A 60,948-nucleotide genomic window follows, 5' to 3' on the forward strand; every position below is an offset into this window, starting at 1 on the left:
TAAGTGAGTTGGATGTGAATCTCTTGGTTTTTTTTTTCTAATCTTCTTTTTCCTTCATAAATATCTCAATTTCTTTGCTGAAATTGCTGTGAAACTTGTTTCTCTGAACAGAGCAGATATCTGGTCATTTGGGATAACAGCCCTTGAACTTGCTCATGGCCATGCTCCTTTTTCCAAGTATCCACCAATGAAAGTAAATTTCCTTTTCAGATACTTATGCTGTCCATATCAGAAGCATTTCCTGGTGCTTATTTTTCCGTTGCACACTTTTGATATTTCCCCTTATTTACTGCAGGTTTTGCTGATGACCTTACAAAATGCACCTCCAGGGCTTGACTATGAAAGAGACAAGAGATTTTCAAAGGTTTGTTGTTCAGCTGAAACAATTTGACTCTTTTCCCTCGTGAATTGTAATGAAAGTGTTTCGCTTCTGCAGTCATTTAAAGAGATGGTAGCTGCTTGCTTAGTGAAGGATCCAAAGAAACGACCCACATCAGAAAAGCTTTTGAAGCACCATTTTTTTAAAAATGCACGCTCTCATGATTATCTTGTTCGGGCCATTCTTGATGGTCTTTCTCCTTTAGGGGAACGGTTTAAGATACTGAAGGTCTCTTGCTCATGTCCAACTTCATGTTTTCTGTTTCGTAGACTTTCTTATGGAAAAAGGTATAATTTTTGGTACAGCTCCTCAGATTTCTGTTTTCACTTTTTCAGGCAAAAGAGGCTGATCTTCTAGTGCAGAATAAGGCCCTCTATGGGGATAAAGAGCAAATATCACAGGTGGTATCTGTTAATGGTTTAACTTCTGGCTTAAACCCAATTATTTAGAAAATTTTGGTCCTAACTTGGGCTGTGGATAAAATTACATGTGAACTTAACATGGTGTAGTTTGGATATATGATACTATGAATAATGAATGGGTGTTAGGAAGCAGGTTCACCCTATGCTGTCTTCCAAATATGAATTGACATCAATGCAGTATCATCTTTTGCCTATCTTCCTTGTGATTCGGGAACACAAACACACATTTTGGGCATGTCCGAAGAACCTTAGCTGAAAAAGTGCAAAACCTTGTGTATGTCTTTGGTAAGCAGGCTCTAGAATACTCTACAAGGCCAAGTCTTCGACAGTCATTGCATGAATGGTCACTCCCTTATACTCTTACTTGGTAGCTTGAGACTTATCATACTACCAAACAATAGATCATACAAAAGCATGCCACCTCAGATTGTAACATTTTCCAATGAGTTACGAATTAATTTCTGATTTTTATTAAACTCCTGAGGTTGAATGTGAAAAACTGAATTTTGAATTTATTAAAACAAACCATTTTTATCTGTTTTATTTTCCTTGTAATTCACCATAAAATTCAGCCTTGATAAGTTGAATTTGTTTTTGAATATGGTAATATGTGATTGGATCCAAGCCAGAGTTGGAATGTCCAAATTTGATCAAAAGATTGGAAAGTTGAAGTAATTTAATTTGGGTTGATGTTTTTCTGGTAAATAGCAACTTCTAAGCTGTGGCAACTTTTCCATCAATGATATTCCTATGGTACAAATGTCTTTACTCTTAAAAGTTATGCATTACAAAAAAATGGTAGCATGCTTGCTTGTGCTGTGTGTGTCTCTGTTTGTGTATTGTATGAAATCTTACAGATGATTAGAGTGCTTAAAGTTTCTGGATATTTCTCCTTTGATATCACTGTGAAGTAACTCTTCTGTTTTGCAGCAAGAGTACATAAGAGGAATCAGTGCCTGGAATTTCAACCTAGAAGATTTAAAAAATCAAGCTGCCCTTGTAAGTAATGCGTTCCTGGTTTGAGTGTATATGGTTAAGCATGATTGCTTAGAAAAGTAACTTGTCGAAAAGAGATGGCAAAGTACACAAAACTTTGTATCATTAATTTGACTGATCACCGCTGGCACCATTGCTACCTGCAGATTCAGGACTATGATTGCATGTCAAATGCAGAAGATCCAGATTTGAGTGGGAAACAAATGGACAGGTACAACATTGTTGGGTTTCCTGCTGAGAAGCTGCCCCCCAAAATTGCTAATCATTCAATTTCTGCTCCTAGTCAGGAGGTATTATTTTCCCCATAATGACTTCTTTTAGTTTTTTGCCTTGATTCTCAGATATTTACTGCTTACTGTTGAGTCAAGGTTATCCTTTCATATGTTGACATCACCTTTCATTTGTTTCAGGATGGCTTCAACGATCTACATGATTTGGAGACTTCACTCCCTTCATTTCCTATTAAACCTCTTCAAGCACTTAAGTATGTCTCACCCGCTCCCTCTCCCTCTTATGGCTCACATTTCCAGTTCCAATTATTTGACCTTAAATAAATTTACTGCCTCTTTGGTAGTGGGTAACAGTTTTTTACATAATATATTGAACAGCAATTAATCTATGAAAAGTTTATTTGAATTATAGAATCCATTTATGTACACTGTGATCAACTGTTGTGCTTTTGGATTCTCTACAACGGTTTTGTGATCTTAACTTATGATCAAATATGAATATTCCTTATCATATTAATTATGCTGTCATGTAATCTGATGCAGAGGTTGTTTTGATGTTGGTGAGGAGGCTGTGGGTGCAACTAGTCCAAACTGGAAGGTTACTTCCCAAACAGAATGTGAACAACAGGTTCTTACGGAGTTGTCATCGAGTGCCATGGACCAAGAAAGCGAAAGAAATGAGGGTGAGAATTCTGGGCGAAGTAGTTCTTTACCACGTCATGTCATTTCTGAGCATAAAAGTTTTTTGGGTGGTCCGTTATTACCAGATAATGCCCTTTCTCCAAAAAAGGTTATTGGCGATGAAAACAGGTCAGTTTTTATCCCAAGTAAAGTTGATTCTAAATTTTTCTCCTTTTTATTTTACCGATTTTCAAAGTAGACATGTGACATTTTTTGTCTGTACTCCCTGAGGGTAGAAGAAGATGTTACCTAAAAAATTAACTATTCTATCAAGGACTACAATGTTGAGTTCATGTAAAAAAAATATAGATTTAACATTTGTTATCTCTTGGTAAATATAGCTTAAAGACTCTTTAAGATATAATGCACTGAGGTCTAAAAAGAAAATAGATTTAACATTTGTTATCTCTTGGTATATATAGCTTAAAGACTCTTTAAGATATAATGCACTGAGGTCTTTGAATGATAGTCTTGAAATGTTTGTATGCGATACAAATAAAAATTGTTTTGGTAAATGCCTCTGAGTCAACCACATGAAGCATTATGCTCACTGTCCATCTCTTTTGTGGGGATAGGACTTCTTTCATGTTATCGATCTTTAAACTGGAAAAAAAGAACTCGAAATTTCTTCAATCCTTTTGCTGTTAAATTTTTCAGGCAACTCTTAAATTTTTTTCTGGTATAGGTTCTAAAGCTATTATTAATTTGTGCCAGCCTTGTTATGAGGTTGCTTGGAGCTTCTTTTGGCTCCTGAAGTCTGATGCCTTCAATAGAGCATATTTATGTAAACAGAAAGTAAACTATTATTTAATCTCTGTTTTTAGGGAAATAATTAGCTATCCCTTTGGTTTAAAAACTCATATTGAATCCCTGTATTTTTATATTTGCTTGCCACTCAGTCCTTCCATTGGTTTTCCATGGTAATTTAATTGTTTTTTTTCTCTCCATAAACTGCCCATTTCTAGTCAATGTTTTTTAATCTCACTTGCTACAAACAAAACAAAAAATGCAGATGAAAAGGGAAATTTGGAAATTTAAAAAAGAAATCACAATCAAATTTGGTCGATGGACTAATGATTTTCAACTAGAAGGACTAACTTACAAAATCATAGAAAATGTAGCATTAAGTTATAATTTATTCTGTAAACAAATGCAATGAAGGCTGGGCAGAAAATGAATATTGTCTATAATCAAAGTGTTGCTACAAGATGAAAGCTCCAGCTGTTCAATGGGTTTGTGATGCCACTAAATGAAAAGTTTGCGGCTTTATGGGTGTGCTTTAAGGAAGTCATGGCGGATTAACATGATTAGTGATCTGGAGGAAATGGAAAATGGGCTGAGAAAAATTGAAATTACTGTTTAAAGTAATCTTAAAGCCCAATGTTTATTATCAACATGATTCTGAGTTATAATGTTAGTTAGTAGGCTGTTTCAATTTGCAATATACTGCCATCTTGAAAGTGAGCTGTCATTTGTTGCTTCTGACAATACCATGTATCAATGTGTAAAATCTTGGTTGCAGTAGTCAAAAGTAACTTAAATGTGCTCATATTATGTAGGGATCTCCTGCAGCCAAAATACCAATCTGAGAGAAACTATAGTGGTCCAATGTTGCATCGACAGAAGAGGGATACCAACAACCTTTCATCTGGTATGTCAATTCATTCTTGGATTTTTTTTCTCTTTACACATATAGGTCTTGCATTTATTATATATTTGCGTATATTATTGGAGATGATATTACTTGTTTATAGTGCATGAATATACTTTTCCTACTGATTTGTGCAGTGGAGGATACTTCAGAAGGAGCAGTTGTCCAACGCAAGGGACGATTTAAGGTCACTTCAGCTGATCTCAGCCCTAAGGTATATATGATTACTATGCTATGACCACTGGTTAACCTAACTCAACCTCTAGTTGGCATGAGAACTATTTCTGTCAGTCTGCTATCAGAATTTATCTTGGACAAAGCTTACAGCCTTCTATAATTTTGTTGTTAAACATGCCATTGCTATTACACTGTCTTTTGGTTGTAGGAATCCCTCCTAATAATAAAATGCTCTGTGCCATGTTGCATTCCTTCTTTACTTGATCTCAAATATACATTTTATGGTATGAATTTAGGAAATTTCTTAGCATTTGAAACAATTTATAATCCATAATTATATATAAAAAGACAAACTATGTCAGAACATTTGACTAATAAAAAATACCCATACTATAAAGGAATGTTGTTAAAAAAACATCAATCCTGTTTTTTCCTGTACATGCCAATTTATAAGCTATATAAACTATAAATATGATTAGATAGATCTCTTAATCACGCCCCGACCTATATAGTAACTTTTTGGAATGGTATTATTTTGTCAAACTTTACAAGTGCTTAAAACAAGCATATAAATGCAAAAAAAAAAAAAAAAAAAAAAAAAAAAAACAATAATCTAAAATATTAAATTACCTCAAATTTGGATCTTTGGTTGTCCTATATTAACTTTGACTCTTTAAAACTAAAGGCTTCAAAAAATATTTGTTACTGCTTTAACAAATAAACCCTACTGACAATGAAAAGAATTCTTTTAGCAAAAAGAAAAATAATTTTATTTGCTTTAAAAATCAAGCACATTAAATTAATTGTAATTTGTCAAACTCTATGCAAGAGTATACAAAATTATATATAGGAAACAACAATTTTGAAACTATTTTTTGAAATTAATGAACATATCAAAAAATTGAATGATACACTTGCATGACATGTGCCAAAAAAAAAACTGGATAAATTTTCTATGAAAAGACCAGGTTAGATGATGAAAATGACAAATGCTCTGTAACTCCGTTCTTTAATGAAGTATTGCAGTGTTAAACACTGTGCCATTGAGTACTCACCATGGAGCATATGCATGCATGATTGGCAACAAACCACTAAAAATAGTGGTTCTCGATGAAAGCTTAATGCTGAAATTACTCAAGAATAACTAGTAAAACTAACAGTCTGGATGTTAGGACTAAAATAATCATAGAAAATCCAAGTTAGGATCCTTCATGCTTGGAAAGAAGATACACCTAGTGAATAAAATTATTATTCTTATTTTGTTTTCTTGCCTGCATCAATGATGTCAGTCAAGAAACAAGGTTTGAATGTTGAAAGCATATATTATGCCCACCCGTGTATGATTACCAGTTTCTAATTCAATACTTCTTAATTGCTTTTTTGGAATAGATATTATTACACTAGTCTAGTCACTTGATTTTATGACCAGGTTAATATGTTTTGAAACCTTTGCACACATAATACTAAGGATTCAAAAGATAATTCTGAAGAACCCTCCAATCCCTTTGGATGTTACATAGAGACTTCTATAAGACACCCAGAAGCATTGGACCATAAAGCACCAGAAAAACAAATCTATCTCATAACAGTTGATTACCTCTCTTCTGTGTTTTTCGTAGTTCCTCCTTTGTCTTTATCTTGTATGAGATTGGCATGTTCTCCCTATGTTGTAGCTGTTCCTTCTCTCCATTAATATAATTGTTTTTTCATCAGGTAAAAAACTCTGCACCTTTTATGTGTCCACTCATGATGAAAAGAACTGGGTTAAATTGAATTATCACTGTAAAGGGTTTCTAGACAGATTGGGTCTTTGAATTGTTTGAGGTTAAATTTATGTACCATGAAAATTTTGCCTAGTTCCTATGGAGGTTGAAATATCAATAAATCATAGTTCTTTCCTCCAGGGGACTTAGAGTGTGTGGTAGATGAGTCTGTTTGAATGTTATTTTTTATTTTGTTTTAGTAACTTAGAAATTTATCTTGTAAGCGATCATTTTATAACCATTGCCATTATTCTTCTCAATCAGGGTCCTACAAACTGCTGTTTCAACCCGGTTGGTGGAGGTTCAGCTTGTGCAACAATATCAAACCCCGCAGCTTCCTCAGTTCTCCCATCATTGCAATGCATTCTGCAGCAGAACACCTTGCAAAGGGTATGATTCTTCTATATCCCCCCCCCCCTGTTTTTTTATATATTTATTGTTTGAGAAAATACTTGTTCTGCTGATTGTTGACAGGAGGAAATTCTTAAACTGATCAAGTACGTGGAACAAACCTCTGGTAATGAATCATCTTTTAAAATCATTTCTATTGTTGCTGATCAGGCCTGCACGCTATAATTACTTGGATTTGATTATATGCAGGCAAGCTGGTGGAATCTGGTGAGGCAGCCACTAATGACCTTTTGCAGGTAGTTATCCTTTTTCTTTTTATTTCTTGTACTGAGCCCTTGCATTTTTCTTTTTGGTGGGAGAGTGTTTGGAACATAGAAATAATACCAAAATGTACTGCATTTATAAGGTGTGTACTTGAAGTTCTGCTTTGCATATGATTTTAAGCAATAATAAGCATCATTTTTATTTTTTTACAAATGGCAGCAATTGGATTATCTGTTTTTTGGTTTAATTGCTCGCTGTTTTCTTTCTTGGTGACAATGAGGAACAGGCAAAGATCTTGAATAAATTGTGATCAGTATTAATTTTCCTTAAATTAATGGTTGTTTTTTTCTTGATTATTGGGCGTGCTTGAAGTCAAATTGTTTAAAAAAAGAATCACTACTTAGCCAAGTTTTCAAATCATGTTGCTTTCTACCTTTTTCTGATCTGACCGAAATTATTTCCCAATTTACCTCACAGAAAACTTTGTTTCTCATTAGTCACATGTGAGTGAATGATGGTATCCACTTTTGTAAAAGTTGCTTACCATTTGATCAAATGATCTTTTGCACAACATGCAGATATCTCCTACTTGGACAAGAGAGAAGGAGCTGCAGGCTCAGTTTATTGGTCTACAACAAAGGTATGAAGAGAGACCCAAAACTAAGAGTTTTGAAATTATTCCTTGCGATCTTGGAATGAAACTGAAATTGGTTTCTCTTGTCAGTGTTGGAAGCCTCTTTGAGGAATTGCAGAGACAAAAGATGAAAAATGTTCAGGTGTGCAGTAATGTTACATGGATTTATGAATTTGCTTTCTTCGCATAGCTGTGCTTACATTTTGTTGCATTTATTCTATCGAATCTTATATTTGTGAGTGTGTTTAGCCCATCTTTTTATCATGCACGTCATCTGTTGCTGTTATTGAAAGGTTTGTCAGTTTAGATGACCTACCACCATTCGATTTTCGTCATGATTATTTAGGTTCTTGCTACCACAATTTTTAAAATGGATTGTTTGCTGGATTGTTTCAAGACAGTTTTAAGTATTGTATGATGAATGCTTAGTATCGGTGCCTAGCAAGGAATTCCTATAGTTTTTTTTATCTGACATATCAATCTGGCGTGTCCCCTAGTCTCCCATTCAATTATGCGCTTTTCTTCTTCTTTTCTGAAATCATTGATGTGCCCCCTAGTCTCCCATTATTATCAACTCTTCCATGTTCTAATCTTAAATTATGATTTACATTAAGAAGCTATTGATCAAATTTATACTGGCTTGCCACGTATTCTAGCAGAGTTCAGCATTCATTTGTCTACATTTTCTGGATATTGAAATCTACTTGTACCTATGCTAGTCATTAGGGATTCCTGTATTGCCAAGTTTGGTGTCTTATCTTCTTTCGTGCTTGCAGTTGGAAAGACAACTCAATGCTTTTATCAACAAGGAAAGAGAACGAAGCTGAATGGTGATGATAACATTTTTGGCGGCTTCATTATTTCTTTGGTGGCTAAGTTGGTGACGATCTGGCAAAACTTGAGGTACAAGTTATATTTTGATTTGCATTTCTAGTGTACAATATGTGTGAACAAGCCTTGAGGAGCAAGGACGCCCAAATTTTGAGATGCCATTCCTTAGTCTCACATGATGTGCGACATGTTGTTATTTATTAACTCCATGCTGTAATTATAATTCAGACTTTGATTCTCATGATCCTGTGAGACTCTAATTGGTTATCTTCCGGAAAAATTTATTTTTTACAATTTAATAATATCTTGGTCAAATTTGTTGTTACTAGTGATTTGACCCTGTTTCGGTGTTGGTTGTATACTTTTTATCCCAAAAGTATCCCAAAAAAATAGATACGTGACCTTTTCAAAGTGTATATTTACATAAAAAAATCTAAATGTAAATTCAAAAAATTATGTAAGAAAAATATTTAATTAAATAAATTAATAATTATTTATGTAAATAAAAAAAATATCAATGATAACTAAAAGTGGAAAATGAAAAAATAAAAGATAGAAACAGATCACAATATTTAATCTTGTAATATAAGATAAATTATTATTTTTTATTAAAAATAATAATAAAAATAAACATGTATTAAAAAAAAATACTATGCAATGTTATCTATATTAAAAATATTATATAAAAATAAATTTTTTTTGTTTTTAAAAATAAATTTATCTATATAAAACATTAAAAACATTATACATGAATAAAAATAATATCTTCAAAAACTAAATATATATAAAAAAATTAAAAAAATGTTTAAAAATAGCTAAATAAACAAAATAAAAAATCATATAGGAAAGATGCTAATTGAAATATAATTTAAAAAATTATTTTAAAAAAGATTAAAAAAAAGCATCAATTAAAATCAGAATAAAAAAAAAACAAGAAAAAATTAATGTCAAACTATAAAATCTTAAAAGAAAATTAGCAAAAAAAATCGATTCTGAGTTAACATTTCAAATCTATTTTTCACGTCATTATACTGAAAACACCATAAATGTTTTCATAAATGAAAAGCCATAAGTTTAATTCCTAGAAAATCAAACACAAAATGATATAAAATATATATAATTAAAAAAAATGAGGGTGAAAGTAAAAATAAAAAAATTAAATGAGAAGGCAAACAATTTTTTTTTCTTATTAAAAGATTAGATTGAAAAGAAAAATAACCTTAGCAAAAGAAAAAGGTAAAGGAAAAAAAATGAGGACCAAATTAAAAAAAAATATTTGATTGAAGGATAAAATTGAAAATAAAACTTTAACAAAAGGGTCAAGGAAAAAAATAAGGACTGAATTGAAAAAATAATATATAACAAATTGTAATTAAATGACTAAATTCAGTACAAACAAAACTTTTATAAAATGATGAAGAAAAAAAAATAAAAACCAAAAGATTAAGAACTGAAATTAAAACTACAAAAAAGATCAATGTGCACTTTTTAAAGGAGAAGAGAGAAGAAAAAAAAACAAAACAACCACAAAAGATTAAGGATTGGAATTAAAACTTCAAAAAGGATCAATATGCACTTTTTAAAGGAGGAGAGAGAAAAGAAAAAAACAAAATAACCACCAACAACAAACCGTTCATTCGTCGTCGACACATGTCTTTCCATGAGAAAAAGAGCACGGCGAAGCTTTCAATGATACGATATAATGACAAGTTTGGCCATTGGAAAAGGCCGCATGTACCATTTAAATGGCACAGGCGCTCCGAACCTATTAATACGTGGACAACCAACACCCATAACTTTTTGAATTTAAAAATTAATTAATCGTGTTAAAAAAAGTGATATGCCCTCAATGGATTTGGAATTAACAAAACACCTTTATGAAAAGGACAAACATACCATTGGGTGTATGTTCTTATTTTTTTCTACTTTTAATGGTAAAAATATATTTCAACATTTTTTTTTTTTAATGAAAAGACAACATTATTGGTTAACAATTCTAAAATATTTTTACTTGAAAGGCAATCTAATCTATTTACTATTTTAGAAAATTTGAAATGATGCATGTTTTAATGATTAATGAACTATGAGAAAAGATTAAAATACCTACAATCCCAAGGCTTCTAAATTTTTCTTCCAAAGGCAAAATCATAATTCACGCTAACAATGAATAGTTTTTTGTATCTGTGTGCACAATATTTTATAAAGTATTTTGACAAAGTGTTTTATTGTTTTTTTTAAGATATGTAGTTCACGTTATGCCATGGGATGAATTAATTTTTTTATAACATAAAAAAACGATGTTGAGGCATGCTGATAGCCTTTTTAAAGAAAAAAAAAATTGAGACTTAGATCATTATTCAAATGGGCTTGATTAATTTAATAATATAATTATAAAAAAGCCAACAACAATAATAAAAAAAAACAACAATGACTAATAAAAAAACTAAACTATTGCTAATATTATGAAAAGATTTCAACAATTTTATTTGATAAAAAAAAAAGATTGAATGAAAACAGAAAAACCTCATGTAGAGGAAAAACAATTGAAGCACAATTACCAGCAAATCAAACGCTAAAGGATGAATTGAAAAAAACATTAATAGGATAAAAGAAATTAACTCAAGTTAACTCGAGTAACCCCTTAAAAAATTGAATAAAACAATGAAAAGTGAAATTGAAAAAAAAATGAATAAAAAACCATGAGTTACTCAGGTTAACGCGACTAACCTTCGACTCGAGATATGAGATTGGGATAACCTCGTTTAAAAAGAAGCGGAAAAAACCGCGAAGTTGAAGGTCCAATAACCTAATATCAAATGATGAAATAAAAAATATCAATTTTAAAAGAAGAACCTGGAATAAAAAAAGGATCGATGTCAAATTGGCTTTTCAAAGTTAATTGGAGTTTATGTACGCTCGATCGGCAATACCATGAACCAATTTTTATAATTATATTTAATTTATGGTGAATAAAATAAATATTTGTAAGAGTTTGAAGGATATAAATTCTAGAAGAGAATGTATTTCTTAAATTAAAATTTTCTTTTCTTATTTATATATTTTTTTAATAGAAATTGTTTTTTTTATTAACATGGTTTTTTTAATGAGAATCTAAGGTAATTAAAATAAATGTTGGCAAGAATTCAATGCTTTAAATTCAGAAGAAAAGAAATATATTTCTAGAAGCGGAATTTTCATTTCCTTATTAGTTTTTTTTATTAATAGCATGATTTTTTTAAATAAAAACAATCATAATTTTAAAAGCAAGTTTGAAAAAAAAAAACATGTCTTGATAATTTTTATACAACTACAACTATATAAAAGAATAAAAGAATAATTAATTTGTTAAAGCTATATAAAAAAATATGATTAAAAAGTTAATATGTTGTTATTTTAATATTAAAAAAATATATTATCTTGAAAATTTGTTTTTACAAATTATATGAGTTATTTTTAAATTAATAAAATCTACCGAATTATATGGGTAAACCTGATATGAGTTAATTTTTTTTCTATCAAAAACAACAAATTAACAATATTTAAATATTTTTTTATATTTTTTAAAAATTTAACTTGACCCAGCGGAGGTGCTTTCTATTTAACATTGATAGAGTGAAAGAAAGAATCAGTGCCGTCCATCTTTTAGGTATTTTGTGCGGACCGTTCATTTGGAAGATAACAAAAAAGAAAAAAAAAGAAGCTTCCTTTTATTTATTCGTCCACGATTGTTCGATATCGAACAATAGATCTATCTCCATACATTTCGATAATTGTATCCGCTGATTTCAACTCTTCACAGCTATCATCGAATTTTTGTAGGGCACTTCCATCGTTCGATCTATTTTTCTCCATCTTCACGTTGCTAAGATCATATTATATTGACAAAAGAAAGCTCTCAAATCGATTGCTATAGGTAATTCCGTGTTAAACCTAGGGTTTCATTTCTTTTTTTAAAAAATAAAATTAATTTGGGATTTTTTTTATTCAGGTTGTAAGAGCAAAAATCATCTCTGAAAGGACTTCTCGCATGATCTTTGACCATTTATGAAATGTCGGCGTTACTTAATGTATTCTTCGCTCTCTCTCTTTTTTTTTTAATTATTAATCTGAAGAATAGTTACTGGTTTCTCAATTCTTGAAAGATAAATATTATATGCTTCAATTGTTCTTTTGTGCAAAAAGTCTTAATACTCACTGGATTGCAGTCTGGTCTAAATGGATCAGCTTCAAATCTTCCGGACAACACGGCGCGATCTTTTGCTACATCCTTCTCTGGCCAGTCCGGTGCGGCAGCCTCTCCTGTTTTTCATCACAGTGGTGGTTAGATTTTGCCTGAGATTCACTCGTGTCCTCGTCTTCTCCTGCTTCTTGTATCAGTTTTCCTTGTGATTCTAAATAAGGTTATCTTATTGCGCGCAGGAACTATTCAAGGGCTGCATAATATTCATGGGAGCTTTAATGTACCCAACATGCCTGGAACTTTTGCTTCAAGAAACTCTACAATCAATAACATTCCTTCAGGTGGGGTTCAACAACCTACTGGAAGCCTCTCCAGTGGACGGTTTGCGTCCAATAATCTTCCAGTTGGTCTCTCTCAGGTATGTAATTTGCTTTTATTCTAGTAACTGTATCCTGTTTTTTTTTACAGTAGTAAACTTCTTGAATGTTTTCCCTGTGCAGCTGTCTCATGGCAGTTCCCATGGACATTCTGGGGTTACAAATAGAGGAGGTTTAAGTGTTGTAGGAAATCCAGGATATGGTAGCAACACCAATGGAATTGGTGGTTCTATACCTGGTATTCTCCCAACCTCTGCTGGAATAGGTAACCGGAATGCTGTTCCTGGATTGGGGGTTTCCCAAATTTTGGGCAATACAGGTCCTAGGATTACGAGTTCTGGAGGAAACATGGTTGGTGGTGGGAACATTGGGAGAAGCTTAAGCTCGGGTGGAGGACTATCTGTCCCTGGTCTTGCATCTCGTTTGAATTTAACTGCAAATAGCGGATCTGGCAGCTTAGGCATGCAAGGACAAAATAGATTAATGACTGGTGTGCTTCCACAAGGTTTGTGTGCAAGGAAGAAACAAATCAATGCTTTATTTTCTTGACCATACAATTTACTGGTGCCTTGGTTTGAATGTGATAAAATATCTTTGCCACTGGCTTTGCTAGCTTGGAAATTGTGTTGATGCTCGTTTTGAATTTTATTTTTGCATGTTGAAAGCTTGCTAGAATTTCTTGTATTGTTCTTGTCTGTAATTTCTTATAGCTGACCCCTACTAGTCTGGGATTAAGGCCTTTTAAAGTGCACTGTTGTTTTCACTTGAAAAGAATGTCATTATCTTTTAGATTGTATGGAAGATTCAAGCTTGTGAGTCTTTCTGGGTGTTAAAAAACAAAGGTGATTCAGGTGGATGCTTAGTTTTATATGATTCACCCACTTGGTCTTATATCCTGAACAATTAATTTAACTGTTCGCTGCCCTATTAGTTCTTATGTTCACAGATTGTTTAGATTTTCAAATGTTAATTTCCAAGTTTAGCTATATTTGCTTGTGTAAATGACATTTTGTGGATTCAGGAAATCCACAGGTGATTCCTATGTTAGGAAACTCCTACCCCACTGCCATTGGTCCTCTTTCCCAAAGCCATGTTCAAGGTGTGAACAATCTCAGCTCTATGGGAATGTTGAATGATGTGATCTCCAATGACAGTTCCCCTTTCGACATTAACAATGATTTCCCTCAGTTGACAAGTCGTCCTAGTTCTGCTGGAGGGCCTCAAGGTCAATTGGGTAATTAAAATATGCTTTTGCTATTTGTTTATGGTTATTTCTGTCTCTGCTTTCACCTGTATTTGGTGATAAAATACAATGAAACTACTTGCAGGTTCACTACGAAAACCTGGTCTTGGAGTTAGTCCCATTGTTCAACAAAGCCAAGAGTTCAGCATTCAGAATGAAGATTTTCCAGCTTTACCAGGATTTAAAGGTTCCAAACTCATTCTTGCAAGCTCCTTACTTTCTGTATAATGCTAACACACTGCCTCCTTGGTTGGTGGGAATAGAAGCTCATCGGTCCTGTAATTTCCCATCTTCACGTGTTTGCTCATTGACGTGATGCTGCGTTTTAATCAGTAGATGATGTCCCTGTATAAGTTACAATAAAGATTTTCCTAATGCATGCTTAAGCAATATTTTGTGATTGGATCTATAACATTTTTAATGTCGTGTCTTCTGGACTTGGCTGTAGCTGTGTTTGTGATTTTGCCCCTTGCCAGAACAAAAACCTACATCTGCATAGTTGTTATCCTAATTTTTCTCCAATCAGTAATGCATTTTTCACACGTTGACTATGATATTGGATTTGATTCAGGTGGTAATGCTGATTACACTATGGATTTGCATCAGAAAGAACAATTGCACGACAATACCTTGTCAATGATGCAATCTCAGCACTTCTCTGTGAGCCTCTATGTGAAATGGAAATTTAGCAATAGCAAATGTTATCTGTTTGTACTTTCTGACACCTCATTTCTGCACTCTGCAGATAGGGAGATCTGCTGGGTTCAACTTAGGAGAGGCTTATTCATCCTATCGTCCTCAGCAGCAACAGCAACATGCCCCAGCTGTCAGTAGTGGCGTCTCTTTTGCATCTGTAAACAATCAAGATCTTCATGGTTCAGAACTATTTCCGTCTTCACATTCAGCCTATCACCCACAGGTGTGGAAGTTTAGTCCTGTTAATAGTTTTTTGCATTGCCATTTAGAGGGTCTCCATTGCCTCAAGTGAATGTGGTTTTAATATCTAATGAAAGTGGTCAATTTCAAGTCCTTGCGTGGTTACAGTACATTAAAAAAAGGGTAACAACAAAAAATAGCCCCTCACGAATAAGTTTGTTATTAATGTTGCCCTGTACCTATTGGATCTGTCAAGTTTACCCTTATTGTTACCTTGAATTTCCAATTCAACCCTTCTGTCCACTCTTCATCCAAATCAGTTAATAGAATCCATTAAATACCATGCGGCAACTCATTAAGATTTATTTACTTTAGAATTTATTATGAGTGAAATAAACAAAACTAATAGTAAAAGCATTGAAATAATTTGAAACCCATGAAATTGAATTTGTGTACTTTTGAGTTTAAATGGCATTGATTTTTCCAAAATTTTTAGTTTAGATTGAAATTTCATTGTCATTAATTTTATGTTATTTTTAAACAATAAATATGATTGTTCTTTAATTTATGGAGTTGCCACGTGGATACTTAACGTATCCTCGTAACAAATTGGGATGGAGAATTAACTGATGGGTATAATTGAAAACAACTGGTAATGTTAAGAATTAAATTGATAGATATCATGGTGAAGGGCAACACTGACAACATTAACCCAGAAGAAAATTTTCTTGGATTCAATAATTTGCTACTGATGGTTACCACACCAACTGTTTTCATAACTTCATGTTGGGGTGGTACAATAGCTATCATTTTTATTTTACTTATCTATGGTTATTCATTTTTCCTCTTAAGAAATCTTTTAAACTATCCTGTCATCTGTGGTTTAGACCAGTGGACCACCAGGAATTGGGCTGAGACCTTTAAATTCTCCGAATACGGTATCTGGTGTTGGATCATATGACCAGCTCATCCAGCAGTATCAACACCAGAACCAGCCCCAGTTTCGACTACAACAAATGTCGACTGTCAATCAACCATTTAGAGATCAGGGCATAAAGTCCATGCAGACAGCACAATCTGCACCTGATCCATTTGGGTTACTTGGCTTGTTAAGTGTTATAAGGATGAGTGATCCTGATCTGACCTCCCTGGCACTTGGAATTGATTTAACAACTCTTGGATTGAATTTGAATTCAGCTGAGAGTCTTCACAAGACTTTTGGCTCCCCATGGTCTGACGAGCCAGCAAAGGGTGATCCAGAGTTCAATGTTCCAAAGTGTTATTATGCTAAGCCACCACCTCCACTGGATGTGAGTTTGCTGTTGTCCTTTTTCTATAATTTTGTTATTTAATCCTAACCTCTTATTTCCATAATTGACTTTTCTTTTGGGTCTTGGTTGCAGCATAATTACTTTTCAAAGCTCTGGACAGAAACGTTGCTCTATGCCTTTTACAGGTGCAGTTGTTTAGTGGATTTTGCTGTTTTCTTTCCTTATGTTTCAAGTTTTCACTAATGCCTTTCTTTATCCTGTTGCTTTTCAGCATGCCAAAAGATGAAGCTCAATTACATGCCGCAAACATACTGTAAGCTCTGATACTGATGAATTGAATGTTGTAGTTTTGTATCCATGTAACCTCCACTACCTGCCCATTTCCTTACCTTTCCCGCCTTTTTGAGTCCGTCTTATGCTCGGGGAAAAAGACCATTCAGGATTTTGAATACCTGCAATTTTGCTAATTAAAAAATATGACTAATGGTGGGATATTCTCTGTTGGCAGTTATGAAAGAGGCTGGTTATACCACAAGGAGCAGCGGCGTTGGTTAAAAAGAGTCCCCAACACAGAGCCACTTGTTAAAACGAGCGCATATGAGAGAGGGTCTTACCATTGTTTTGAACCGAACACATTTGAGATAACACTCAAGGTCTTGATTTGTTTGTAATTAGTTCGTATGTTTGCAATCTTTTCTTGCTCTACGAATGCAGGCTTGATTGATTTCTGATCCCCATTGGTAAAATCGATGTTGATGCAGGAAAATTTCGTTCTCCATTATGAGATGGTGGAAAAGAGACCGGGTCTGCCTCAACATTAACCAGTGTTCTATTTTGAAATGTAAACACGCATCATTGATTAGAACAAAGGAGGTCAATTTCCAGTGTTAGTGCCTGCTTGAAATTTGGTTATTTTCAGCAATTGTATAGCCATCATGTTGCGCAGGGATTTTTCATTTTAACCAACAACTCTATATCTTCTCAACATGTGTTCACAGCGATTGTTGATAATTCTCGTAAAACTTGATGCATTCATTCCTACCATGGACGAGGGATCAAATTTCATCTGTAATGCTGTGTGGACAACTAAACGTTAAATTGTTTTTGGTCCAATTTTGATTTTATTGGACGTTTTGAAGTTCTTGCCGCCACCATACATGGCAGGCTTTTATGCTGCCGTGTGCTAGGGGCAGCATTACTTTTATTCAAATATTAAACGCTGCAAGCCTTTCAAATCCAGCAGAAGTGGAGAGCATAGGTCCGCCCCCGATGATTCCTCTCTACAAGAAAATCCCATGGAAAGATAAATAATGACAGTCATCTCAAATCAAGTATCTGGTAAAAACTGATTGATATATTCGTATCTCGTGAGCCACGATGCATCAGAAAAACCCTAACATCCAATAATTAAATTTGGGTTCCTGGCATTGTTGATTGAGAGGAGAGGGAGGAGTGCTTTGGTGTCTAAGAAGTGGAGTGCATTATTTTCTCGTTCTTTACTCTCCCTAGGTTTCTACTCGATTTGAAAAACAAACATCAGTTCCTATTTTCAAAACAAATTTATCCAATTTTCAAATGCAAGCCCAAAGATGTGTTTCCAAAATCTATTTCATTAGCTTGGACCTCCACTCAAATTTCTTACCGTTGTAAAAAGGTCACATAGGAAGACATATCAACGTGTGTAACTGTAGCTGCACAAGTCGTGTCGTCGTTGCTCGCTGGTGTGATGTTCTGGGAGAGTTTTCCTTCGTTGTTGCCGTCCAGGGTGATCAATCCGCAGCCCAGGTTGCGGCTCAGGAACCCGGGGAAAGTCTAGATTTCAGCTGGGAATTGCGTAGATGTAGGCATTCCATAAGTTGATCAGCTGTTTTATTTACATTGCATGGTTAGAACTCAGGAGCCCAAGGAAACATGCAATTAGCAACAGCAACACTGGCATATCATTACAATCTGATATCCCTTTCGTGCACGCACGCAAATTCAAGATGGCCACCCTCAAAGCTCTCAAGCTTTCAACGTAAACCAAGACCCAAGGTAGAATAGGAAACAGTGAGAACATAAGAGGCATATCTTCCTCTCTTTCCTGTTTTAAAAAGGACATACATTCGCGCAAAACCTGTATCAGAGACGGATTTCTTTTTTATCTGTCTCCTGTCCCTCCAGCAAACATATTTTTTTGGTTCATTTTGTATTTATCTCCTGTCCAGCGATCCATAACCTAAATGATTATGTTTTCTTTTCAAGGTCCTCCAAATATAATATAATATAAGGTTCCTAGATAAATAGATTGCAACATTAGTAAATGATTATATGATTTGAAACCCTTATTCATCACAGCCATGATTTGCACCCACAACTAGTAGATCAACAATTGGACTCTAGTAAATGGTGTAAATATTGATCAAGCGCACCTATGAGAAGTTCATATAGTCACCCCTATTCCATAACGACAATGTCCGATGAGGATATTAAGAAAAGAAGCGAATTTGAATCCTGAAGCTGTTTCATTTTTTAGAATCTGACAGCCCTAAATAAGCCACCGTTGTATTCAGAAAACCTGGGAGTTCACTGGCAAAATCAGAGGTCACATGGTAATTTGCTTGTCACCATACACGATTTGCAGTTACGGCAGAGACAACTCCTCTCAATGTTTCCTGCATGACAAGAGTTTAGTCGTTATACTTCCATATTCATTCTCTGGAAGATGATTTCTAAGGATATTACCGAAGAATGGTCTTGAAGACCAAGAGAGAGCACCAATGGCTTGGACGAGCCTGATGTACTGCCAACACAAAAGGAGATGTTAGATGTTAGTTAACAGGGTATTTAGAACCAATACAAAAGGAGATGTTATAATCACACACACACATCACATTCAGAGGTTTCTTAAGCAGAGACAAAGCAGTGATTACATGATAGTTGACCTGTTTAAATAATTTATGCCAAATAAAGGCATACCTTATATGTTCAATTAGTTGTCTAGCACAAGCGACAAGCATTGGCTGCACATTTTGAAATCAACCAAAATCAATCACAAGTTATAATCAAACTAGGAACTACTGAGGCTGGCTAGCTAGCTTACCTCATCACGTTTTCCAAAGATTACAGACACGTTGAAGGTTGGATGGATTGACAAACTCTCGTCCTTCCTAGCAACAAATGCAGAGTATATCATAGAAAATCTGCTAAAAACTACCATTCAACTCTAATACTCTAATATAATCTTAATAAGCATGGTTGTGAGATATGTTTCAACTAAATATAATGATTAATCATTCCTGGATTCTTGCAACTGATTTTCCCTAAAAAAATGCTGACTAGCAACGGTTTATCATCTTCTCTTTTGAGATATATCATTATGTCTTTGGAAATCTTTACCCTTTTTTCTCACCCTTTTGATAAAGATTTTCCACCACACTTGTAACCAATGCTTGATCACTTCAGTAAAAGCTTATACATCCATCTACCTTCAGAATTCTTCATAAACCATACCTTTTATCTCCATGGAAGTGGAGGCGGATAAAATAACTGATTGATTCGGTTAAGGAGGCGGCTAAGGCATCCTTAGATCTGATAGACCTCCAAACCCAAATCTATATATAAATGATTTATTATATTATAATTTTGCCAATATATATCTAAAATAATTAGTGTATCCCCCCCCCCCTAATATTTAGCTTTGTTTGATACTTGTAAATTTCTTTTTTAATGAGTTGAGTTCTTTATTTAATGAAAATGAGTCATGAAAAGAAATATGTGGACCTCCATTGGAGGTCTGCATCCAATGAAGGCGGGTATGGAGGATTGGAAACTACCCTTGACAAATATGGAGGTTAGAAGGGCGCCCCCCCCCCCCCCCCCCCCCTCCAGGCAGCTAATCAGGCGTACAGGTATGCGACAGAATAAGTTCAGGATATCAATCATAACCATATCCCATCCAAATATCAATCTCACTGGACTATGAAAAGATATACAAACATGCAAGCAACTACTTGAAAGTGTTGTGTTTATTGTGATATTAGTTACATCAAAGAAAAAGAGCAGTTAATTCAATAAATTTGAAAGAGGTTGTTACTTTGTTCCACAAACAAGCAGGAATAAGATAAAAGAAAAACAATTGGCCGTGCGGTACTGATATGAAACAAAATCTTGTGGCCTTGCAGTGGATAGCCATAATAATATGTTTTAGCTGACAATTTTTAAAAGCAGTAACATCGTGGATTCTTCATACCTGGCATGCAGTATTGTGCCCATGCTTCCTATTTGGGTAGCAATCACCTGTTAAGCATTTTGTCAAACATCACAAATTTGTCCACACACAGACACAAGCCCACCAAATATATGGTCTTCTCAAACTCACCAGAAAATGGTCATCATAACCGGAAATTACCATATCTGTTTTGTTTCCCTGTCAAGCAGAGAAAGACAAACAAAAACAAGTGAAGAAAACTCAATCATTAACGGGCCATTCCTTTTACACAATAAATCAATCAGAATAAAACTCACACAACCTAGAAGGAAAAAAAAAAAACAATCAGGTGGCTGATCATACCTTGATAACTACAGAACACTCTTTATGGGTGACAGGAAAATGTTGAACCGAACTCTCCATTGCTAGCTTGTTAAAGAGGGACGAGGTTTTTGTTTCTTCTGTACTGTGAACTAGGACGCGCTGCCTTCCTTCTGAGCACGTCTGACAGGGACGGTGATTTTCCAGCCCAGCATTAATAACACCGGTACAGATCCAACTTAGAAGCCCATGCCAAGACTATCACGAGGCCTTAAGACCCATGTTATCAGAACAGAAATGGACAGTCAGCCTCCTACAGAGCCTGGTCAGCGGTTAAAACCCGCAACTTGTGAATTCCCAGCAAACAAAATTATGAAGTCGATGAAACCAAATCCCACAAATCATCAAATCACACGGATCACCTTTTTCTTACGACTCGTTTAGCTATCAAGAACAAAAATATGAAAAGAGAATTACAAGACTGTCTCAAATTGGGAGGAGAAATCTCTTACATCTGTTATCCCCATATCTTGGTTATGCCCACAGGCCCAACAAATTTACATGTACAGTAGGCCTGTCGATCGAGAATTCTTGTAACAAAGACAAGCATGTGAATTGATTTCCCAAAAAACCAGTAAGAGAATGGCACTGATGAAACGTGAATAGTAGGAGGTGACAACATAGAGCATTACAAGATCACATTGGCAATTGAAAAAGACCGTGGAGCGTTACAAGGGATATTGTTAAAGGACCAAAAGACTATAAATACAAGCTATAACAACACAGAGCAACCAACAATTAACTCAACAACATTCAAATTTATGAACTGCAACTACTTTGATTATAGAGTGATATATATAATTGTAGAATGATAGTTTGGTATTGAATTCCTACGTAAATATCATGTCTTGAAAAAGAGTCCAGGGTTGTACATAAAATGCTCCATGAATGATGAATTTACTTTTTTTTTATTTTGTTACACGTGTGCGGCGTCACAAAGAACATCCTTTTAGATTGAGATCTTTGTGATGATGGATGGATGGAAAAAATAATGAATTTTTGTTTCTTATTAATAAAAAAAAAATAATGAAGTTGACGCCTAATATTTTAGTCACTAGAAACCTAACTGGTCTTAGAGTCTGGATAAGAGGGACTAGTTGTGTATATGAATGACATATCACCCCTAGTATATCTTATTTAAGATAAGCTCTATTGTTTATTTGTCCAATACAAATTAATGTATTGTTATGTTTTTTAATCGTTGGTCTCTCTAATAGTTAAAGTCAGTTCACTCCAGTAGAGTGGACCGTAGCTTTCGGGGCTGAACCTCATCATTCTAGAGTCAAAACATAAAAATAAAAGAAATTATCTTTTTATTTAATATCGGGAATACGTCTTACATATAAGTTTATAATCTCGTATATTAAAAGAAACAAAATAATTTTTTGATGTTTTTGAAATGTAAACCAAGTTCCCAAGGCTTTAATAAACTAGTTATTAAATATAAAAATGCATGTAAAGATATTAACAAAACCATTTTTCTTGAATTTTGGTATTTAAAGATGCTAAATCATGTCATGTATTTTTTTTATTTATGCAAATATTATTTTTCTATTTTTGAGAGACTTCGTCATATGCAATTTAAAATAAAGTTGTGTATTTTTCTTAAAAGAAAGATTTTTGTTGTTTTTGTGGAAGGGAATCGATTTATTTAATACCGAAAAAGCATCTCGCGTGTATATCATAATTTCAAATATTAAATATGAAAGGGTAAGAAAAAGTAGGGAATTCAAAATTAATTGTAAAATGATCTTCCAAATATTAAAATTTATTAAAAACTGGATTAAGACTGTGTTTGGCAAGGCATAAATAAAATGTTTTTATCAAGCTATTTTAAACATGATATCAACTCAAGACGAATTATCATTCATCAACTCAAAACCGAGTAATACAAAAAATACACACAAATCTTATTAATGTCATGAACTTCGTTCAAATTTCATGCAAATTCTAATAAATCAACACAAATCCAAACATAACTCATGCACATAAACACAAATCAATTCAAATCAAATAATATCCAAACAGTTAAAAAATTGTACACAACAATGAGATTTTGTCCCAAATTCACAACATTTAATCAATTTGTTCAAAAAATAATTTGAGGTTATGAATTGACCTTTCGAGGTGTTTAGTGTGTTCAAGAGTTATTGGAAACAAGCTGGAGGACCGCTAGAACAGTGGCGTCACAAAGAATTCACGCGCCACCACTGCTAGAGTAACGTGAGGTGCTAGATCTGAAGCGCCTCAGTCTTCTCTTTGCTCCTATACTGGCGGTGATGCCAACAACAACTTGAAAAGGGAAAAACAAGCACGGGAAAATCTGGTTATTTCTTCCTCTCTCAACTATTTTTTTTTATCAATGCCATTGAAGGCGGAGGAAGAGAACTTGGTGATTCAGGCATCGATTCTTATTGCCGCCGTGGATGGAAGAGAACAACCTTGGTTGGTCTGTTGAAAGCTCACGGTGAAGCGAGGAAGATGATTGTTGAAGCTCTACACGGTGAAAATGGAGTAGTTGGGTGGAATATATCATGGGTCAGTCCGTTGGCTTGTTATTGGTGCCTCAAGTGGTGGTTGGCGGCGGTCACATGGAGAAATACAAAGAAGTTGTTGTTTAGCTGATTTGAGGTGGAAATGCTATGTTATTGCATGAGGCTGTTTTGTGGAGGTTTGTGGGTTGTCTTGTGGTGGTTGGTTCTCTTTGTGAAGACGGGGAAAGGGAAGAGTGGTTGTGTCATTTTGGTGGATGAGGTGTTGTCATGGTTGGGATCAATGGGACAAAAGCTGCCCACGGTGGAGAAGAAGGATTGTCGTGAGGATCCAGGGAGAGTTGGTTAATGACAACGCGACTTTGTTGCCTTTTTTTAAGAAAAATGAGGCTAGGTTTTTATGAGGTGTGTGAGAGAGAGTTCTTTCTTTTGTATTTTTTGCTTTTTGAATGGATGTGTGTTGGAGAGTATAAGCTAGTGAGTGAGAGAGAAAATTGGAGGGGGTCATTTTTTTTCTTTGGATAGATGGTTTTTTATTTTGCTCCAACTAATTCTCCCAAAATTATTTCCTCTTTTGTGTGAGAGATTCCCTCACTATTTATAGGCAAAATAATTTGTTTTTTTCCTTCTAATTTCTTGGTTCTCAAGTAAACTTGGTGACCAAGCAACCCAAAATCAGCTTGGTCTCTATTTGTTTTTTGCACTTTTGATCCCTTTGTCTAAATATTTTTTGTTTTTTTTAAATACAATATCAATATTGACTCGATTATAAAAATAAATCAATGATTCTAAAATGAAGACATTAAAAACTAAAGACGTCGAAAGTAAATTGTTGAAATTTTAATTCTTTTAAAAAGATTTTAAAAATACCAAAAACAACGCAAATATTTTTAACATGTTTATTCATTGATTTAACACACATCAATCAAAAGAAAAAAAAATACAAAAGAAAGAGCTCTCTCTCCCCATGGGAAGGCACCATCCAACCAAGGGACAATGTTTGTCATTTTTTAAAGAATAATTAACCAAGTACGGCTTTATTTATTGTCTAAAGGTCTAGATTGTGCAATTAAAAAAACAATTAAACATTGACTAAATAGATAACACTCATGTGGGCTGAATAGTCAAAAGGTCAAGAAAATTCTAAATTGCAAACCTCGTGCGTGATAGGGAGATGGCGAGGAAAAAGGAAGAGAATTTTGGAGGATAAATCACTTAGTCATCATGAACACATAGTTCTAGATCCTCCTTTGTTTTACTAGCATTGCAACATTTTCCATTCATTTTTTTTTAATTTCAGATTAAACTCTTTTTAAAGAATATTTCATTTTCTATTATTCTAATTATATTTAAAATAATTTAATAAATATCTGTGAAAACTAATCCCAATTCTTAAATTAAAGAAAATCAGAGAAAGAGTGAATACTTGTGATAATCCATAAAGTTTTATTATTAACTTAACGTATCTCACGGTCATGTTTAATGTTCGAAAGGCAAGTTCTGGCGTCATTTACATGATAGCCACGTGGTGAGCGGTGGAGTAAAGTCATGGCCGTCCCGCGTTTACAGGTCATTCAAAGCGTCAAACCCATAAATTCAGCTTTCCTGTACAGCCTCTCGTTCTAGCCGGACCATTCATTACCTTCAGCTTTATTTGAGGTTCAAATACACGTAAAATTGGTAATCTTTTTAGATTTCAATGTTGAGTCATAATAATTTGTTTATTTTTTATTATATCTTTTAATATAAAATATTGAAAGTAAAATATATATATTACAATAAATTTCATGAGAAACCAACCATGACATTAATTGATTTTCTTTTTAATAAAAAATAATAACAATAATTGATTTTCAAGATAACATATATGAAGAACACGAATCTTAAGTAAAATGGATGATAAATTACCTCGTTTATTGGTCCAAGTGTCCGGTCTATAACATTCAGCACTCTCTGTTTTTTTGTTTTGTTTTAGAGTTTTTTTTTTTTTGGGTGAAAAAGAAAGAATGGTTTTGATGGCCACCAAGTAATTTTAATTTTAATTTAAAATAAGGTTAATATGCAACCTTAAAACATAATTAGTATATAAAACATAATTAATTTGTATATAAAAACATTTTTAAAACAATGAATTCATGAAAATATGAATCATTTATTAAACATCAATATTGATTTAATTAATATGTTATATAATCCTACATATCTACTTACGATGCAACATCGATAGGTTGATTTATGATTTTTTATTTTTATTTTTTATTTTATTTTAAATTAGTTGAAAATTAAATAATTTTTTTTGTTCTTAAATTTTTTTTTACAAGTTATTGTTGCTAATTTCTTTATAAGAAACAAATTAAATGTTTTTTTATGGTTGTTTATTTTTTTTCTTGTTTAAATAAAACCATTTTATCTTACAAGTTAAAATTATAACTCGGTTTATTGGTTTTTTTAAAAAATATACTTATAACACATAAATATTTTATTAAAAACAATAATATAGACCCATAGCGTAACATATAAAGCCTAGTTTTAAAACTATTTTTCATATACTAATAATAAATTCTTCCTATTTAGACATTAAACAGACTTCACATATTTAAAAAAAGAAAAATGTTTGTAATGATTGGTAATGAGAATATTGGAATTAAAGAATATCTACTCACCGTTCATTCATTTTAATCCTTTCGAAAACGCGTGTCAAAGTTTATATACACACTAATGATAATGTCAAATGAGTGTGCTTTGCTCACCGTTTAATTAATTATCGTGAGCCGAGCCGAGCCTGCAGCTTTCGTTATTCTAGCAAGTATAAAGATGTTGCGGATGCTTTTTGCATGATACTCACCCCAAACCCTCTTCTTTGCCTTTTCTCCCTCAATATAAGCACTGTTTTTAAGCATCTCCCTTGCTAGTTGCATGGAAGCAAGCATAAAATAGGATAGATAGAAATAAATGGGTTTTGTGCAGACGGAAGAGAGGAGGAAGACGGAGATAGAGGAATTGAAGCGCATGTTGGTAGGTTGTGGCAGGCTCAACAGGAGAAAAGATGATGAAGAATTACAAGGCAGACGTGCTTCATCCAAACAAGCAGCGGAGTTTAATGGTGAAGAGGAGCTTGTGTGTGTCACTAGTGGAGTATCCTACTTAGGCGTCGCCATCGTGAACCGCCTGTTGACTCGTGGCTACTCCGTCAGAATCATCGTTGATAATGAAGGTAAATATACCAGATATAATTAACACTGAACGTCTTGATAAACTAGTTTGAAGCCCCCCCCCCCTGTAAATTACTGTAATTATGATTGATTAATCGGTCTCGAAAATTAATTTGATTTTCTTTTAACTACGAATTATGAAAAGCTTTTGTATAAGAACTCCCTTGATTGAGAATGCAGAGGATAAAGAGAGACTGAGGGAGTTAGAAACGTCAGGAGAGATGAGGACAAGTAAGAATGGTATCGATGCAGTCATGGCGAAGCTTACTGAAGTTGAAAGCTTAGTAGAGGCATTCCAAGGTTGTCATGGTGTATTTCACACCTCTGCATTTACCGATCCTGCTGGTCTTTCTGGTTACACTGTAAGTCTTTCAAAAAATCAAAATTAATTCGGTAAATTCAATGCCCATCATTTCACTCTTGGCAAAGGAAGGGGAAGGGAAAGGAATCTTATCGGTTTTGGCAGGTGGCCCTCCACTACTGTTGGGGTCAACACCACCAACCCCTGGCATATCTGCCCCAAGCGACCCTTTCTTAAGCCATGGGACCCAATTGATTATAGAAACTTATTAGATTTATTAGTCGGCGAAGAAAAATATTGTTTTAAGAAGGTTGAATAATTCAAAGGATTTTTGAAAATGTAATAATTATTTTTTAAAAGTTTTTTTACTTGAAAATATATTAAAATAATTTTTTTAATTTTTAAAAAAATTAATTTTAACACTAGTATATCAAAATGATCCAAATATATAATAATAATAATTTTAAGTAATTTATTTTTAATTTTTTTATGAATTATTGTTTAGAATACAATTTCAAGCAATATCAAAAAATTATTATTATTGTAAAACAAGCTTGTATTTTATTTTCATTACGTTTTCTTGATAATGAAATATGAGTTGGTCGATAGAATTATGGGTTTTAAAACCGGAAAAAAATATACTTATTCTTTAATTAAATCAAAACGGAGGTTTTACTGATTGGTCATATTATGATGCAAATTCTTCCATTTCTAACAGCTCCCTGTAATGCTTAGCAGAACGTTGACAATTCTTTCTCCTTTTCTTTATAGTTTATTCTAAGTTCCAAGTAGTGGGAGTCGGATTATTAAAAAAGACCGGCCCTATATTCCTAGAAATAGCCACAAAAAAGTAGTGGGAGACGATTTTTTTTTCAGTTTAATTAAGAAACAGGAACAGATTTCGTAATGATCATATTGTTTTAAAATGTTTTTCAAATTCTATAAATAAAGTAAGTTATTACACAAAATATTGTGGCTTTCCTTGCGTCTTTTCTTCTTCAAAAAAGGTTTGAGATTCGTGGTGTATTGAAAGCATTATTTTTTGTTACAATATATAGTTGCTTAAGAAATTCTCTATTTCACAATCAATGACTCTCAACTAGTTATGAAGAAGAAGAAGAAGCAACGCTATTCAAGGGAGTTTGGGATAACTGTATATTAAGTCCCATTTCATCATTCTTAGGTTTAAAAGTTGAAATCTCATATCTCTTAACCCCTTCGGGCATGGGCATATATGGTTGTGTTCATTTCTCCATTTGTATGCTTGAATATTCTCTTTATTTATTTATTGAGTAAATACGTAAATGTTATTATTTGTTCTGTGATGGAATAAAAATATGAATATCCATGCTAATTCAACTTTTGACGCTGTAATACTTGAATCATTCATGATAGAAATCCATGGCTGAAATAGAGGTGAAGGCTAGTGAGAATGTGATGGAGGCGTGTTCAAGAACACCCTCAGTGAGGAATTGTGTGGTCACATCATCGCTCTTGACCTGCTTATGGCGGGATACAACCACACATGAACTCCCTCCTGTAGTTAATCATGAGTCCTGGAGTGATGAATCTTTATGCATCCGCAAAAAGGTACAGAACTCGTTTGTTCTATTTTTGTTTTCTCTGTATACTTGCTCTGGTAAAAATCCTTAAATGGAGTGGATGAGCCACGGAACATGATTCTGTTTCTGCTTGTTTTGACTGATATTGATGCAATTTATTAAAATGCATATGCAGCTTTGGTATGCCGTGGGCAAGCTAAGGGCGGAGAAGGCGGCGTGGAAACGAGCAGAGGAGAGAGGGCTAAAACTGGCCACCATCTGTCCAGGTCTCATCACAGGTCCAGAATATTTTGGCAGAAACCCAACAGCCACAATAGCTTATCTAAAAGGTAAGCTTCAACGATACATTTGTTAACAATGGGCAGCAATAGTATCGTGTTTAGGCTTTCCTGTCCCATTTCTAAAGCTGATAGGTTGCAATTTGTTAATGGAAAACTGCAGGAGGCCAAGAAATGTTTAAAGATGGCTTGCTAGCAACCGTCGATGTGATGAAACTTGCAGAGGCACACACATGTGTATATGAAGCGATGAACAAGACAGCATGCGGAAGGTACATCTGCTTCGATCGAGTTATTCAAGTAGAAGACGAAGCAGAGAGGTTGGCTATGGAGATTGGGATCTCTGCAAACCAGATAGTATCTGAAGATGCATCTACCTGTGGTCCAGCTCGGTTTGTACTCTCAAATAAGAAACTTTGTAACCTCATGTCAAGGACACACCGGAATTGTTATAATCAAAGTTAAACAAGTGGCAAAAATTTTCCATGCCTTTTCTTATTTTTTTCCATGCTTCGTTTGCCCATTGCTATTGCCAAGTGATTATATATATATATATATATATATATATATATATATATATATATATATATATATATATATATATATATATTCTCTAATCCCTTTTCTTTTAGTAAAAAATAAAGGGACCTTTGAACAAGATTGACAAATATATATTTTCATAGATGCTTTTTTGGGTGCTTCAATGGATGGGTTTTTAATAAGCAAGCAAATAATAATTAAGCAAATAAAATGAAAACAAAAAAAACCTTAGAGAGTTGTTGTATGTGCTAAAAAAAGAGCTCTGAAAAAGCTCCTCTCATACAAAAGGTGTTAGAATTTATGAAGAACTCCTCATCGATGCCCAATTTCTTTAACAATGTAAAATTAAATAATAAAAAAAAAAAAAAGAAGAAGGAATCAAATATGAGTAAAAGCAGCTGCGCTCAGCTATGGTTTTTGAGAGCTGGTTTGGAACACCATGGTGTTAGGCTTCTATTGATTTTTTTGAGCTCTTAGAGCATCTCTAGTATGAGAGATGCTATTTCAAAATGACAAATTGATAAAATAGTATTTTAAATAGTATAAATATAGCTTTTTTTACTATGTATATTCCAATGGAAAAAAATCATTTGAAAAGCCAATTCTATTAGAGTGGATTTTTTAATGATTTTGATGTTTTTTTTTCACATGGCTAGATTTAATTGGCTTATTCTTTTGTTGGCCCCACTTTGTTAGTTTTGGCTATTTTGAGAGATATGTAGGAATAAAGTTTGTGGGAAAGAAAAGATATTTTAGCATTTTGTTTGACTTTCCCCTTGGAGTATGAAAAACAAGCAAAGAAAAGCCAAAATATTACTTTTTTATTTTTGGCTATCCATTTAGCAGCTCCATTGGAGATGCTCTTACAGTTTTAGATTTCTCTCAAGCCTATCACATCAAACTTGGCTCAAGTAAACATGTATCAGTTTAGGCGCCATAACAAACCCTCTCTCACTCTCTTTTATGAGGCCATCGTTATTGGTCATTCTAATTTAATTTTTGACTAATGCATATACTTTTATCCCAATTGACCCTTTTGTAATATTTTTCTATGATTTTCTCATTCCTTCTACCAACTCATGTTAATGAAGTTTGTTAGATTGACTTAGTTGATTCAATTAAATGGTAAATCCTATAATGTGTTATAATAAATAAAAGAAAAAATTAAATCGATCCTCATATAATTTGGCCCTTTTTTTGCATTGTCGTCGTGTTTTAAGAAATTATACTTTACATCCCATAATTTATAAATTTTAAAACATTTTATATCCATGAAAAAAAAGTCAACAAAAAAGCTAAAATTATTTACAAAATTGCCCTTTTATTTAAATTAATGACTAAAAATCCTTGTTATGTTAAAATAACAAAATTATCACTCTTCCTTTCTTTGCGAAACATAAAACACTAGCCATCAATCTCCACTATACTTGTCGAAATGTGGCCACCCAAACCTAACAAAAATTTGGATCATTAACATCAATTTACAAATCTATCTATGGAGACTGATGAACAAATGCTTGAAATATCATTAGTAGAATAAGCATGCCCTGAATAACAGCACTAAATCCTAAATATTTTATTGATCATGCATTCCAATTAGTCTATCTAGAAAGTTCATTCGCACAGTAAAATCACAACAATCTCCTAGTCATGCATGATAAAAAAAAAAAAAGATCACATAGATCTGTCCACAACGTATATCAAATATGCACCATCTAATCACTTAAAAATAAGATGTGAATTCAATAATCTTCAACTCAAACTAATTACAGCCAATTATATAAATTACATCTTAAAAAAAAGGAAAGAATTTATAGATCCTTTTCCACAATTACAAAATAAAACATACAAATTTTGCCAAAATCCATACAAATTTTCTTTATTTCATCTATAACGACCTAAAAAAGGGCATATTAAATGTATTATATCCTTCTAATCCTCAAACATGGGCAACAACCATAATAGGCATCATGGAGGAAATAACATTAGAGGCAGTGCCATTGAGGAAGGAAGAACGAAAGAAGCCAATATTTGTATTTTATGGAATGTCATCCAAGAAAAGATCCTTAAGAACATGAAAAGCACCATAAGTAAAATGATTTCAACACCGACCAAAAGCATGAAGATTATCATAAATCCATATTGAATCTTCAATTTTGATTTCCCCTTATACATTGCAAACCTCAAATAATTTTAGGGTTAAGGTTTTTTCTTTTTAATAACTTCCACCTTTTCATTTCTAATCCAAATTATTTTGATCATATTGAACAGGGGATTTCTTAAAGGCTAATAACCCCACAACTTAACCATGAATATGGATTAGCAGAATTGGAAGATCAGTTTGATGATGCTGACAATGCTGAGAAGAAACACAAGATTTCTTTCTAGAGTGAATATTATGGAGAGAGGGGGGGAGAGAGAGAGAGAGATAAATAAGGGATAGAAAGTGAGTGTTATGTTGTTTCCTTCAGTTTATAATATATTAAATATGAGGGTAGTAACATCATTTCACATGGTTTGAAAGTTTAAGTCGACTGAGGATGTAAAGTCTAATTTTTAAATTCAAGTCTATATGCATATCTGTGGTCATATCTATTTTGGATTTTCATGTAAATATTTAAAAATTTTAAGATGAGTGCATCGTTGTTGCTATAGAAATTTTAGTTTTTGTATGATAGTTACATTTTTAAGTTTAAAGCTTAAATAAAAAAAATGTTTAATTGCTTTGTATTTGCATCGACTTTGACTTTTAATTTTAAAAATCTTTGTCTAAAATGTTTGACTTTAGCTTATTTATAATAATCCCAACTTTTTTGCTTGCTTGTAATTTTTCACATGTCAATTCATATTGAAAGTAATTTATTGGATCTAACATTAAGCCAATTAGACTCTTGTTTTTAGGGTTTAGTGTTAGCTTAATGTGATTTCATAATATATTTTGTATAATTTAATATGCCAAATTTTGCATTATTTTGCTTTAACTTGAATTTCATGATTTGTAATTCATGTGTTGTGCATGTTTTTCTTTACATCTTTTCAATATATAGAGTTCATATGAGAAGTTTAATTGGAATTGACTTCGAGTAGATGAGATTTCTAGTACAAGATTCAATATCCACTAAGTGTCATTCCATGAATAATTGTATAAAATTTATTTTGCCAACTCTTCGAGGTTGTGACACTGTATAAATATTTGTTATAATAATTAATTGCTTTTTTTTAATTTCATGAGACTGACAAGAATGTCAAAAACTCTATTCAGGTTATGTTAAAACCCTATTGGCCTTATTTTTAGACCTGACTTAAAATAAATGAAAGCATACCTTTAAGTCAATTTTTCAACCCTGCTAATTTTGAGTTCTAAAAGCTCAACCAAAATAACATAACATGTGATGAATTAATTCTTCATATTAATTCTAAATTTACATTGGAGACTTATTTAAAAATAAATCCATCAAGAAGGTTTAGCAAATAATTGGGCAAATAATGACTTGCAAAACCTTATAAATAGAAACAAAAAAAGGTAACTTTTCTATAGAAATGATATTTTTTAGGTGATTTTTATTTGGTCATTAATAAAGTTTGTGAAATGATTGAAAAATATTAATGAGTTTGAGGTAGTGGAAATGATCATGCTAAAGAAAAAATATTATCACCCTAAAACATCTTACGTAAGGTAAGCTGCATTGTTATTTGTCTTTTATTTATAATGAGCCTATCGTGCCTAATTTGTATGTGGTCTATCTATTGGGATGAGAATGAGTCTACTATAATGAGTTAAATCTTGAATGGATGTTTAGGCTTAAGTCTATCCATTCTAAATTCAGGTCATCTTTACCACTTTCAATTGCTACCATTCATTCATTTTGAAAAATAACGGGTGAATTGACATATCTATAACCAATTACTCATGATCAAAACATGTGACTCGTAATAGTCTATTAAATAATATCAGTGAATATCTGGATGGGCCTATATTGAACTCGTTAAACCTAACCCTAATTTTAAGAGGGGTAGTGCCAAACATTTGTTTGTGTATCTAAGGTCCATAAACAATGACATGTGAAGGTTCGTTTATATTATGGTGAAGATCCACTAACATTCTAACCCTAATTTTAAGAGGGGTAGTGCCAAACATTTGTTTGTGTATCTAAGGTCCATAAACAATGACATGTGAAGGTTCGTTTATATTATGGTGAAGATCCACTAACATTTGGGTGAATAAAATTTTTACACTAGTCTCAAACATCCAAACAATGACCTTTATAGGTTCATCTACTCAGGAAAGAGATCTAGTGGTATAAATATTCTTTTTGGACTAAATTTAGATAATGACCTCTATGAATTCATTTGCTCTAAAATAAGTTGTTATATTTAACAATAACATTTGCAGCTCAATTTTAGGGTATTTCCCTAAATATCATGTGTAAATAATAAAAATAAAAACACTAATTTTGACATTTAGCAAAAATAATAATAAAAAAAGGAAATGTTTCCTATTTGAATCCTTAATGTGTTTTATAAACAAGTTAAAAAAACCCAATGCAAATGTATGTATGAGTGTAAAAATTATTATTTTATGTAAAATCAAACTCATGCATAAATAACATAAAGAAATGACCAAGAACATCAAGCATGAGCAAGATGTCAACTTTGAAAGTTTCGATCTATATGCATAAATATCAAATACCGATAAAACTTGAAAACTTGTTGAACACATTCATAATACACACAAAGCACATCATATCATCAAATCAAATCAAAAGCACAAGAAATTCAAGCATCCACAAACATACACAATCAATCTCGAAGTTTATTTAAACTCAAGAATTCCATCATAACACACATTTAAACCTAGGCTTAACGATGGGAAAGGGAAGTATATGGCACACCCTGTAGGCTATGTCACTCCCTGTAATTTCTCTTAATAGTGGTGGAAGGAGATCCAATGCCTGGAAGTGTCAATTATATATTATCCCTTTCTCTTCTTTATTGTTGTTTTGTTTTTCTATTTTTTTCTCTCGATTTCTCTTTGATTATAACTTTCATGGTTTTTTATGTTGTTAAGGATGTCATGTACGAGCTCATAGTGGTTAATAAAAAGTATGGGTGGTCAAAATCTAGTGAGGTGAGGTGAGATGTGGCTAGGGCCTTGGTTTTGTTTTTGGGTTTTTTAGGGGATAAAAGATGTTAAGGTTTTTATGTGGTTTATTTCTCATATTTCAGTCGTCTTCTCTCTTTCTCTTTCACTTATTTTCCATCTCTTTCTATGGTGGCTAGGTTTTCAAGTTAAGAGGATGAGGGTTTTTTTATATTTTTTTCTTTTCATTTTCATTTACTCTCTTTTCTTTTTTTCACCATAATAGCGATAAGGGTTTTTTGGTAAAGAAGATGAGGTTAGGACTTTTTTATGTGGTGGCTCCCCTTTTCTATCTTCGTATTCAGTCTTATTTATAGACATCTACATAGGAATATTCTTATTTTTCATCCTTTATTCTAAGTTTATAATAAGAATATCCCTATTGTGTGTGTGTGTGTGTGTGTGTGTGTTTGTCATTCATTCCTCTTGTTTTGCACTTTAGCATCATGTCCATTTTGCTCCCTGTTTTGATTTTTGATTTTTTTTTTTGTATTTTTTGTTTTAAAAAACACCAACATCAAATCAATAATAAAAGTAATAAAGAATTGCAAAATAGTCGAAATGAGTCAAAAATATATTTATAAATTTTGATTTTTTAAAAAGATGCTAAAAATTATGAAATGGATGCAAATGCATCGAAAACATATTTTTGAATTTTAATTTTTTTTTATGAAGACACTTACGAGATAAAAATAGTAAAAAATCATAAAATTAGCTTGCAATGGCCAAAACACATCGAAAACACATTTTGTTTTTAATTTGTTTTGACTTTTTTGGTTTTGGAAAATATTTTGAGAAAAAAAAAATCAGGATATGACAAACCACTACCCCTATCTCTTTTACCACTCTTTCTCCCTCAAACACATATCATCTCCTTCCCTTATTCTCTCAAACCCTCATTAACATTATTTTTAATCCTTTTTCCACTATCTCCATCATCATTATCATCAGTTTTTTCCCTCTAGAAAAACCATTAATGCCAACCAGTAATACGTGTTGCTATTCCCTTATTATCTCCCCACCAAACCTAAAAAATCATGGCCTTCCTTACCCAAATAACCTAACATCATTCACCATCACCACAACTCTTTCCTCTCCTAGCCGCACAACACCGAACCAGTCTACATCAAACCAACACAGCGTAAACCTATGATCCATCCACCTGAATGGATGAATCTCACATCACTAATAGAAAAAACAATAGCAACACAACATCATCAATAACAAAAACAACAACAACAACCATGATGGTGGGTTTAGTTAAGAAGAAAGGAGGACAAACCAATTGAAAGGCCCAATCTCACTTATTAGATAGCGGTGACCAACACCATAACTACATTTCCAACTGAGTTTCAACTACTTTCCAAGGATTTGTTTTCATATTTCCTATGCAATTTATGATTTATTTTGCATGATTTTTAATACATCAATAATATTTCAAGTATTGGGTCACACCATTGCATGGCACCTTAAGGACATTATGTCGTGGGAGAATACTTGAAGGACAAATAAGAGCAGTGATCAATGGCCCATGATATGTTTGGAAGGATGCGAATTAGATGGTTTATATGAGACTTAATAGTTTGGTCTCGGTGTGATGTTTGTTTTGTATGTGCTCATTTTGTTGTGATTACCTTACTTGTTGTTATTATGTGAATTGAATCAATGTTTAGTGTGTTGTCATGCTTGTTTGTGAATTGAAAGTTCATTTTGACCTTGATGGTAAAAAAAAAAAAAAATACACATTTTTATTGAAAATTTTGCATTTTAAAATTTGATATGGTTTATTATGTGAAAATCATTCTATAAATATATAATTTTGTGACACATTGTTTAGTTTCAGAATAAAACCCTATCAAGCATTATTTTCCTTTACTCATCATATTTTATTTGTTTTTATTTTATCTGGGTTTGCTTGTTATTTTTTTACATATGTTTTTAAATTTTTTTTCTAAAATTGCATATATACATAGTATAATAAATAGATCTCTAAGGGGGATGGTCGATGATAACATTTTGGATGAGTTTTCATCATATATTTTTATTATATATGTATAATTTTTATATTTGCATTATTGAATCTTAAGGCCACCATTTTCTTAATGACAACTTCATCTTTATTTACTTTTCACTTTAATAAATATACATATATCACTTTACACAATGATAATATGAAGCATGATTAACAACTTTATCCTTCAAACAAAAAGACAAAGTAACTTACTATAGATAAGATATCTTAGAGTGATTTTTATCTTTTCTTTGGCATAATCACCCTCTTACCTTATAAACCATGCTAGACAAGTCTTACATGTTCTAATTCTTTAAGAACTAGACGGTGACTCATTTATCTCCTTACCCTTATCTTTTTAGATCGTTAAAATATCTCATGCAACACCTATATTCTTTTTTGATTACATGATTGATTATTAATGAGACAGATGTTAAATTTTATCCCACTAAATATGTCAATGTATTGGTTTGACAATTTATTGGTCTGACAAATAATCATGTGATCAATCACTGACAAATTAGTTGACTAATTGTTAATCTCCTGATCAAATGTATTATATGTTTTTCTTTTTTTCCTTCCAACGATAAAGAAACTACAATTAAAAACTTAATTTCGAGCAAAGGTAAATTATAGCCTCGTAAAATCAAATGAATTGTAAGTGTCTTGAGATTTTAAACCTTAAGAAATGTAAATATGTATCACTTAATGCCAAACAAAAATGTGAATAAGAGAAGAAATAAAAAGATAAGAAAATAAATAAAGCAAGAAAGTAAGTAAAAGCAATATTGGAGGAAAAGATAGATTAAATAAAATTATGAAAGAAATTGTATATGTGGGGCTGACCAACTTTTCCATTAACTAGATGACATGATTATATTGTTACATAGTCCAAATTTTACTTAACTATAATTCCTAAATCTATACAAATTATTCATAACAAATCAAGAGCTTATAATATGAATTGTAATACAATTTGTATTCTTTTTTTTTAGTTTAACGTGGGTGTCCGGGCCAGTTTGCGCGCACCTCGACTAATCCCACGGGCCCTGAAGTTAACGACCAGGTAATATTGAAAAGCAGTTTTTCAGAGAAGTGCACAGTATAAGGGTTGGTGTTCGGAGATGAGACAAATATAGAAGAGGGGGCCATTTGAGAAAACGTGGAGAAAAGAAGGAAAAAGAAGACAGAGAAGAGAATTTGCAAAGAAACTAGGAGGAGATTTATGAAATTGAGGAAAATATCAAGCGATACCATGAAAATCTGTATGTATAATCTTGGCTGCCTGCCTCTGTTTTATGTCGTGAGTGAGTTTATATACAAGATTTACAAGAGAGTATAAAACCCTAACCTCCATTGCCGCATAGCATAACATAACTGGATACCAGACAGAGAACACAAGGAAATCTAGAGCACGTACTCTTAAACAGATATATGACCACATCTCAAGTTTCTTCTTCCTCTTAACCTGTTTGCCATCCAGATCATCCTTGGATCAAATCACTTTTTCATCCTTGTTGGGTCCTGCTCCACACAGCACCACCAATCAATTTTGAATTATCAGAGTAAAAAATAATCAAAACATATGCTACTTGTACGTAGATCTTCAATATCATCTGCAATGACAGATGGTGGTGGAAATCGATGGCGACACTGTCCTTGGTAAATTAACTGCAATTTGCTTAATAAAATGTAGGTGCACGTGTTCACCGCCTCTCACGTGCATGACTGATGCTAATTGCTAGCTGAGTGAATCAGCCATCTAACAATTTCCTATATTCGCTGTCATTGGGACTCATGAAAAACCATGCATGCCCATTTCATCTCTGTCCCGCCAAGACTTTTTTATGTTTTCTTGGCAGAGTAAAGAGATTCCTTTACTAGGATATGCGGTCACTAGCTAGATGGTCAATAAAGAAGAACGTCTATATATATATATATATATTATTCCTTTTTGCAGAAGCTCTACATGATATAAAGATCTGAGATCAGATCAATTAGTTTTTATTTCTTCTCTTAGTATTCATAGAGCCTAGCTAGCTCTCTTGCATGCATTCACTGATAAACTCTAGTTGTTGGTGGAATATTCATCTTCAAATCTCATTGCATAGCGCTGTGGGGCTAACAAATTAAGAAACGCAGTTGAAGATTTGCACTGAACATCAACCTCGGCATTTTGATCGAAGTATCTTTAATCATTGCGCTGAGGTGAGTTTCTTTTCCCTTACTTGTGCATTTGTAGAAATCACACACACATATATGATCATATTCATCTCCTAAATGTTTATTACTCTCAGTTTCACATCTGTGAGAAAATTATATGGAAAAAAGTCCATCTCTCATTCAAATCTGCCAAATGCTTGCTTGCTTGCATTGCTAATGAGTTCATTCTTGATGAGCATATTGTACTTCTCCTAGAACAGTGATCTTAATCCCTTAATGTCTGAGTCTATCAGACTATCACCTATACACGCGAGCGCGAGCACATCACAGACACCACTACCAGTACTACTTAACATGAACACGAGAAATTAAGACCTTTCATGTCAGTTAGTCATCTTTCAATTTAGTTCAACATGATAGTTCATAAACTTAATTTAAAGTCCAATTCAGATTGAATTGATCAAATGTTTGAGCCCTAATCTCTTTACTTAGCAGAGATTTATCAAATAATTAATTGAAGTGATAGTTTTATCATTCTCGTTTAATTTATTGGCCATAGCCCAAACACCCCTTCACATTTGAAATTTTCTTAATGTCACCCCTCAATAATTGATTTTCTTTATTCGGCTCTTCTACTCGTCAGACTACATAGGCATTCGATGTCTGTGATTGGATGTAAAGACCTAATTAATAAAATAAAAAATTCATTAAGTAGTAGGACCAAATTAATCAAATTCATTAAGATTTGGGGTAAGAGGTTGTTCGACATTGTATTTTTACATATATTTGGGTGTGTTTCAAAAGCATGTTCGGCGTGAAAAAATGTCAAATTGATGATTCTTTTTAGTGATATTAAAAATAAAAAAAAATATTTTAATATATTTTTAAAAAACACATTGCATTATAATATAAACCGCACACTAAATCCATGTTTTGCATTGTGAGGGCGTAAAATCGTCAAGAATTAGAGTTAACCAGTAGCGTTTAATTTTTCTTTATATTTTAGGATTTGTTTTTATTTTTGAGAATATTGTATATTTGATGAGCCAATCATTTTATATTTTTTATTCAAGTATTCTCATTTTAATTTTTGTTATTTCAGTGTATAATGTTTTTTAAAAAATTAATCAAGTATTTCTTTTATCTATTGTATTGTGTATATTTTATCCTTTTATTTGGGTGTTTTTAATTTAAAAAATATATATAAATGAAGTGCTTCAAATTTTAAAAGCTAACAAATTTTTATTGTTAGTATTAAGGGAATTTTATTTAATTTAATTAGTTGTAATAAGTTAATAATCACCCATTTCTGAAGATTAACTTTGTCTTTCTTCAACAATCAACACGATGCCACATTTTGATAATTCTAATACTACGTGCTAATTTTTTTTTTTTTTTTTAAGGTAATAAAACCTGAGAAATCAAGAAAATAAAAAAAAATAATAAAAAAAAAAACAAAGAACAGTAGTAAATATATAGACAAAAGGAACCTATTTTGAGAACAAAAGTATATATAACATTTTTGAAGATGTTTTTTTATTTAATTTTTATAAGGTTATCAAAATCTTATAATTCAGTAATCGGTTTGACAAATTAATCTAAGATAATCAACATATTTTTTTATTATTAGAAATTAATTTTGATTTGATTTTTTTATTATAGTATCATCATTTAAATTACATTACAGATTTAATAAGTTAATAAAGATTAATTTAATATATTATTATCTTAATATTTGAACAAAAAAATTCATTATGTCCCTTGTCAAATTTTTTTAAAAAAATACCATTCATATTTAAATTTATGATTAAATTCATAATATTTAAAAATTATTTAAATCCAACCCTAAGCACAGAACAATGCTGGACAATGATCTAGGATATAATTAAATGGTGTGCCATTTCAGCTATTGTATCATTCATAGAAAGTATGTAAAGTGTTTTCTATTCTATTCTTTCAATTTTCCACTCTTTAAAGCTTAATTATTCTTTTGATTGAAAAGTTAATTATTATTTTTTATTGAAAATTCCATTGATCAATTTTTTAAAAAGTTGTCAAACATGAGAAGTCCAACAAAATTCATCTTGAATTTATATTGATTTTTTATAATTTTTTCAATTTTATTCTTTTTATTTCAAGCACAAAATTCTATATTTTTTACATTTTTTTTATTCAACGGAAAAATTAAAAAATCCATAACAACAGGATTACAGTAAGAGAATTTCTTGAATAAAAGGAACTAATCCTTGAAAAAAAATAACAATTATATTATAAAAAAATGTCAAGAGTAGTAGGTAACAATGCAATTACAGAAAATAATACTACTGTCAATACAGATTTCTTATATAGCCAGGCTTTAAAGCGTCCCCTTATAGAATTATTATCGACCAGATTTAGTAGCTAACAACGACAGTGTAGTGTATGTATATATTTGCTGGAGTGAGAGATGGAAAGAGTAGAGAAATCACAAGTTTCGTTGAATGATGCAAATTCCTTGCAGATACTTATAAATTGATCAAATAACATCAAATGGAGGAGAACCCACCTCGAGTTTCAAGTCAAGAAAGGACCCACGAGGTCTCAAGGGGTGGACCCACCAGGAAGAGCAGGCACGCCGTTGATGAAGGTGGAGATCTAATTGAGTGTTCAAGCAAGCATTGCCAATCATGCACCGCTGGGTTGGTAGCTGACTGTGTGGCCCTCTGTTGCTGCCCCTGTGCTTTGGTCAATCTTCTTACTCTTGCTTTTGTTAAGGTTCCATGGATGATAGGGAGGAGGTGTTTGGGAAGAGTAAAAAGGAAGAAAATGAAGCTGGAAATTAAGAGAAAATGCAGGAAGAACAGTGAAGGGGAAGGTAACACTGTGGCGCAAAGAGAAAGGGATTGTAATTTGAGAAAGAGAATGATAGAAGAAGAGGGAGTTCTGGGAATTGCAACGGGATTTGGCGAGGAAGAGGAAATGGCTAGTGTTACTGCAAGATACGAGGCAGAGAGGCTTTGGTTCGAGTTGAACCAGATTGGTCACTTGGGTTTTGGTAGGGTTTCTTTCACTGATAATCCGTGTGTAGATGACAGCTTAGGAAAGTGAATTACTGACAAACATATTTTGTGTTTGCTCTGTAATTTTATTTTATTTTTTACCCGTTATGGTTTTGGGTTTCCTTCACAAATATCCAACATGGCAGGGGATGGGCAATTGGGGAAGCACATTAAAGTGATATGCATCATTGTATAGAACTGTAAATCTTCAATTCTCCAGTTTATGATTTGATTTTGGGGCAAGCATCCACCATCGACAATTATTTTTTCTTTGTTAAAGAATCATTTTATTTCAGTAATTTAAGTTGTTAAGTGAGTTTGTAGAATATAATTTATATTATTTTTTAAAAAAAAAATTATTAATGATTAATTGCTACTGTGGTCAAAGGAATTTAGTGAGTAAAAGGTTACCTTCAGTAAAAAATGATTTTATTCTTCATAAATTATGTTAATGAATTCATGGATTCTTCCATCAATATATTATCTATTATTCGTATGAAAATTAGGATTTATGAATGTAAAATAATTTAAAATTTATATAAATTCATGATGATTGTGTTAAAGAATGAATGGAATCTTTGGATCTTCTCGTAAAAAAATAAAAGTTCAATAATGAAAAATAATATGATATACTTGTGAAACCAGGAGAAGCTACAGGAGCTGTGCAGCAACAAGGAGATACTACTATAACTTCAACAATAGGTAGGTGTCAAATATCTTAAAACTTTTGTTTATCATGTTCATTATGCTAGATATTGCAATTATAGAAAAGTATTGTGATTTCAATTGTGGATTAAAGATGTGAGAAACTAGATTTTCTGGTAATGGAACTAATGCTCGATAATAGGCAGAGAAACTAGTTTTTCGGACAATAAGATTAGTGTCTGGTAATGGATGGAGGAATTAATTTCTCGGTAATGAGACTAGTTTCCGGTAATGAGACAAAAAAATTAAATATCTAGTGAAATATTTATTGTTTAGAGATGGGCAGGGAGATTAGTCTTTCGGTAATAAGATATTTTTGTATAAGGGTAATGTGAGTAAATGTCATAAGAGATAAGATTATGCCCGAAAAAAAGGTTATTAGTGATGGGTCAAACTGACCCGGGGTTTAAGTTTAATTAGAAGGAATTCGATGATTTATAAAAAGGGAACTAATTGAAATAGATAAAATATAATGGAATTTTATAATAAAGTTGTATTTTTATTTGATTAATTTATGTAACAACTTGATTTTATCATGTGATAATAACTTTCAGGTACCTCTCATCAACAAGCAGAATAATAAGGTTATTTTTAGAATACTTTTACTAAGATTAATGAACAATTAATCAGTAATCCTTTTGTATTGTAATTTGGGAATGTAACTAATATTTATCTTATTGCAGGACATATTACTAGACTTAGACATCATGTAGATTTCTAATAGTTTATCAATTCTTTTGTTGTATTAAAATTATAAATGCATGTCGTTATATTGTGTCATTTCATATAAATTGATTAAGTGTGCATGTATGTGTATATCATCTGCAAGAAATATAATGGTGGACTATGATGAATGAAACATTGGAAGTTGAGGTTATAAGGTATTCTAATATGATGACGGGATGAGTTTAGGATGATTGGACAACCTTTGACATGTATATTAATGAGAATTGACATGAAACAAATATTATTCGATAGATTGAGATTTTCTAGTATAGGAGAGACTCTGCTGAAATTTCAGTAGAATTGTCATCAATTTCATGAGGAATACATGTAATATTCAAAACTAGAATATTATAAACAAAATGATAATGTTAGGTTCCAACTTAATCTGGTTGACTGTTTGAACATAAAAAATTTTAAATACATGGAATTAACATGAAGAAATCATATAGAGATTGCATGTAAATATTGGGGATGTTACATATCCTATGCAGAATTTGTAAGTATCTTCTCTTGAATTCTTTAATGTTAAACCGCTTTTTATGGGTTGAGACAATTCAAATAACCTTCTAGATTTATATCTATAGATCTTTATTCACAGTATATAGATTATTTCTCTCATATCCTTTATGAAACAAATTCTTGGATAACTAGATCTTTACTAACTAGAGTAAAGGAATAACATTTTTAATTAATAATATGTTTTTTATATATAATATTAAAAAAAAACTTCATTCCCACTAACTTTTTTATAAATATAAGACTCATTTATATTTTTGAAGAAATCAAACTATTTAATTATCTCATTAAAATAGATAGTCTATTAATGGATTTTTGTAGCTTTCATATTTTTTATAATTTTTTTATATTCAAAACCTTTAACCTGTGACATATACATATCTTCATGAAGATTCCTAATCAAGAATATAGTTTTGACATCCTAAATTATTAAAGATTTAATAAACAAATTACACATATTAAAATTCTTATTAACATCCTAAAATTAATCAAATTAAACTTTCTTAAAAAAAACCATTTTTAAAGTTTTAATAAGAAAAATAATCATGTTAAAATTCTTATTAATATCCTAAATGATTCTAAGATCAATTAAATAAAACTTTCTTGAAATTTTTTTTTCAAGATTTAATAAGAAAATTAATCATATTAAAATTATTTTTAACATCCTAAACTACTTTAGTATCAATTAAATAAAAAAATTTGGATTTAAAACTCTCTTTATTTTAGAATTTTTTTTTCTAAAATAACTTAATTAAACATTTTAATTAAATCCTAATCCAATTAGGATATTTCAAAACAAATTGAATTAAATATCTTAATTCACTCATAATCCAATTAGAAAATTAATTATATAATTAACTTTATTTAGGGTTTCAATTTTAATATATAAAATCATAATTTATCTATGTGAGGGTATAATAGTAATTATGCCTTAAATACCTAAATTGTAATTATGTATAAGTTTTAGGTGTAGAATCATAATTATACATTTTACCCCTCCAAAACCCTAAACAAAGTTGTAGGGGCAGAATCGCGCTACAAGGTCAGGCACGCTAGTAGCACTAACGCCACTATTGGTTGCTGCAACCATTTGTTTTATTTTGGTCAGATCTGACCGAATTAGTAACTAGAGCTTTTTTTTAAAAAAAAGAATCCTTGAGAGAAAATTAGTTATTTGGAAAATATTTTTTTCACATAAATTTAATTTATAGTGCCAATAACAATAAAAATATGCAATTAATAACCCTAATTGTCTGATGATGGCTTTGATACCACTGTTGGATTTTCTAAAACACATAACGTATCGAAAATGGTAATTTGAAATTTTTTGGAGTCCCAATGATCCCATTAAACAATCTAAGGTCATTTAGGATTTCAATGAAAATTACCTAAAGATCAGATCTCCTTTCTAAGGTTTGATTAACTTTTTCAAGGCTGAGTTTTCACAAATTACAAGTCTAATTGTCCAAACTATAACGGTAATCGACACGAACCATAGTGAAAAATTTATCAAACACTTTTTAGAATAAAGAGATTGTTATGTCTTTAAGTGCTAACTCTTTATTTTCTCTACTCTGTCTATTTGTATAGGTGGAATGTGTACAATATGTGTTGTGTATCATAACTTACAGAAAATATAAAACATGACATTCTATTTATGGAGGAAAACCTAATAACCATATAAATGATAAAATATAAATTTGCCCCTGAATAATATCACATGTATTATTTTAGAATAATTTTAGAAATTTATTCAATCAAGTTTTTACAAGATTTTTTTAAGTCTAGAATTGTAATACCATGTATTAATTATATTCTAGTTCTCAATCTTTAAAAGTTATTCATAATCAAATTATATTTAATTGATTATCCGAGTTTAATTTTATACCAATAGTTCTTAATATGTGTGACTTATTAGGTTCTTAATATGTTGGTCTAAATATAAATCATAATCATAAATAAACTAAGTTAAATAAATTAAATAATTTAATTTATTATCAATTCAATAATTGATTGATCTATTCTTGAAGATTATGTATATTATATAGCAACGTGTTATGATTCTTCAAATTTTAGAAAAGTTATAAGTGATTTGACTTAACATTTCAATTGACAGTTTCTTAGTGTAATTATTATCTTGTTATTAATAATATTTCAATTTAGATATTATAGCATAGAGTGTTTATACTCTGACAAATCATGTTTGCTCTCAACATTATAATAATTTATTCTTTGAATGAGATTTAAATCTCTTTTTAAATCTCATTTTACCTTATGCAAAGATTTCACAATTAATATTATTTGAGAACATGTAGAATATTTTCTCCAATTCACATAGAGTGATGAATCCTCTTTTAATCACTCAAATAACTGCATATAGTTTATGTTATACCCAATATTTATCTATTTGTTACCCTTTATTAGAACAATGTGCAGTCAAGATTAAAACATAATATTCTCTATATAAGATAACTTAGTGATTTCTAGTTTAAGGATCACTTACACAGTTGTCACATGAACCTTTTCATAGACATAAACGATCTCTCTATATGGAATCCTCATGTAGGTCAGTTAGTATAGATCTTATTTAACAAGTATCTGCATATTAATTCTAGATATCCCTTATATCTTAGTTTATAAAAACAACTGCTTCTTTACTTAAAAAAAAACAAGAAGAAGAACATAACATATTATAGTCTCAACGACTGTAATTAATGTTCAAACTTAATAAAGTATCAACCAAGAATATTTAGAAACAATACTTTGATGTAATAGAAATCTCATAATTATTATAACATTATAATTTCGTTTTCAAAGTATTTTTATCTCAAAAACTTTATCTTTACTCTATATTCATTAATCAAATATAAATAAATATTAAAGATAAATAAATCTTTTATTAATATTAAATATGTTTCTATATAAATAAAATCAATATCATAAATAACTAACTAATTAACTACAAGGCATATATACTAATAAAAATCGTCCTCAAAAAGTTGTCATTTAGGGTAGGAAGAATGGTTGTGAGCTCTTTGATATTGGCTAACAATAAATCTCTTTTGTTGCTCTTTCTACTTTGAATCTATTTCGAAAGATGAATTGTTTTTCTATAAAAGAGGAAGTATTTGAAATAATAGAACATCTTACCCTAAAAGATGGAGATGCAAAGAAGGATAGAAGTATAAAGGAAAAGGGTATAAATGTATGACATAATTCTCTAGTAATATTATTATTTTTAGCAGACAAATATTAACTTGCTTGTTAGAGAGGTTGATCGAACCCTAATTACCCATCATGCCTTGCTATTCCTTACAAAACCATTTCAACGATGGTAGTCAGGAAATCTTGATCACTGCTTAGCGGTCAACAATGGTGTTAGTAACACCACCAGGTCCACCACCATAAAAAAGTCTTATTTCTTAAAGGCAAATTCTTTTTTTTTTTTAGTTTAATGTGGGTGTCCGGACCAGCTTACGCACACCTCGACTAATCTCACGGGCCCTGAAGTTAACGACCATATAAGCATCCAGTGACCATCATATGAGCAACCACAGGGCTCGAACCTGAGACCACAGAGGGAGCAAACCTCTTAGTCTCAGGCTCTTACCACTGGCCACCACCTAGATGGTTTTCTTAAAGGCAAACCCTTAAATTGACTTGTGTTAGTGTCAATTATTTATTTATACTTTTATGTTCTTAATTTGGTTAATTAACCCTTAATTATGTTTTTTAATATGTTTAATTCATTATTATTTTTCTAAATTTGTCTAATTAATCCAATAACGATTAATCATTCTTAAAATCACATACGGAAGTGACATTATCAAATATTTTTCATTTATGAGATGATTTTTATAATACGCTAGAATCTATATTACTAGATGAATCATTGTTGAAAATATATTAGAAATATATATATGATCATGTAAATTGTGCTTTATACATATTAAAAGTTAAATAAACATAAAAATAATTTAATAAATTCATAGAACACAACGGTTAATTGACCAAATTAAAAACACAAGGGTAGATAAGAATAATTAACAACAAAAAAGAGTAAATTTAGAGTATTTGCCTTTTTAAAGGGATATATTTATTTAAATCCACTTTACTCTTACTTCCTCGTCAACCCATTTAAGTCATTTTAATAAGTTTGATCAAGTTTATGATTGGATATATAGAATTTAATTGAAGAAAAAAATTATTTAGAGAGTAAATTGTATTTTTAAGAAAATATGATGACAAAAGATTTTAATTAAGGATTTATTTGTAAGGAACTTAAAGTAAAATTCTTAAAACATTTTAGAAACTAAAATATATATTAAAAAAAAATCCATGCTACGAGGACATGAAACGTAAGACCGATTGATGAAAGGGTGTGATATGAAGAAAATATAACATAAAGGATGGTTATTAAGTGACTTTTATGAAAATAAAGGATAAAAAAGTTTGTTAAATGTCAAAACCCTCAAAAATAAAAATAAAAACATCATGAATATGAGAAAACTTTTAAAATATTTAATTTTATTCATTCATGTTTTCATTTGTCAAAGTTTATCACAACCTTTTATATATAAAAAAATAAAAAATCCTAATATTACTGAATATAAAAAATAAACTAGGAAAAATATTTCATTCACATAAGAAAAAAAAAACTAAAAATAAAAGCATTATAATAAAGAATAAAAAAATAAAAATAGAAAAAATAAAATTAATTAAGAAAAATATCTATATTTCTAAAAAACAGTCATGCATTAGTCTTTTCGAGTTGTAGAGAATTCATTCTCAAGTTTAAATTGATCTTACCATAATCTGGTAGATGTTCAATCAAAATTCTCCAGTCCCTTTTTTTTTCTTCGCTTCAACTATATAACAATTTTAAACATCAACTTGAGTCACTTCAAATCCAAATATAAAAAACAACAATTGACATATTATTTTTCTTGCATTGTCCTCTAGAGTAGCAAATTGCATACTTTAAACTTATTTCATCAATATATGTTGTATCTATATAACTCTTAAACACATCTAACTTTGTGATAAAATTAACCTTGTAATCAAAATGATCAACATAGTTTAAACCAATTAAAAAAAATTGTTGTGCACCTTCCATCTTTGTTTTTTTTTTTAGTATTCAACGTCTATTTTATTAATAAGATTATCGTCAATAATATCATCATTATATCATTATTTATGATATCATCATTAAAAAATATTATAAATTAATAAAAAATAATAATTCACATCTATCTATCTCATTATAATTATATTTATTAAAATCTTATCTTTACTTATTCTGATTAAAAAGTTGTTTTTGCTCATGCTTATAAAGTTAATTTTCAAAACTAGCCATAGATACATCACTATTCTCATTATCCCTTACTTCTATGTAGAGTCGATTAGCTCCTACAATGTTAAAAAAAAAAAAGATATCCTCAATTTAGTCATTTTAAAAAATAAAAAATAAAAACATCACACACAAACTTTGAAGCTCCAACAATGGCGATTTCATCGTCGCCAATAGCTTCTCCTCTAGGTATCAACATCAATACCAAACTTGCATCCTCTTCTTCTTTTCCAAATCTCGCTCTCTTCAACCTCCCTTCCAAGCCCACCAATCGCATTTCAACCATTGTCCTCTCCTCTTACAGTAAGCTCAAAATTCTTCCTCGTTTTTTGCTTTCTTGTTTTTTTTTGGGGGTTATTCTTTAGATTAAACATTGAGTTTGTTTAGAAAACTCAGGAAATGGACTGACGAGTGAAGATAAAAAGGCATTATTCGAAAAATACGGTCTTGATCCTAATCAATTCCCATCACAACCTTCTTCTTCTTCACCTTCTCTTAAGGTAATAAGGTTTTCTTTTATTTCTCTCTTGTTATGTTTTGAGATTCTGTAATTTTTTCTTTCATAAACATTTTAGACAAAGAGGAGAAAGGAAATCCAAAACCCAGGTAGAGGAAAACAAGTCCGTGAAGAGGATGGGGAGGATAAGCCACAGAGGACCACTCATAGGTTACTTCAGGTATGATTTTTCATGTAATTACTATTAATATTCTATTATTGTTATTATTTTCTTTGTGTAAAAAAACTTGGGTGTTTCAGGTGCTTGGAGGAAAGGCTAAAAGAAAGAAGTTGCTCTCTCCCAAAGGCATGGATGTGCGGCCAATGATGGAGGTCGTAAAAGGTTCTGCCTTCGATATATTGCAGGTGCTGATACTACTACTTTTCGTGTATGTGTACTTAGGCAAGCATTTTAATTACCTTTCTGTTGGTTTTGGTTTCTACAGGCAGCTGGTGGCTGTCCTGCCTCTCTAAGGCCTGGTCGGTGGTTAGACTTGTACAGTGGCACTGGTTCTGTTGGTATTGAAGCTATCAGTCGAGGATGCTCTGAGGTTTTTTACCAACTTATTTGTACAGTATGCTGTTAGAGCTTAGAGTTCTGTTTTTGGAATTTTGCCGAACTTGCATTGATTTTACTTTTCAGCGAGATTCCTACCTTCGTTCTTTCTGTTCTCAGGTGCATTTTGTTGAGATGGATCCTTGGGTTGTTTCAAACGTTTTACAACCAAACTTGGAGTGCACAGGATTTCTTGATGTTTCAGTTATACATACTGTTCGCGTTGAAAGCTTTTTAGAGCGCGCAGAGCAATTTGTGGGTGTGTTCCCTTTATCCTATTTTCCCTCTTTCTTTCTTCTCTTTCTCTTTCACAACATGAACAAGATAAAGTTTTGCTCTTCTTGGACAGGTCATCCAACAAAGTTACCTTCTTTCTTTTGATGTCTGGCACAAAACTCTGCACATCGAGTTCACTTTAAATCTTCATTTCTGCTGTCGCATTGTCTGCATGCTAAAAGGATATACTATAGTCTACATAAATAAATATTGTATTGAATAGTGTGGATTTGCCTACTAATTCTCTCTATGTGCACCTTAATCACTTCATTTTCATTCTTTCTGGAAGAGAATGATGATTCACTGGCTTATTTCTGGGCTCGCGTCTACGACTTTGCTTGCAGCCTTCTTCTCCTCTTTCTTTTATTTTCTTCTAGTTTAGTTACTAGGATGGCCAGGCATGGGCCATTGAACTAGGCTCAAGAAGGGTAGTTCATAGGCTTGCTCAGATGAAGGTCCTCACTTTCTGGAGTGTTAATAAAGCGCTGTAGCCCAACCTGAGGGCTTTGAAGGGGTGGCCATTCTTTCAGGAACGTTGCTCATGAACTTGCAGCTTTGCCAGAAGCAACTAGCTGCTTCCTTTCCCCAGCTAAAGATGATCCATCTGTTATCAGCAATTGAAAAGTGTCAATAAATGTAGCAACAAGAATTTATTATTTCTCCTCTTATATCCCATTTTTAGAAATCAAGTTATATTGTGTGCAGGTCAGGACAGCGCATTTGATTTCATTAGTGTCACACCTCCATATACACAAGTTGATTATGGAATACTGATGGATCAAATTTCAAAATCACCCATAGTTGGAGAAGATACATTTATCGTAAGTGTTAGTTTTGTTTAGTTATATAACCTGGTCTATACTCTGTGTGCAAGACTTTTTCTTAACATCAAGAAATTTCGTGGTGTTAGGTAGTAGAATATCCTCTAAGAACTGACATGTTGGATTCATGTGGATGCCTTGTGAAGGTATGGATCATAATTCATAACATCATGTATTATGCATTAAACTTCACAAGCAATTTTTTTAACTATCAAGTTTAAACTACTTCAGTTGGCACCCTCCTTTATATCCTGTAAACGATTATCTGCACCTCAAATCATTGTGAACTCTTTGAGATACACATTAAGACCAACTTGGTCGTTTATCAGCACAGTGAGGACTTGCCGCAAATTCCGTATGCTGAAGTGATTCTGTGCATGCTAAAATGACATATCCAATAGTTAAATCTCCGGTGGCATATAATTGCTCATCCACAAAGTATTTACTGTTGGTCAACCTGGTGACAAATTATTTTGTTCTTTATTATATTATCTGCATGACAGTGAGCCTATCTTACAGCTCTAATTATTTCAATGAAACTGCAGATAAATGATAGACGATTTGGTCGGACCCATTTGGCAATTTATGGACCTGAGTGGGCCCAGAAGAAGAGAAAGAAATAACAGTTTGAAGAACAGTAGCAGAACTTATACTAGAAGTCTACTAGTGGAAAGTGCAGAGCGAAATGCGGGCTTGAAATGCCTTTGCGTGGATCACCCCCTATCTTTAACCGCTAAAATACATGCTGTAGCGTTCATCCTTGTTAACTGCAGGCAATTTGAAACCAGTTCTAGTGGATCTTTATGGTAAATTTCTATTATCATGAACCTATACATTTGTTATGGCAAAGCTTTGATTTGTTTCAATTGTCCCGTGGCCCTTTCTAAAATTAAAAGTTGAATTATTTCACAGGCTTATTTCTTCTTGGTATCTCCTCAGCTGCTTAATTGAGCTCGAGAGAATTGAGAGAAAGGCTTCTTCTGTAATGCTGATTTTTCAAGATCATAAGGACTTCGTAAATCAATTCTGTATTTGATAAATGGATCTTTTGAGCTTTTACTCTATCATCATTTTAGTTGTTGAAGTCAAATACGAATACTAGAACTCATTGTCCACATAATGTTTTCTTTCCTTGCTAATTTGAGCTTTCAAGGCACTAAATCTAGCGTGCTGTTTCGGATGTATGGCTAGATTTATGCTCTGGACCTATATTTTATCACAAATTCAGTGTTTTAGTGTGGAAGTCCAAGAAATTGTGCCTTTAGGGCAGCCGCACTTGATTCTTTTTTATGCATGGAATCTATTTCAGACATGCTGTTTAGGATTTAATGGGTGTTTGGGAGTTGATAGCAGTTGCGGTTCAAAGTGTTTTTCATTTAGAAATGTATCAAAATAATATTTTTTTATTTTTTAAAAATTATTTTTAATAGTATCACATCAAAACCAAAACAATTTGAAAACATCTATATATATATATATATATATATATATATATATATATATATATATATATATTAATTGATGGGTGTTGCATAAAACAAATGAAGATCTTATTTTGTTTCTGGTATGTTCACCATTTTTTTTTTTAAATTGGTGGTTTTCATTTTATAGCTATCACAGACTCCATGTCAGGAGTTAAGATGACAAAGAAAAAACAAAGAAACATATAGAAATAGCAGCTTCTTCCTTCTCTGCTAGAGGAAATCATGTCCTCGAAATCATCACATGCCGAGTCTTCACCATATAAAACCACCAGCATAAATCATGGATGCAAGTTTTAGAACATGGAACATGGCATAAACATCTTCCAAATGATCAGATTGCCTTCTGCCCATCTAGCGTCTCCCTACCCACCACTAATCACCCGCTGTGGGTTTAAAAGGTCTGCTAGACAAGAAATTCTGGTTGCAGAGAATCTAAAAGTCGATGGCTGTTCTGCTATGGATACATTTTTATTTTACTTTCTTTTTCAACTGCTCCTGCTATTTAAACCAGCAGTTTCATAAAACCCTTACACATCTACAACCATGCAGGCAACACTTTCCAAATGAGGTAGTGTATTAACTGATACATACGCTCGAAAACCAGAGGTGGCGTGGAAGACTAGTTCCAAAATAGAAATGGTTACAAGTGAAAATAAAGAGTCTTAGAAAGAGAGAGAGTCAAAGGGGTGTCGGCCATGGGCAAGGAGACGATCAATATATATAAGAGTGGCGAATCCCATGCTTAATGTGCTATATTCCTTGACAAGGGAATCTATCCAAAAAGCTACATGATGCCCCCAAGATCTAATTCGTCTTCAAATTCAATTCAAAAGACCTGATAATTACATCATTTACATGTTGGCCTTTCATATTCTCACTACTTGGTTAGAAGATTAGCTGACTTCAGAGAAGAATTGCAGAGGGAGCTCAAAACCACAAAATGAAGGAAAGCAAGGAAAGCAAGGAAAGGAGAAATGTATGCAAATAACCGCACCTCCCTAGACTCGGGTTTCCCTGCCGTGTCCTTCTAGGATTTCTTTATTAGAAACTGATACGAGTGGCTATCATACTTTGAAGTAATTGGAAGAAGATTTTTTTATTTTTTTTATAATTTATATGGTATTTTTTTTTTAATTTTTTATGAAACATATAATTAGCATTTATAAAATGATGGTATTTTTTTAATAATAGTTGTCCCTAAAAATTATTCACTCAGAACTATTTCTTCGGTATAAATATCATGTAAGATGAGTTGAAACTCTTGAACTTGGTCTATTATAATCTTTAAATCAATCATCTTAAAGTCTTTATATTATTAATAGAGTTATATATTTTATTCAAGATTTAAGATATAGCTTTCGCATATAAAATTAATGTACATTCATACATTCACAGCTGCTACAATAATAAAATCAGATTCTTAACCTAATAGTTTTAGTACATCTTTAGTTAAAAACTTTTATAAGTTCATGATGATTAAAAAAATATATTTTTTATTGCTACCTTTTAAAAATCAAATAAATTAAAATAAATAATTTCTCTTCCTACACCATAAAAAATAATGATGGAATCCACCATATTGTAAAAGTGTTTATCGAAGCAACATACTCCTGAGCAGAACTTCTAATTTTCTACTATAATAACCAAAAACAGTTTTGATTATTTTAAGTAATAAAGGTTTAGGTAACAAAATACATAAATAAACTAAATAACTAAGAAAAAAATATGGAGACTTAATTAATTTATTTTTTTGGAAATTTTTTTAGTAAAAACCAATTATATATTTGCAGGATAATATAAAAATATTTAACAAAAGATAAGTAAACGTATATAAGGAAACTAGAAAACTTGCTCAAATTTTCTCTCTACAACAATAAAAACCCAAGGCTAGAGGAAGGAGAGCATGAGGGCAAAAGAAGGCACAGAGAGCATAAATTTTCTGTTTGTTTCTCTCTTTTATTTTCTTTTACAACTAAGAATGAAATCCCTCCACTGCTATTTACATAGGAGGCTAGGGATGTAGAACTAGTTTAAAATGAATTAGAATTAATTTTCAATAATTCATTGAATTTAAATAATGAATTAGTTCGAGATTAATTAGAGTTATTTTTTAACGATTCATTTGAATTTAAAAAATTAATTAATCTGAAGATTTATATAAAAAAAAATCAATCAATTTCACATTAACCCTTAATAATGTTATACTTTTTTTTCCAACACTGCAGCAGTGGATAGCATTTTCCTTTGGGGATAAAAAAATAATATTTACAATAGTTGTTTTTTAAAATATTTATTTATTTTAAAATATATTAAAATAATTATCATCACATCAAAATAATATAAAAAAATTACAATACAATACAATCATTATTCACTGTCATTCACATCAAATCAAATTCTAAGGCTACAAACAGAGAACATATTAAAAATTACATGCTGTGTTGAGGTGGTTTCTCTTGGAAACAAAAGGCAGACAAAATATAGTTCTTTGAGATTCAAGAACCTGGAGTTGAAGGATGATTTCCTGGGTTTTTTTTGGTTTTTTTCATATCAACTACAGAAAACAAATGGGAAAGGAAGCTCAAATGAATGATATATCATACCATTTACACCGAGAGCCTTTGGAATACTAACCAGACAACGTATAAATTATGTATGGCAACAGTTCTTTGCCACTTTATCTGGCTTCTGTCATCTTAATTTTCACCAAAGCTACACTTAATCATGACCTTGTTTGCCAAAAATCAATGGAAATTCGTCATCTTGCTCTGACAATGTCAAACCATGCTCATTGGCAATGATCTTCAAGGACTGGTAAGCCTCGTACATAGACCATCTGTCCTTGGGCCGAGCAATGACACATTTACAAGCAATTTTTAGGAACTGGGAAATCTCCTCATCATGTCCCTTACCACAGATAGCTTTCTCAACTGCATCTTTGCTTCTACCTGAACTTGAGAGGTTATTTACCCAATCCACCAAGTTCCCTTTGAATCCTTCTTCAGCGGTGCTGATGTCGAGAGGTTTTTGCCCTGTCACCAGCTCCAAAAGCACTACTCCAAATCCATACACGTCTCCTTTGAGTGAAGCAACCATAGTGCTCGAGTACTCTGGGGCCACATAACCGATTTCTCCCAAATCCCCATTAACGTAACTGCTCTCGTTAGAGTCTGAGGAAGTCATCATCCTCGCTAATCCAAAGTCCATAATCCGAGCATCAAAGTCTTCGTCGACAAGAATCGCATTGGAGCAGATGTTCTGATGCAGGAATGGAGGCTGGTAGCCATGGTGAAGCCAAGCTAGACCCCTAGCAGCACCGAAACCAATCCTGAATCTTGTTGGCCAATCCAGTGCATTACCAGTCCCGTGGAGCAAAGAATACAAAGTCCCATTAGACATGTGCTTATATACCAAAAGCTTCTCCTCCCCCGCAACACAAAACCCCAAAAGGGGTGCCAAATTTGGATGCCTAACCTGGCCTAATCGATTCATCTCTAACTGAAACTGCTTCTCACCGAGCTTACAAGTACTAAGACGCTTGATTGCAAGAGCCGACCCATCAGGAAGAACAGCCTTATAAGTAGTGCCTGATCTAGTCGAAATAATGATACTCTCTGGACTAAAATTGTTTGTAGCAGCCATTAAATCACCCAATTTAACCTTAACAAGAGGCTTTTGAAACAAAGAAACTTGAACAAGCTTGTGAGACCTCAATCTCTGAGCCCAATTAGTATCATCACCTCTTCCAAAGTCATACCCTCCCTTTCTTCTCCCAGAATGCTTTGACTGATACCACCACCACACCCCAAATCCCAACAACAAAGAAGAAGCGGCACCAAAAACCCCAGCAGCAATTATAATAGCAAGATTCTTCTTGCTTAGCCCACCGCACTTAGATAAAGGCCTCCCACACAGTCCCTTATTCCCATCAAAATCCGCGGAATCATAATTATTAAAGGAGGAAGGAACAGGACCGGTAAGATCATTATTTGCCACAGAAAACTTCTTGAGCCTACCCAAAGCAGAAAATCCAAGAGGAATAGACCCAGAGAGACGATTGTTTGATAGTATCAAGTTATTCAAATAAATACAGTTTGCAAGATCAGGTGGTATAGGACCAGAAAAATCATTATTTGAGAGATCAAGAGTGACTAAGTAAGGCAACCAGGTACATATTTGAGCAGGAATCGTACCGGAGAGAGAATTAGATGAAAGATCCAAGTTTTGCAGGCTTTTACAGTACTGTAAGGATTCAGGAACTTGTCCTGACAGCTTCATGTCACGTAATTCGAGGTTGATTATCCTATTCTCTCGATCATTCCAACATGACACCCCAACAAAATTGCAGATGAATCCAACTGATGTGTTTCCAAAGTTCCATGTTGCCAGCCTCCCTTCTGGGTCACCAAGTGAATTCTGCACACCTTGCAGGCACCTCGCATCATCTTCAGCGAAAACAGTGGCACCTAATGCTGCAAATATAACAATAAAAGTACAAAACTTCATCCTGCGAAGAAGGAGATGTCTTTCTTCCGAGTTATTGAGGGAACATATTGGATGAATGATATGCAGAAAAAGATTCAAGCTTTGCGCGTGTACAAGTTTAGAATGGTCTAAAGGAAAGGGAGTTATTGACTTTGATATGATGTAATTTTTTTAATTTTATTTTTTTATGTTTTGTGTGTGTGAAAGAAATTAATCCTACTTCCTACTCCTCCCACCAGATATCTAGTTTTTGTTTTTTATTTTTTATTTTTTTATTTTTTATTTGTCGTTGATTATGCTAGATGATGTGTGCTTGTTTTCTTATTGGTGAGTGTTTTTCAAAAGTTTTTCAATGGAGCGTGAGATAGATGATTACAGCTTCTTTGACTGAAGAACAGAGGACCTGTTTAGTCATTAGTGGTTTAATTAAGGAATTTTTTTAAGGAAAAAAATAATAATTTTAGTGCTTTATACTTTTCAGTCAGGTCCACAAAGGATGGTCTGTAGTTGTAGTTGGATACGGCACTAAATTATGTTCCTTTTATTTTTATTTTATTTTTCTTATCCTGGGTATCTTCACATTTTTTTTAAAGGGTGAGATTAGTTTCGTTCGGGGTTTGTGACTGTCCCTCCCAATAAGTACGTTTCCTAAAAATCAAACTTATATTCTCATCTTTATAAAAATATAGCAGTGTTTTAATCATTAAACTAACACTCCATTGTTATGCTCTTTTTATTCTACTAATATGGATTTTTTTCTTAAAGATAAATCTACAGTGTACAGAGTATTTTCCATTTTACAATGTCTTTGATTTTTTAAAAATTAATTTTTTTTAATTTTAAATTGTTTTAATATATTAATTTTAAAATATATTATTTTAATATATTTCTAAATAAAAAACATCAATACAATCAATCACATGTGGTAGTCACAAAAAGACTGCCCGAGTCTGTATATTTATCTATTTCCTGCATTTTTATCAGCTGAGGAATAGCTTGCTTTCTGTGGACGACAGGCAAGAAGGATTTTCATGTTTGAATCATAAAAAATTACAAGATAACCACTCGTTTGGCTAGTGAGCTCTCAACTGAGCAAAAAAATCAAAAATTAATTAAATTAATAAAACAAGAAAAAAATAACTAAAAATCCCGAACAATAAAAAAAATCAATTAAATTAATTAGAATTTTAAAAAAACTGACCATTCTTATTTGGTTTTATAAACTTAAAATTAAAATTTATTTTTTTAATAAAAACTAATCCGAACTAGAAATAATCATCCAGGTCCCAACACCATTACTCTCTTGTCTTGGGACCAGCTAGAAACCAGCTTCTTATCAAACACACACACGTAGACAAGCCAGGCGTAGTCTTTGCGGTCGCGTTCTTCGTAGTTTCCTTCGATAAGACAGTTCCGATGAGTTTTATTGACTCACCATGTTATATAGTTATTATGCAACGGACGAGGTTATCTTTCACTGGGTAGCCTAAGATCCTCAAACATTTTCGATGAGTTTAAGAAAATCAAACGCTAATATATAGATAGTTAGATATACATGTATAGCTGATTGGTCCAGCAGATGGTGTTAGTCTTGCATCCAGATACACTCGATCCAAATCAAATGGCTGAAGCAGCTAGCTTTTCTGGGACAATTGCTTCATTTAGGAAGAACAGTCGTGGGTTCACTAGTCTCCATCGATCATGTAGTTACGTCTACTTGATGGGACTGAAACCGTTTAAGAGAGCAAGAACATCATTTGCAGCAGTAGCAAGTTAATTTGTTGGGAAGTTTCTTCAGGTCAAGAATTCAAAGTCAAATTTGTGCCAGCCTGCCTGCCATTTCTTCTGCTTGGAAATTTCTTTGCAAGTTGGTTATATTATGTCATAAACATATCCTTTCCTTGAGATCATTTCTCTACTTGGCCAAAGGCTGATGTGAGTGTGGTTTGGTGTGGTCAAATCAAACAGCTTTTAGCCTGTCTTAACTAACCACCTAGCTATTTAATTAGATTTTCGGACATGACAGCCTAGCTGTTCTTACTCCTGACAACAAGGCCATGGAAGCACCTTCCTGTCAATGGATAACCTAAGACCTTGAAGGTGCTATCCGCCATGTCAAAAACAATTAGTGCTAAATTTGTACTTCCCAATCTTATATGTTTTCCTGCTTAGTTTATTTGATTGTCAGGTAATTTGGCAGCGTGATTACGGGTACTTTTCAAATAATTTTTCGTGTTAAAATACATGCCAATAATATTTTTTTATTTTTTAAAAATTATTTTTGATATCAGCATATCAAAACGATCCAAAAAGTACAAACCATATTAAATTTTAGCAAAAAAAAAATTCAAATTTTTTAGGAACGCAGGTTGAACCGCGTTCCCAAGCGCTTCCTAAATCAGTGGAAATTTCATCGCGAGGAGAGAAAAATATTGCAAGTTAATTCTGACTTTATATGACTTTTCTGCATGTTTGAATCTGAAAGAATGGTTATTGATGCCATGACCTTGCAATTCGTAAACCAATTTTGCAACTAAGAGAAGACTAAGTAAGAGGTTCAACGGGTGGATTCTAAAAAAAATCAAAAAATATTATTTTAATTAAAATAAATATCAACAAGTTGAGAGTTGGGTTTTGACTAGGTTAAATTTGGGTTAACCTTATTATACTTATATGTTTTATAAGTGTTTTACTTTTATTTTTTTCTTTAATAAAAAATAATTCTAAAATAAAAAATTAGATTATTCTTCGCTTGAAATTGTTTTGGTCTTTTGAATTTTTTAAAAGAAGTGTGAATACTTTATTTTTCTTTAAGACAAAGTCAAATAAACTCTTTTGCATAGGTTTTTTTTGTCTTTTTACCAAGGTTTTTTTTTTAGATCTTATGTCAGTTTAGGGGCATTATTTTATTTTAATAAATATTAAATATTATTAAAAAAAACATATGGTGCTTGTCATGGCACACCATCAAATGAGCAGCCCTATGCCTTTCGAGCAGCTTATGAGGGATTGTTTGGCACCCAAAAGCTGCCTTCACCTACAACATTAAAATCCTCACGGCGCCCCCTCCATGATGAGGTGGCACATGTTCTAAAATTCTTATCAATTTAGCATTAGTTGCCATTTTTTTCCCCTCATATTCTCTTTCCTCCAAGATTTTCGCGTCAACCCCTTAAAAATTCTAAAGCAAGCTTTTAATTTATTAATTTTTCAGATTTGGTTCCTATTTTTTTTATTATAATTCTTTTTACTTGAATAAGTTATAAAATTATAATTCTTTTTTAATTTCATCCTCTTTCAAAAATGTTTTTTAATCTTTCAAATTTGATCGTTATTTTTTTTATTGCTAATTGTTTTGTTTGAGATCATTTTCTCTTGATTGCTTTTTTTTTTTTTTGCTTTGATAAGTTTTTAAAATTGATTGGTAATAAAGCTTCTTGATTAAACTCGAGTTCAGGATTTCATAAGTTGTAGGTTTTAAAAATTTGACCAGGCTTGCTTGCTTTTTTTATTTTCCATTGTTTAAGATAATCTTTTCCTCTTTTATTCTTTAGTATTTACTAAATTTGAGACCGGGCTTTATTTTTTTTAACTTGGTTTATGTGGAATTTTTTGCTATAATTGTAAATAACTCAGTTATCTTGGGTCTTTTTATTTATCGTTTTTTGTTGGGTTTTTTAGATAATTTTTTAAATTGATTTTTTTCTTGATTTCATCTTTCAATATTTGAAATGATTTTCTTAAACAATTTATAAGACTAGAATTCTTTTTCTATTTCATTTCGTTTTATTTTTTAATCTTTCAAATATAATTTTCAATATTTTGATTACTATTTGTTTTATTTTAGATAAATTTTTAAATTTATTATTATTTATTTTCTTTCTTTGGGATTTTTCAATG

General features: G+C 32.1%; 7 protein-coding genes, 1 long non-coding RNA gene and 2 other non-coding genes across 15 annotated transcripts in view; 5 read left to right on the plus strand and 5 right to left on the minus strand.

Annotated features, from left to right (window-relative positions):
• Nucleotides 1–8,707, plus strand: part of LOC7487854 (serine/threonine-protein kinase BLUS1) — an 11,993-nt gene extending 3,286 nt beyond the window's left edge. Inside the window, exons 5-22 of one of the 2 annotated variants that reach the window (XM_024582776.2) lie at nucleotides 1–3; nucleotides 112–193; nucleotides 296–364; nucleotides 437–607; nucleotides 715–780; nucleotides 1,732–1,800; nucleotides 1,944–2,087; nucleotides 2,208–2,281; nucleotides 2,571–2,710; nucleotides 2,795–2,837; nucleotides 4,268–4,359; nucleotides 4,497–4,573; nucleotides 6,564–6,689; nucleotides 6,774–6,816; nucleotides 6,900–6,946; nucleotides 7,493–7,554; nucleotides 7,639–7,690; nucleotides 8,325–8,707. The exon at nucleotides 1–3 is cut by the window's left edge and continues 42 nt beyond it. In XM_024582776.2, the coding sequence (XP_024438544.1) occupies nucleotides 1–3; nucleotides 112–193; nucleotides 296–364; nucleotides 437–607; nucleotides 715–780; nucleotides 1,732–1,800; nucleotides 1,944–2,087; nucleotides 2,208–2,281; nucleotides 2,571–2,710; nucleotides 2,795–2,837; nucleotides 4,268–4,359; nucleotides 4,497–4,573; nucleotides 6,564–6,689; nucleotides 6,774–6,816; nucleotides 6,900–6,946; nucleotides 7,493–7,554; nucleotides 7,639–7,690; nucleotides 8,325–8,375 (1,411 nt within the window). In that variant the 3' untranslated portion in view covers nucleotides 8,376–8,707. Of the gene's footprint in view, nucleotides 4–111; nucleotides 194–295; nucleotides 365–436; nucleotides 608–714; nucleotides 781–1,731; nucleotides 1,801–1,943; nucleotides 2,088–2,207; nucleotides 2,282–2,570; nucleotides 2,838–4,267; nucleotides 4,360–4,496; nucleotides 4,574–6,563; nucleotides 6,690–6,773; nucleotides 6,817–6,899; nucleotides 6,947–7,492; nucleotides 7,555–7,638; nucleotides 7,691–8,324 lie in introns of both variants that reach the window. The other variant, XM_002299998.3, reaches the window with a different exon arrangement.
• Nucleotides 8,708–12,094: 3,387 nt separating this feature from the next.
• On the plus strand, nucleotides 12,095–17,311 carry LOC18095311 (probable NOT transcription complex subunit VIP2). Of its 2 annotated transcripts, none has more exons than XM_024609518.2 (14): nucleotides 12,095–12,292; nucleotides 12,368–12,446; nucleotides 12,585–12,699; nucleotides 12,799–12,977; nucleotides 13,060–13,441; nucleotides 13,958–14,161; nucleotides 14,265–14,366; nucleotides 14,751–14,839; nucleotides 14,925–15,098; nucleotides 15,943–16,365; nucleotides 16,459–16,511; nucleotides 16,598–16,639; nucleotides 16,835–16,979; nucleotides 17,088–17,311. In XM_024609518.2, exons 2-14 carry the CDS (start codon nucleotides 12,429–12,431, stop codon nucleotides 17,145–17,147), a joined length of 1,986 nt encoding a protein of 661 aa, XP_024465286.1. In that variant the 5' UTR covers nucleotides 12,095–12,292; nucleotides 12,368–12,428; the 3' UTR covers nucleotides 17,148–17,311. The 2 variants fall into 2 exon arrangements, with proteins under 2 accessions (XP_024465286.1, XP_006369908.1); XM_006369846.3 differs by having other exon boundaries at nucleotides 12,096–12,292; nucleotides 13,958–14,170.
• LOC112326362 (small nucleolar RNA snoR35) lies at nucleotides 12,613–12,696 on the minus strand. Its single transcript, XR_002979998.1, has one exon. It is a non-coding gene; the product is annotated as a small nucleolar RNA snoR35 (small nucleolar RNA).
• A 1,310-nt stretch (nucleotides 17,312–18,621) lies between the features above and the next one.
• On the minus strand, nucleotides 18,622–21,638 carry LOC7487853 (uncharacterized). 2 transcript variants are annotated; one of them, XM_052454330.1, is made up of 8 exons: nucleotides 20,879–21,638; nucleotides 20,687–20,734; nucleotides 20,558–20,604; nucleotides 19,409–19,475; nucleotides 19,285–19,328; nucleotides 19,051–19,108; nucleotides 18,899–18,980; nucleotides 18,622–18,848 (listed from the first exon to the last, which is right to left on the minus strand). In XM_052454330.1, exons 1-7 carry the CDS (start codon nucleotides 20,936–20,938, stop codon nucleotides 18,930–18,932), a joined length of 375 nt encoding a protein of 124 aa, XP_052310290.1. In that variant the 5' UTR covers nucleotides 20,939–21,638; the 3' UTR covers nucleotides 18,622–18,848; nucleotides 18,899–18,929. The 2 variants fall into 2 exon arrangements, with proteins under 2 accessions (XP_052310290.1, XP_024465293.1); XM_024609525.2 differs by having other exon boundaries at nucleotides 18,622–18,980; nucleotides 20,879–21,626.
• A 4,572-nt stretch (nucleotides 21,639–26,210) lies between these two features.
• On the plus strand, nucleotides 26,211–29,245 carry LOC7487852 (cinnamoyl-CoA reductase-like SNL6). Its single transcript, XM_002299997.4, has 5 exons — nucleotides 26,211–26,602; nucleotides 26,781–26,962; nucleotides 28,297–28,491; nucleotides 28,639–28,792; nucleotides 28,905–29,245. Exons 1-5 carry the CDS (start codon nucleotides 26,341–26,343, stop codon nucleotides 29,204–29,206), a joined length of 1,095 nt encoding a protein of 364 aa, XP_002300033.2. The 5' UTR covers nucleotides 26,211–26,340; the 3' UTR covers nucleotides 29,207–29,245.
• A 261-nt stretch (nucleotides 29,246–29,506) lies between these two features.
• LOC112326346 (small nucleolar RNA snoR1) lies at nucleotides 29,507–29,604 on the minus strand. Its single transcript, XR_002979982.1, has one exon. It is a non-coding gene; the product is annotated as a small nucleolar RNA snoR1 (small nucleolar RNA).
• Nucleotides 29,605–37,654: 8,050 nt separating this feature from the next.
• On the minus strand, nucleotides 37,655–41,296 carry LOC112323363 (uncharacterized). Its single transcript, XR_002976806.2, has 2 exons — nucleotides 41,141–41,296; nucleotides 37,655–37,956 (listed from the first exon to the last, which is right to left on the minus strand). It is a non-coding gene; the product is annotated as an uncharacterized LOC112323363 (long non-coding RNA).
• Nucleotides 38,465–41,893, plus strand: LOC7487851 (uncharacterized). The gene is made up of 2 exons (XM_002299996.3): nucleotides 38,465–38,640; nucleotides 41,096–41,893. Exon 2 carries the CDS (start codon nucleotides 41,125–41,127, stop codon nucleotides 41,680–41,682), a length of 558 nt encoding a protein of 185 aa, XP_002300032.1. The 5' UTR covers nucleotides 38,465–38,640; nucleotides 41,096–41,124; the 3' UTR covers nucleotides 41,683–41,893.
• A 7,071-nt stretch (nucleotides 41,894–48,964) lies between these two features.
• On the plus strand, nucleotides 48,965–52,322 carry LOC7496823 (uncharacterized). 3 transcript variants are annotated; one of them, XM_024603394.2, is made up of 10 exons: nucleotides 48,965–49,233; nucleotides 49,327–49,430; nucleotides 49,506–49,607; nucleotides 49,688–49,792; nucleotides 49,873–49,977; nucleotides 50,103–50,241; nucleotides 50,964–51,079; nucleotides 51,169–51,225; nucleotides 51,625–51,885; nucleotides 51,992–52,322. In XM_024603394.2, the coding sequence occupies exons 1-9, from the start codon at nucleotides 49,083–49,085 to the stop codon at nucleotides 51,700–51,702; spliced, it is 957 nt and encodes a 318-aa protein (XP_024459162.1). In that variant the 5' UTR covers nucleotides 48,965–49,082; the 3' UTR covers nucleotides 51,703–51,885; nucleotides 51,992–52,322. The 3 variants fall into 3 exon arrangements, with proteins under 3 accessions (XP_024459162.1, XP_002300031.1, XP_024459159.1); XM_002299995.4 differs by having other exon boundaries at nucleotides 48,966–49,233; nucleotides 49,318–49,430; XM_024603391.2 differs by lacking the exon at nucleotides 51,992–52,322 and having other exon boundaries at nucleotides 48,966–49,233; nucleotides 49,318–49,430; nucleotides 51,625–51,945.
• A 2,576-nt stretch (nucleotides 52,323–54,898) lies between these two features.
• On the minus strand, nucleotides 54,899–57,225 carry LOC7487850 (inactive LRR receptor-like serine/threonine-protein kinase BIR2). Its single transcript, XM_002298484.4, has one exon. The coding sequence runs from the start codon at nucleotides 57,067–57,069 to the stop codon at nucleotides 55,282–55,284; it is 1,788 nt and encodes a 595-aa protein (XP_002298520.1). The 5' UTR covers nucleotides 57,070–57,225; the 3' UTR covers nucleotides 54,899–55,281.
• Nucleotides 57,226–60,948: the final 3,723 nt, after the last annotated feature.

The sequence above is a fragment of the Populus trichocarpa genome, chromosome 1 (assembly GCF_000002775.5).
Source record: "Populus trichocarpa isolate Nisqually-1 chromosome 1, P.trichocarpa_v4.1, whole genome shotgun sequence".
Classification (NCBI taxonomy): domain Eukaryota; kingdom Viridiplantae; phylum Streptophyta; class Magnoliopsida; order Malpighiales; family Salicaceae; genus Populus; species Populus trichocarpa.

Bases quoted from the DNA above. Each gene is read 5' to 3' on its own strand.
- LOC7487852 (XM_002299997.4), top strand. From the start codon at position 26,341: ATGGGTTTTGTGCAGACGGAAGAGAGGAGGAAGACGGAGATAGAGGAA. The intron at 26,963-28,296 runs GTAAGTCTTTCA...CATTCATGATAG, and splicing joins CTGGTCTTTCTGGTTACACT to AAATCCATGGCTGAAATAGA. The intron at 28,492-28,638 runs GTACAGAACTCG...ATGCATATGCAG, and splicing joins CTTTATGCATCCGCAAAAAG to CTTTGGTATGCCGTGGGCAA.
- LOC7487851 (XM_002299996.3), top strand. From the start codon at position 41,125: ATGGAGGAGAACCCACCTCGAGTTTCAAGTCAAGAAAGGACCCACGAG.
- LOC7496823 (XM_002299995.4), top strand. From the start codon at position 49,083: ATGGCGATTTCATCGTCGCCAATAGCTTCTCCTCTAGGTATCAACATC. The intron at 51,080-51,168 runs GTAAGTGTTAGT...TCGTGGTGTTAG, and splicing joins TTGGAGAAGATACATTTATC to GTAGTAGAATATCCTCTAAG. The intron at 51,226-51,624 runs GTATGGATCATA...ATGAAACTGCAG, and splicing joins CATGTGGATGCCTTGTGAAG to ATAAATGATAGACGATTTGG.
- LOC18095311 (XM_006369846.3), top strand. The intron at 13,442-13,957 runs GTTTGTGTGCAA...TTGTGGATTCAG, and splicing joins GACTGGTGTGCTTCCACAAG to GAAATCCACAGGTGATTCCT. The intron at 14,840-14,924 runs GTGAGCCTCTAT...TGCACTCTGCAG, and splicing joins TGCAATCTCAGCACTTCTCT to ATAGGGAGATCTGCTGGGTT.
- LOC7487850 (XM_002298484.4), bottom strand. From the start codon at position 57,069: ATGAAGTTTTGTACTTTTATTGTTATATTTGCAGCATTAGGTGCCACT.
- LOC7487853 (XM_052454330.1), bottom strand. From the start codon at position 20,938: ATGGAGAGTTCGGTTCAACATTTTCCTGTCACCCATAAAGAGTGTTCT. The intron at 20,605-20,686 runs GTGAGTTTGAGA...AATGCTTAACAG, and splicing joins GTTATGATGACCATTTTCTG to GTGATTGCTACCCAAATAGG. The intron at 19,476-20,557 runs GTATGAAGAATC...ATTTGTTGCTAG, and splicing joins GGCACAATACTGCATGCCAG to GAAGGACGAGAGTTTGTCAA.